General features: G+C 43.4%; 1 protein-coding gene across 6 annotated transcripts; it reads right to left on the reverse strand.

Annotated features, from left to right (window-relative positions):
- Nucleotides 1-8,901: 8,901 nt before the first annotated feature.
- Nucleotides 8,902-47,565, reverse strand: LOC147635441 (uncharacterized). 6 transcript variants are annotated; one of them, XR_015266651.1, is made up of 8 exons: nucleotides 45,034-47,565; nucleotides 44,641-44,730; nucleotides 44,484-44,549; nucleotides 44,291-44,356; nucleotides 43,770-44,132; nucleotides 43,380-43,586; nucleotides 9,671-9,838; nucleotides 8,902-9,198 (listed from the first exon to the last, which is right to left on the reverse strand). XR_015266651.1 is itself a non-coding variant. In XM_086802702.1 (7 exons), the coding sequence occupies exons 1-6, from the start codon at nucleotides 46,768-46,770 to the stop codon at nucleotides 43,401-43,403; spliced, it is 2,508 nt and encodes an 835-aa protein (XP_086658828.1). In that variant the 5' UTR covers nucleotides 46,771-47,565; the 3' UTR covers nucleotides 8,902-9,198; nucleotides 43,380-43,400. The 6 variants fall into 6 exon arrangements, 2 of the variants coding, with proteins under 2 accessions (XP_086658828.1, XP_086658826.1); XR_015266650.1 differs by having other exon boundaries at nucleotides 9,688-9,838; nucleotides 43,366-43,586; XR_015266648.1 differs by having other exon boundaries at nucleotides 43,366-43,586.
- Nucleotides 47,566-72,089: the final 24,524 nt, after the last annotated feature.

Raw genomic sequence — 72,089 nt, forward strand, 5'->3', positions numbered from 1 at the left:
GGGAGAAAGCTATGGATGAGAAGATGGATGCATTGTATGGAAAAATGAGACTTGGGATTTGGAGCCATTACTTGAAGGCAAGAAAGCTATTAGCTATAAGTGGGTGTATAAGGTGAAACATAACAATAATGGTAGCATAAGCAAGTACAAGGCTAGATTGGTAGCCAAAGGATATGCACAAACCCATGGGATTAATTATGAGGAGACATTTATCCCAGTTTTGCAAAGATGGCAACTGTGAGTTGTGATTGTGGCGGCTACAGCTAAAGACTGGTTTTTACATCAAATGGATGTCAAAAATGTGCTCTTGCATGGTGACCTGCAAGAAGAGGTGTATATGGATCAGCCACCAGGTTTTGAGAATACAAGTCACCCAGAGTATGTGTAAGCTTCGTAAGGCCTTGTATGAACTAAAACAAGCTCCACGAGCATGACATGACAAGATTGCTGAGTATCTTGTCACTATTGGTCTTCATATGGCAAATGCAAATCACTCTTTGTATATGCGCAAGAGTGATAAGGGTATTGTGATCATCACCATATATGTAGATGATCTTATTGTTGGGGAGTGACAACTTGGATGAGATTGAGAATGTGAAAAGTCGTAATCTGAGAGTATTTGCTTGTCACAGAAACAGTATGCATTGGACATGTGATCCAAGTATGGAATGACTGATTGTAAGCCAATCTCAGTGCCATTAGATCAAAATGGCAAGCTTAGTGATGGATGCAGGTTATGTATTGGAGGATCCCACTATGTACAAGAAGATTGTGGGAAGTTTGATCTATGTCACAATCAACAGGCCAAATTTGAGCTACACTATTGGCTTAGAGTCAGTTTATGCAAGTTCCGCACAAACCACATCTTGACACTATGCGACACACTTCGGTATTTGAGGACCACTGTTCATTATGCATTGTTTTATGCAACATGTGTACTATTGGAGCTATATGGGTACACAGAAGCAGATTGAGCAAGTAGCATCTCGGACAAGAGATCTAACAATGGACTTATGTTTTCATTAGAGAGTGTTGCTGTGACATGGAGCAGTAAGAAGCAACCCACAATTTCCTTGTCAAGCACAGAGACAGAGTACAGAGAGGAGCTGCGGTAGCAACGTGTAAGGTAGCTTGGTTACGCAAGCTACTTGCTGATTTGGGGTTGCATGTGGAGAGAAAGGTTGTAATATATTGTGACAATAGTATACAGTTGGCCAAGAACCCAGTTCTCCATGCGCGGACGAAACACATTGAGATACATTACCGCTTCATCAGAGAGTCTTGGCAAGCGACATCGACTTGGCCTACGTCAGCACATAGATTCAGGTTACTGACATCTTCACACGAAGCCCTTGGGAGCTAAGAAGCTCCGCAGATTTAGAGATAAGCTTGGAGTTCATGAGCTGGAGTTGAGCTTGAGAAGGAGTGTTGCGATGTCAAGCTCATTATGAGAAGGAGCTTGAGAAGGAGTGTTGCGATGTCAAGCTCATTATGAACTGACACTCACGAGGCGTCTACATGACCGTTCGATATTTATATTACTGACGAGTTTGATAGTAGCTGACACCGATATATCTTCGCCAGAGATTCAACACCTAAACTACACCGACTAGTCCACATTTGCTCACTCCTCTTAGTGTGTTCACATTATGGACCGCTTGTATATACTCTATTATGTGTGTTAGTCACTTTATCTTCTTTATAGACCTCTTTTGTTGTGTGAAAAAAAAGAAAAATTTTCAACCTCACCTTGTGTGCTCTCTTCTAGGATTTGTATAAGTGTGTGTATGCTTGCAAGAGCTCAAGCTTTCTCCCCTACATCTTCTAGGATTTGTATGAGTGTGTGTATGCTTGCAAGAGCTCAAGCTTTCTCCCCTACATCTTTTCAATTTATATATAGATGCCTCGTACTTGCAAAGAGAAAACAATATATACTCTTAGCATACCATATAATCGCCTCTAAAATAACGTGCTATACATACATACATATGTAGTAAGATATACACATGGAGACAGATATGATGTCCATTTGTGCAACAATGTATATACAAACACGTGATTTCAAAAAAAATATAAAAAATAAAACTTTTTCGATTGAGATTATGTACATAAACAAAAATTAAATTACTTGTATGCTTATGTTTGACACAGTAAGGACATAAAGATTTTCAAAACTATGTTTATATAAATTTTCTTTTCTGAAAACAAAAACTATCTTTATAGTCTGTATATGCATGTATGTATGTATGTATAGGTATATGTATGTCCGACCAAGAAAGTAAACTCAATCTGCAGATCCCACGTCAGCATTTGACTTGCCAAAGTGTTGATGCCACTTCAGCTTCGAGAGTGCTGATACCACCTCAGCTTTCAAAGCACTGATGCTACGTCGGCTTTCGAAATAGTAGTGCCACATTAGCTTTCGAAATACTGGTGCCACTTTAACTTCCAAAGAGATGATGCCACATCAGCTTTTGAAATGCTTGTGCTACGTCAGCTTCTAAAAACTATTGAAATCAAAGGAAAAATTAGATCTAAGAATTTAAGAATTTCATGTATAGTCAAGCTCCTCTATTGACTCATTAAAACTTAATTACAATAATTAACACTGCCAAAATTTGAAAGATTTGAGCACGTGTGAGAATAGTTTGATGGGACTTTTTACAGAAGGTTGTTTCCCTTGATGAGATGGAGTGACCTAAGCAAAAAACTCAACTCAAAACACTGAAAGACATTGATTTTTGCCAAAAAAAAAAGTCAGCTATCGAAATCAAAGGGAGGCTAGTTCTGGGAGCCAAGGGCTTTCATGTGTGGTCAATCTCCTCTATTAACTAATATAAAGACTTAATTGCACTGATTAGCATAGCCAAAATTTGAAAGATCTAATTGAGCATGTGTGAACAATTTGATGGAACTTTCTACACAATGTTGTTGCCCTTGTTGTGATGAGATGGAGTGGCCCAAGCCGAAAAACTTAGCTCAAAACACTGAAAGACACTGATTTTTATAGAAAATCAATCAACTAGAAATGTGCTTAGTGCAACTGCATCAGTGGATGGAATAGCTTGAGATTTCAGCTCTGTAGACTTCTCATGGCGTTGCTAAACTAATAGCTCCTCAAGGCTCAAAGTCATCGCAACTAAACGTTCAGACAAAGAGAGAGAGAGAGAGAGAGAGAGAGGACAAAGCACAAAGCTTACTTGGAGGAGAGTATACTATGAACTCCGCTTGCAAGAGTACAGAAAGCGCCTTTTCGCAACCAGCCTACACAAACACAAAGGAGGGAACACAAAGAGAGAGAGAGAGAGAGAGAGAGAGAGAGAGAGAGAGCTATATTAACGTCTACTAGAGGCCGAACTCGACCTATGAGATAAATCAATGTACAACTGTCAATGTCCTCTGGATGTCCAAAAAAAAAAAAGAACAAAATGAACACGAAATAAACTATGAAAGTGCTGAGCTAGTGGGGGGGTGTGATGGATGGAGCACTACTGCTAGAGGCTCAGTATGCAACCTATATACGTAGGGTATACAAGAATGCAATGCAAATCTGTCTAGCTCCAACTAGTACCATAACGGGGGTGTAATATGTGATATATAGGTGATGGCGAGGCAACAATACCTCGGAGCATGATCTCCAGGTGTAAGTGAGCTCGCTGCTCCTGGACATGGTGCTAATGTCGAGTCCGTATCTCTGTGATCTCTATTGATGTCGAGTCCGTATCTCTGTGATCTCACTATGATGTAGTCTGGTAGCCTGGTAGCCTGGTGCTCTCGGTCTCTGTCTGGGCTCAGAAGTTCGCAGTGCGCTGAAGTGTAACCCTCTCTTGTGTCATGGTAGGCACTAGGATAGATCTCTAGAAAAAATCAATGAGCTGGAGCTGGAGCTGGAGCTGGAGCTGGAGCTGTCGCCCACCTCTCCCTGTGGTATGAGTCTGTATAGCAATCTCTCTGTGGCGCTGTCTCTAGCAAGAACTGGCCAAATCTGCACTGATCTGCGAACTCCATGATCTAGCGGAGTGAGCGATGTCCACTGAAGATGGTGGTGTATCTCTCCCTAATGACACTATATGCTCTGCATCTGAATACATAATGCTCCTCACTCTCAACCTCCTCCTGGCATAGTCTGCATATCCTCTCTGCTCTAGGGATCCGTGCTGCCCTACCTGCCTCAATCTCAAGCTGGTGTGATGACACTCTGAGCTAGCCAATTGCCACTCGAGCACTGAGGCATGTACACATCCATATATCCGGGTCGTTGAATGAATCCATCCCCTGGGATACGCATAAACTGATCTCTGTAGTATAGCATCTTCGGCGGTAGAGGTTGACTCGGTGTAATCCAAGTCTCATGGGTGTATCGTTGCCATAAATCTTGCTGAAGAACTCTGTTCCTCACTATGTTGTGAGCTGGATGTGTGGTGCATGTATATCATATTGGAAAGGTGGGAGGTGATCTATGTGGAGACCATGCTGAGTGCACCACGTATCATCTGTGAATACCATGATCTCCTATCTCCACTCTCTGTGACCTGCTTGGATGCCTCAAAAGCTCTATGTGAGACTCGATCTGATGGCATATCTCTTATCCTCTCTATGAAGCAGATCGTCTGGAAGAGGGTCTCTACTAGCATAGGAGGTGTAGCGAACTCCGCTCGGACAATGTCATGTGGGACGGAGGGTTTGCTATGGATCATCCGTGAGAGCATGAGAGTCTGAGGCCTCTCTATCTGAGACCATGTGGAGGTGAAGGTGGTACATATCCCAGTACTGTGCCTCCTTATATGCATGCCTCTTACGGCGTGAGGGTCCGTATATGTCGGCTCGCATGTCTCTATGTAATGGTCCCCAGTGCTCTCTGGGCACGGAGGTGTCTGTATAGCTCTCTACACTCATCATCATACCACCGCATTAGGAAAAGAGGGAACTCATTTTGGGGCCCTGTAAGAAATTCACGATTTTTTTATTTTTCTTCACCTGAAATCAACAAAAATATTAAAGCAAGTACATGCAAATACAGAGATTCGCCGAAAAACGCGATTTGGTGTCAGTCTAGCAACAGGTGATTCGAACATTGCCGGCGCGTCCGAAGCGGTCCAAAACCTCCAGAACGACACCGGAAGCGCTGAAAATGAGCATCTGGAGGCCCGAAAAAGGTCGAAAAGGGTCGGCCAGGAAGATTCGCCGAGAAAAACGATTTGGTGTCAGTCTGCCCGGAAAAGGCCGGAAAGGGCCGGCCAGGAAGATTTGAAGGGAAAAGCGATTTGGTGTCCGTCTGCTGCCAGACTGACACCAAATCGCTTTTTGCGGCAAATCTTCCTGGCCGGCCCTTTCCGACCTTTTTCAAGCCTCCGGATGCCCGTTCTCAGTGCTTTCGGTGTCGTTTTGAGAGTTTTGGACCGCTCCGGACGCGCCGGCGATGTCCGAATCACCAAATTTTGCATTGCAAATCCTGCACCGAAGATGACAATATCAATTATAATAAATGAAAAAGATATCTTCATTCAATGCAAACTCGTCGTTCTCTATCTGAATATGACTTTTATTCTTTTTTCCTCCTATTTATTATTTCCTCCAACGTTACGTTGGCCCTCCATTGATTGGTCGAGGACTATTTTTCCTAAACCCTAAAAGGCCCCAAAATGAGTTTCAATTTTTCCTAATGATTATGGGACATGCTCCCAGATCTATCTGTGTACAATGTGTGTATGGTGGGGGAAGCAATGTGTGTATGGTGGGGGAAGCAACAGGTGGCGGCCGTATGTAGTAGAGATGACATCTGAGTGGTGAGTGTGTCTAGGGGTGACAGGGTATCCATTTGGAGTAGCCCGTCATATACATGATGCTCATATATGTCTGCCAGGTCATGGGTGAAGTAGAAAGTGGTATGCGATGCCTGTGTGGGTGCTCGTGTGGAGCTCGCCAGTGACAGCAAGAGGTACATGTGATCCACACCGATAGGACAAGAGGGGGATGGTGAAAGATATCACTGCCTGTGTGGTCTCCATGGACCCCATGATGTAGTCCACTGTGCTACCTCCCCCTGACCGCTGAAAGCATGTCAGTGCTCCAAGATCCTGCCACTGTCTCATCCCGTTATAAATAACGAGATGGTGTCGGGCTCCCAACTCAAGTAGGTGACGACCATATTTGGTGTTATCCGGCCCCATGTCCTTTGACACCCTGCAAGCTCCCGTGTCGTCCACCTCTAGTGTGTGCATCACCTCGCGGTGCTCGAAATCTTAAATGTCGCACTGTCGGCTCTATGTCCATGCGTTGAAGTCCCCCATAAGGAGGACTTCCCCCAGGTCGTAGTGTATGATCTCATCTGAAAGGGCTACATATGGTGACTCCCCTAATGGCCCTGTGTCCTCCTCCTCCTCTCTACTGTCCTCCTCTGCTACTATCATAGCATATCTCAATCCTCTAGGAGAGAAGTAGCACTGAGCAATGTATAACACCCTATCTGCCGAGAGCTGCAGTCTGATCCATATGTATCTAGCCTCATGGTCACCTACCACCCATAGGCGCCCATGTAGCTCTCGCCTGATGAGTACCGCTATACCTCCAAATCCTCTCGATGTGCTCTATCGTGTGGTCCCCCTATGTGTAGACTCCCACTGATAACCCTCTACTTTGGGTAGCCCCCTCTATGGGCTCTGGTGTGTCTCTGTAAGTAGTATGATGTCCCGTCCCTCCATGACCTCCTCCATCCTCCCAGGATGTGTTCAAAGTGCTCCATTGCAGTTCCAAACTGCTGTGTATCTCTGAATCTGGATCCTCCATAGCCGATGTCCCATAGCCCGCCTTGCACTAACCAGTGGCCTTGCCATTGATGATGACACGACCATCGCGATAGAATGCTCTCTTGCTCTCTTTCCGGACCTGTAGGACTCCCGGCATATATGTTTTCCTGTGTTCTATCTGCATCCTCATAAGCTCGTCATCTAAATAGATGGGATCTCCCTGTAATCCTCGTAGAATCACCATCGTAGAGAGAGAGAGAGAGAGGGGGGGGGGGCTCACCAACGAGACGTCGCAATACTATGCGCACATAACAACAAACAAGCTTGCACAAAATGAGAAAGCCTAGAGAGGGAGCACGTTGCGTGCAACTGGAGAAGGACACTACATGCCAAGAAATTCGAATTCTGCTTGCATCCATTCAAGGAGGGCTTTGCAACTGCGAAACTATAAGTCTGCATAGACAAGGCGGCTTTCGTTAGTTCATTAATTTCATTATTTTTGATGCAACTCTCCATCGCATTCTTTTTGGACACGTGGCAAGGAACAAAACAGACTCCTTTATATATATAGTTAAAGAAAATGTAAATGCAAGTTCACACTCCCATTAACGAGTGGTTGGACATCTCACTCCTCCTCATTAATGTGTGTGTGTGTGAAGGTTCAAGGGAGGGGGCAGCTACATAAAAGACAAATGGGCCATCCAACCAAGAGTGAGGTGCGACCCGACACAAGCTGGAGGGCGAGTGCATGGCCACCCTCATCTACAATAGGGCCCTTGCCATGGTTGGGTACCAAGAGAAGAAGCGTTCCTCTCTAGCTGATCTTACCCCTGTATTATAGCCCCCATCAGCTCCGCCCAGCTCCATTTGGCGCTGCCCTCCATCTCCAGGCTATTCCGCCCTAATCCACCGACCTGCGCCACCTACAGCTGTACCTGAATACCACCCCAACATCTGCGCCACCTGTGCGCCGGCTGCTCTACTAGCTACGTGTAGCTGGTGCTCTGTCATCTGAATGCAGCCTCCAACAGTACCATCACCTATGCACCACCCTTTTGGCTACTCCATCGCCTGTGTATAGATGCTGCCCTGCCTTTCAGCAACAACACAAGGAACGATCCCGGGTTGGCTCTTGAGAGGTATTCATCATTTGTATCATTGTCGCACATGTTTTTATTTGGAAATCTAGTAACCCTACTGGGTGTGCTCAAAGCTTGTACAAAACACTCCTTTGAATAATATCATTTGTCTCGAAAAGGAAAGGGTACCTCCCTCTTGAGTCCCCTTCCTAATCTTTGTTTTGGAACACACAGGTAACCAGCTTGAATGGCATATTATAAATGTATCCAAGCAGCTTATTAGGCCAAGAGCTGGGCATTGAACACAGATGAAAACTAAGTCACAGGATCCACATAACAATTGACAGCCTGAGAGACATTCTGAGCTACATGAACACATTTCAAGCTGATGCATTTGCATCACAACAAGCCAGGCAACACAGGTAGAGCTTAAGCTTGGTCGTACAGCAACCAAGACGAGCCGCAGAGCATGCAAGCAGGTCGGGTGTCGGTCGAGCAACCCCAAGGGGCAACCCCGAGGGGGAACTATGTCCAGGTAGAGCAAGCCAACCTAGAGAAAGGGGCCTATAATGTCTTATTTGAAGGCCATCCTCTCTCCCTCATATCTCATTTCACATATATTCAAGTACAAACGTATTCATCTATCTACATAAGAATCCCTACCTACAAGCATCCAGAGTTTCTAGTATCTTCCCTAGCTCAGTAGGCTGACCATCGGTGCACAGAACTAACCTACGGTAGGAATACTTACGCCACCTATCCAACCTAGAGCACAGCCCATGCTCAATTCAGAAAGGTTAGTTCACACTTCAAGGATTATCATTGATCACAACCTTGTACTTCATTTCAATACAAGAAAATGCATTGCAAAGTGGAGAACCTTAAGTGGGTTAGTGACCCAATCGGGTGTACAGCTCTTCTCTTCAAAGTTAATTGGACCAAGAGAACACCTTGATGACATGTCTTCCGCAACACACATTGCATTGGTATCAGAGCCAAGGCTGCCTTAAAGTTGTGCAAAGACATGTGCCAAATGTGTGTGTATGTGTGTGTTTCACGCCGCAAGAAGGGAGAGAGAGAGAGAGAGAGAATTCTACCAAGATAACCTAATTAGCACACTTGATTTGATGTCTTTTGCGACACATGTAGCATCAGTATCAAAGCTAAGGCTGCCTTAAAAGCTGTGCAAAGACGTGCGCCAAATGTGTGTTGTGTAGACTTGAAAAACCCCATAAAGATTTGATCCAATAATAATAGACTATAGCAGAAGAACAATAAGAGTGCATTTTATCAAGAGATTAAATCCCTGTTTGACATGTCAATGCTCCTCTTTGAAAGAATTTTTTGCATATAGTCCAACCATCACCACTCACCTGCCACCATCCAAGAAATTGAGTTAGTGAAACTTGCTAAATACAAATGAGAAGACAGGCATCGACATCGTGATGGACTCGTCATCGTTGTTTAGAGTATAAGACTACACACAACAAAAGGAAAACACAACTCATAGTCTCTATGAGGAGCAATGCAATGAGAACACATCCACATGTTGCATATTAAGGTCTACGATAACCCTTCATATATCCAAGATTAGGTAAACAGAAAGAGCCTTATGCCGAAAAAGTTGTGGCATATGATCATTAGCATACCTTAGCTTTTGGATTTAAAGTATCTTAAATTTTAGGCAAAAATTAACCATGCACTAAAGGTTTTCAATGTCTATAATATACCTTGTAAATAAGTATGACTCACCTTATGCAACATGAACTGTGGTATGCATTAAGGCTAACCATGGAAAGAAGAAAGCATATGAAGCAATTACGGTAAGACTTTATAGGCTTGCACCTGATAAGTCATAAAACCTTAGATGTGAAGGACTTTAATGGAGCTTAAAAGATTGAATCTTCTAGCTTTCCGCATGGGATAGAGTCGACTGCTTTGCATTCCATTGTCAGAAGTGTACGGATTTACTTCTTTCAAAGCAAACCATATCATTGCAAATATCCATAAATCCTGAAGGTGATAATGCACAAAATAAAACTTTTGCAAATGCTTGTAAAGTCTGCACTAATTCTTGAAGATATTAACCTTGCACCTAACATGAAGAAGGAAATGCTTAATAAGCAACGGAACCTTGTAATCATGTCTAACCACCATAGTCAAAAAAAACCAAAAAAAAACCCCCAAAAAAATGCGTTTCGTCCATTCAAAACCTTAGAAACATTCATAAAAAAAACCTGCCATGGAAATTTCGAAAAAAAAAACCCTTTTTTCACATTTTTTCAACTATTTTTTGGGGGGTGTTTCCTTGAGTCACTCCTTTTGTAGTAGCAACTTGAGTTCCCACATATATATGTATGTACGCATGCGTGCGTATGTGTGTGTTAACTTTTAGAAACCTGTGGTTTTTCTTGTGACTATGCTAACCACAGCCAGGGGTTCAAAGCAAGTGAGAGCGTTGCTCAGGACTATGGGTACCTAACTGCTACTATTTATAGCTAGTGAAAACGTCCAATGCAAAACAGGTTGCAATAGCGCATGAGAGCCATGTGACTCAAGCGTATCAACACTCCCTAAAGCCGCAGCTGTTGGCGTTTTGAAAGATGGAGTCTACAAATGCCATGCTAGTCAAAAGAAGAAGCCCAACTGGCATGGATGCCGGAAGGTGAATGCTGCATTAGGCTTACGATAACCCGAGGTTAAAAGGATGCGTGAGGGGGGATTGAATATTATTGATCCGGATGTTCAGTGCAATTTTTGTACTTAGCCATTTTGGCTGGTTTTCTCGGTAACCAATGGAAGGATCTTTTTCCCGGGAGAAGGGGAAAAATATATATATATATATATATGGAAGTCACCAAATCCAATGAAGCAATAGAAAAGAACTCCACGGACCAAAATATCAAATTTCCTTCCTACATCTAAGCTTGAGGCGTAGAAGAGGACTCTCAATTCAAACAGCTTGTTCCTAGAGAAGGAACATTCTCCCAAAGATCAAGCCTAAAAGGCTTGACTTGGGTCCTCAACCAAATACCAAAGGATTATAATTACTAAAGTCACCCTCAAGTACACACATGTTATCATTCACCCAATCCTACACCACTATGGAGGTCTGCAAGATCAACTCGCTACCGAGCACTGGCCAATAGATCTAGCATCCCAAAGATGTGATCATTCAATAACAAGATTCTTGATTGGTTCTTCTTTGTATGGAAAACTTCCACACCAATCCATAACTATGGAGATCACCAAATCCAATGAAGGATCACCATCCAAAGTCAAATTACTTTGGAACTCTTACCACAAAGAGAGATCTCCAGAATTGTTGGGCTTTGGTTTGGTAACTCAAACCGACCCTTTAACAAGTGGACTAACCGGAAACCCCAATTGTTGCACCGTGCAGCTCTCCGGTTGAACCTAATTGTCATGGTTAAAACAAGTTTAAGTTATTTTTACCCACCAAATTGAGCGAATTTATGAGGCAAGCTTCTAATCTACTCTCTGGTTGAACCCAATTGTCATGGCCAAACAGGTTTAAGTTATTTTTACCCACCAAATTGAGCGAATTTATGAGGCAAGCTTCTAATCTAAGCTTCCTCGTCTCAGTGGGTCACTAGAATCTCAATGCGAGGAGGATCTACAAGAAAAAATGGGTTCCAAAACTACAAGCCTGCTTGTCGGAGAAATCATATCGACCAATTCTTATTGTTACTTCCTTGAAGGTGCAACAACCAATAGAAATTCTCCCGATCAAAGCTTGGTTCCAAATAAGAATTAAATCCCCAACTCTCCATCAAGGATCTTGTGAGATGGATGTAAAAGTTCAAACAGCTTCTTCATTGGAGCTCCAGAAGATTAGATTTAGTCTCTAGAGCTTTGGTGGCTAATCAGATATTGCTTGCCTCGGCTTGGTTTATTGCCTCTTGTTGGTGCTTCTCTCGTGCGTGCATTCGTCAATTGCGGAGATTGATCAACAATTTTCTTTGGTTGGGTTTGGACAGCACCAGAGACACTCATGCCAGGGTAGCTTGCCTCACAGTCATTCAGCCCAAACGAGAGGGGAGACTGAATATTATTGATCTCCAATTTTAGGAAGTTGTTTGAACTTATACATCCATCTCACAAGATCCTTCATGGAGAGGAGGGTGGACTTAATTCTTATTTGAAAACAAGCTTTGATTGAGAGAATTTCTATTGGTTGTTGTAGCTTCAAGGAAGCAACAATAAGAACTGGTTGATATGATTTCCCTGACAAGCGATCTTGTAGTTTTGGAACCCATGTTTTCTAGCAGATCCTCCTTGCATTGAGATTCTGGTTGTTGCAGCTTCAAGGAAGCAACAATAAGGACTGGTTGATATGATTTCCCCGACAAGCGGGCTTGTAGTTTTGGAACCCATTTTTTCTTGCAGATCCTCCTTGCATTGAGATTCCAGTGACCCAATGAGACAAGGAGCTTACCTCATAAATTTGGTCAATTTACTAGGTAAAAATAACTTAAACCTGTTTGACCATGACAACTGGATTCAACCAGAGAGTAGATTAGAAGCTTGCCTCATAAATTCGTTCAATTTGGTGGGTAAAAATAACTTAAACTTGTTTTAACCATGACAATTAGGTTCAACCGGAGAGCTGCACGGTGCAACAATTGGGGTTTTCGGTTAGTCCACTTGTTAAAGGATCGGTTTGAGTTACCAAACCAAAGCCCAACAATTCTGGAGATCTCTCTTTGTGGTAAGAGTTCCAAAGTAATTTGACTTTAGATGGTGATCCTTCATTGGATTTGGTGATGTCCATAGTTATGGATCGGTGTGGAAGTTTTCCATACAAAGAAGAACCAATCAAGAACCTTGTTCTTGAATGATCACATCTTTGGAATGCTGTATCTATTGGCCAGTGCTCGGTAGCAAGTTGATCTTGCAGGCATCCATAGTGGTGTAGGATTGGGTGAATGATGACATGTGTGTACTTGAGGGTGACTTTAGTAATTATAATCCTTTGGTATTTGGTTGAGGACCCAAGTCAAGCCTTTTACGTTTCATTTTTAGGAGAATGTTCCTTCTCTGGGAACAAGCTGTTTCAACTAAGAGTCCTCTTCTACGAGCCTCAAGCTCAGATGTAAAAGGAAGGAAATTTGATATTTTGGTCCGTGGAGTCCTTTTCTATTGCTTCATTGGATTTGGTGACCTCCATAGTTTTTTTTTTCCCTTCTTCTAGGAACAAGATCCTTCCATTAGTTACCGAGAAAAACAGCCAAAATGGCCAAGTACAAATCCGTCCCCAAAGGGGAAACGCAAGTCAAGATGAACAAAGAGGAGGATGCACTTCTCCGACGACTGGCTACTCTAGGAGGAGAAGGCTATCTCATACAATAGGAGAAGAGGTGGTCTGTAATACCAAGTGGGCTCACCACCACTATCTGTAAGAAAGGGACCATACCATCAGATCCTGAGAAAGCCCCCCTGACGCTCCCTCATGCGGTTTGAGCCGCCCTGAAGCTGCCCCCACTAAACTAACCTCCAAGGGTATGAATGATAGCGAGCCAGATGCTCTAGATAGACTCCACTGGCAGGGTGAGGGTGCCTTCGATGGCTTCGCTGCATCGAGCTCTCCATATATGCCACGCGGCTATACTACTGCAAATCTCCCATCTCTAGCAAGAACCTGGGGTCCAACAACCAGTAGGCAACCAAACCACTACAAATCTCCCATCTCTAGCTAGAAACCAAGCAGTAGAAAGCAAGGTATGGCAGCAAGAAGAAGCTTGTGCACACAAGCTAGAGAGGAGAAATGGCATAGAAAAAGAGCAGCATAACAACTATGGCAATATAAGAGAGAGAGAGCCTTTCATAAGAACAGTGTTCAAGTAGGAGCATATAAGCAGCAAGAGAGATGGAAAAGCTTATTTGAAAGTGAGCAAGATAGTAAAGCAGTGAAGCTTGACGACCTCAACGTTGAGGGCAAGCCATAAAGTAAAAGGAGAGATGCACCCGTCAGCATGCCTCTAGCCAGGAAAGAAAATGGAGGTGTATTGAGATGGCCCCAGATGGGAAGCTTTGACAGAGAAAGTGGAGGCTTTTTCCTTGTCTTACACAAGCAGCAGCATAGTCGGAGTGGATGTGCAACAAGAAGATAAAGGACACCACTTTGTTTACCAGGATAAACGGGAGCTCGTGCAAAGCAGCGAACAGCGAATCGGAGCTCGTGCAACGCCATGAAACCTCGCTGAGCTCCAAGGAAGACAACCCAGCGATGTCAGGAATCCGAGAATTGAGCTGAAAAAGGGCTGGATCTGACGTGTATAGATTAGATGCCAGCAACGGAAACGACAAAGCATCTCTTTGAATTTTTGGGGAGCAAAAATAATTTAACCTTTTAATAATAAAGGTTAATTCACACATCACACCATCAAAAATGGCATGATTCACACACTTTTCTATTGTAAGCCTCATTCACATGCTTTTAAAAGCAAAAAGTAGCACCCTGAAATAGAGGGAAAATATCGGCTTCACAAATACAAAGCCGTGTATGATTTTTTACATTGGCTCAACTGCCCAGCTTCGGCCAAAATGATTGTATTTTTTCTCACCCATGTTATAAGGCCTTGTCCGAGCCCGTGCATGCTCGAAATGGATGTAATTGTGGCGTGCATTGAATTGTGTACTCATAGCGTTGAATTTTTGGAGAGTAATAGAGTTGTGTTGAGTGTGCTACTCTCTCTCTCTCTCTCTCTCTCTCTCTCACACCCTATAAGGGTTTCTATTTACCTTCCAATTCGAGTTTCATTTTCTAGGTGCCAGTAGTATCATCTTTATTTTTCATTTTCTGGTTTTTTATCCAGACATTGTATCAGATCCACCATGATGTAACTTTTTGGTCTCATAGGACATTATAACCTTTTGAAGACGTTAATATAACATTTCATTTCTAGTCATGGAGTTCTTGGTGTAGTATAACCCACCTTAGTTACGCTTAATCTATGTTTCTAATACCATGATCAATCCCATAGTAGGATTCTTAACACAGTTTGCCATGAAGCCCAATAGAGAAGGCAAGTAAAGCGGAGTACTCATCCACACCATGAACAACCAAGAGTATACCGTGCCTGGTGAACACTCCTACCCACTGCAGAGGAGAAGGATCCGGTATCGAGACCAGCCACACGAAGGGATGGAACAGTCGATGTCAAGGCTAAGTCCGTCTCTGCCCCGGATCCCAATAAGGCCTCTCTCTTGAGCCTATGGGGGTAGCTGTCTGAATGCAAGACAATCTCCAAGTGACATAGCAAGGCCCGTACTCAAGACTCCCCATGATATGTGTGGGCAAGCCCCGAGCATGTAACCACCAGGTAGACAGACCATAGGATTCCAGATCAGAGGCTACTGGAGCCGCTCCTCAGAGGCTATTGGAGCTGACTACTGTAGGGCAGGGGTGGATGTGTTAGCAATCATCTCCTCTCTGTACCATATTACTCAATGAGGGCCCCTGTTCTGGGTGTGCCCGCCCAAGAGTTCTCTTCATTTTTCCACGTCTTTTTTCCCTGTTTTTAGCCGTGGGGGCTGTCTACTGCTGGCCGACTCATTCTATGCTAGCCGACTATGATTTTTGTCTTGGCCGACTGTAATGAGGGCCCCTGTTCTGGGTGTGCCCGCCCAAGAGTTCTCTTCATTTTTCCACGTCTTTTTTCCCTGTTTTTAGCCGTGGGGGCTGTCTACTGCTGGCCGACTCATTCTATGCTAGCCGACTATAATTTTTGTCTTGGCCGACTGTACTTGTGCTGGCCGACTGGCTCTAACCCAGTCGTGGATATTCAGTCAGCCTGTCGGCTGGTTTTGGGCTGGCCGACCAGCACTGTAGGGTGGTATTAAATACCACCCTTGCCCCCACACTCTCACCCAGTCGTGGACATTCAGTCAGCCTGTCGGCTGTTTTTAGGCTCGCCGACCAGCACTGTAGGTGGTATAAATGCCACCCTTGCCCCCACACTCTTTTTGTATCGGATCTTTGTGTATATAGGAGAGTTTATACAGCTTCTCTCTCTCTCTCTCTACACTTCTGCGTTTTGTTTCTCACAGCAGTTGTCTCATTTTCCGCTGTGCATTCCGACATGGTATCAAAGCCCCAGGTGGCTTGAAGCTTGGAGACAGTGGGAGCTTGAAGGTTTTCTGATTTTTGGTGCTGATTGGAGAATTCTTGGGCTGTTCGGGACTTGGAGATTGGGTAGAAGGCAGCCATCACTATTGGACAGCCACCTTGCATAGTGTTTGCAGCCTCTTCATTTTTTTTCCCACCCACCCTCCCTTAACAAGACCTTGTGAACCCTTGAGATGGCAGATTTTCTTGAGATGGCTAAGAACACGTGAAGATCCCCACTCTCCCCACATTCCCGGTGGATTGACACTTGGACGGGACCAACTATGGCATCTGGAAGGTAATGATGGAGTCTGTCTTGGAGTCTTATGACTTGGCTAATTTCATTGTGGTGGTATTCCACGGCCAAAGTTAGAGGACGGGAGCTTTTACCCTCTACTAGGAAAGAACGGGAGGCTCAAGCACAGTTATGAGATCGTGTCAATGCCCGTGTGCGTTCTTTCATCTTCCTTAATTGCACACCCCAAGTGATTAATCATATCAAACACATGAGTTTGGCAACACTTGGTTTCTCTATATGACAGGGTATCACCCATGAAGCGGATTTCCTTGGAAGTGCAGATGAGAGTGATGAATCTTACAAAGTCTTCGACGATGTGGGAGCACATCAACAAACTCCAAGCCCTTCAGCAGGAGGTTCTTCAGGCTGGGAAGAAGATATGTTCAGAGAACATGGCCACACTTTGCTGTCTCATCTGACCTCTTAGTATTCAGCTTTCTATTCCTCTTTGATCACCAGTGGGAGACTCAGCACCATCACATGGAAGGAGCTTGTGCCTATGGTCTTGGACCAAGAAGAGCGTTTTACGAACCCTCCACAGGGCGGAGGTTCTGAGGCCTTGACTGGCCAGCGGTCGAAATGCCGCAACAACAACAATAGTAAGGGCAAAGGGAAGTCTTCATCGGAGAAGTCTTCTGAGAAGAAACCCGACTTAGAGCGTGATGCTTTGAAGGCCGAGCAGACTTGTAACCATTGTGGCCAGAAGCGTCACTATTGGAGGAAGTGTCCTCAGCAAAGTTCCGAGAAGAGTGCTGATTCTTCAGCTGCAACTGCAAAGACTCTACCTTTTGTGCACTTGAGGATTATGGACACAGATGCTTCATCTTCTTCGGGCAGGGAGGCAGTTGGTCTCACCGCTACTCGGGAATGGATTCTCGATAGTGGTGCTTCCAAGCACATGACTCCATTCCGAGAGTTATTACAGGATCTTCGATGGCAATCAGGTCGCATCTTCATTGGTGACAATTCCACTATCCCAATTCACAATGAGACCAAGATGGAGATTATTCTCAATAGCAAAGGAGGGAAGCATTCCTCCCGTGTTCTTTATGCCCCAGCACTTGGTTTTCATCTTTTGTCAGTGCATGAGGTTTGCAAGACTAGCATATGGGTGGAGTTTGATGAGCATTTTGTTGCTCTATGGGACAAAGCAGCAAGCCAGGTTGTTTGGGAAGGTGGAGTGGCGAATGGGATCTACAAACTCTCAACACTCTCCTCTCTAAGAGGCACTCAGCTCAGTGATTTGTGGCATTTCCGTTTTGGCCACTTGAATGTGGGTGCGTTGTAGCAGGCTTTCCGAGACCAAATGGTGGATGGCTTGCCAGATGTTGGCAACAGGCAGGGAAACTCTCGTTCTTGCATTCGTGGTAAGCAACACAGGGAATCTTTTCCGAAGCAGGTTACTAGGTGGGATTCGAAACCTTTGGAGTTGGTACAAAACTTGTGTGGACCTATGCAGACTCCATCCTTGGGAGGTTCTTTGTACTTTAGGCTACTTGTGGATGATTGTAGCATATTTACATGGCTTTATTTTCTTTCCCAAAAGAACCAAGCCTTTGCTCGGTTCAAGGAGTGGCATGTTATGGTGGAGAAGGAGTCTGGATTGCAAGTGAAGACTCTTAAGGCTGACAAAGGAGGGAGTTCTCTTCTAATGATTTTGTGCGGTTTTGTGCGGAACATGTCATCAAGCGGAAGTTGGCCAATACAGATTCGCCTTCAAAGAATGGAGTAGTTGAGCGTAAGAACCGGACTGTGGTGGAGATGGCGAGGACGATGCTGGAGCATCGTGATCTTCCTCATCCACTTTGGTGAGAGGCTGTGGCTACGGCTGTCCGTACCCTCAATCGATCTCCGACAACTTTAGTACCAAAGATGACTCCGTATGAGGCTTATTTTGGCAAGAAACCAGATGTCTCCCATTTCCGTGTGTTTGGGAGTGATGCCTATGTTCACATTCCAAAGAAGCAGAGGGGGAAGCTTGACTCAAAGTCCCAAAAGCTTGTATTTGTGGGATATATCTCTCTTTCCAAAGGCTACAGTTTATATGACCCAGAGCAAAACAAGGTTGTTGTCAACAGGGATGTCTTTGATGAGCATGTTCCAACTTCCACTGTTGATGAGCCACCACGTCTTGGAGAACCAGATGAGTATGAGGATGATTCCCAATCTATTGTTCCAACTAGATAGCCTCAGTCAATTGTAGAGGTTGAGCCGAAGGATGGAGACGAGCCCCAACAGGAGGAGGCTCCGCATTCTGTTCGAGTACCAAAGTGGATGTTAGACACCATTCGGGAGTTAGGTGTTACGGAGTATCCCTCCGAGTGGGACCACAAAAGATGGACCTCAAAGATCGCATAGAGTTCGTGATAAAAGTCAATCAGAGGAGCTGTTACACGTGAACTATGCTTTGATGTCTTGTCTCATTCGGGACAAAGAGCCAACCTCCATTAAGGAAGCTCTTTTCCAGGAGACTTGGAGGAAAGCCATGTAGGTGGAACTAGATGCCATAGAGAAGAATAAAACTTGGGAGTTGGTTCCGAGGCCGTCAAAACGGTCAATCGTTGATGTCAAGTGGGTCTTTAAAACCAAGTATACGTCTGATGGGTCGATGGACAAGCACAAGGCCAAACTTGTGGTTCTATGCTCAGCGACCTGGCATCAACCACAGCAAGGATGACCACGATTCGGACAGTTCTTGCCCTTGCCTCTTCTCAGCGGTGACCCGTCTATCAAATGGATGTAAAATTTGTGTTCTTTAATGGTGACTTGGAGGAGGAGGTGTATGTTGAGCAAGCTCCAAGCTTTGAGGTTCCAAGATCAAAGGGGATGGTTTACAAGTTATGAAAGGCCTTGTATGGTCTTACGCATGCTCCCAAGGCTTGGAATCAGAAGATTGATTCCTTCTTTCTACAGACAGGTTTTCAAAGATCAATTGGAGATCCTAACTTGTATCTCTTTCGGGAACGCGGTATGGTCACGTTGATTATCCTTTATGTGGATGATCTCATTCTCACTGGCGATCATGTGGAGCACATAGGTATGACAAAGGTTGCCTTGTCAAAGGAGTTTGAGATAACCGACTTAGGCTTACTCCATTTCTTTTTGGGATTGGAGATTTAGCAAACCCAGAGAAAGAAGAAAGAAAGAAAGTTGTATTAACGTCTTCAAAAGGCCAAAATGACCTATGAGACCAAAAGGTTATGAGGTACATCATCTTGGGTACAAAATAGTAATAAAGAAAGATAACAAAAATCTAGAACTTTAAAATCTGATCTAGGTATATGAGCAGAGAGCTCTCATATCACACTAGTACATCCCTCATGGGCCGCTGTGACATGGTGCTCAAGGTGGTAAAACTAAGCTGGCACGAGAAGGTCCTGCGATGATGGCCCAGATCCTCCTGTGGTGGCATGGCCGGGGGGGGAGGGCCATGGGGTCTGGGGCATCGAGCTCTACATAACTCAGTGGATCTGTCAAGTGTCACACCTCTCGGCCGAGCTCCTGCACTAGCCTGTGGTCTGGGTATGATGGGTGGATCGGTCCTTCGAGTGCCGGTATGGAAGAAGTCGGTGAGAGTTCTCTGTGCTGATCCTCGAGTAAGTACAGTTCATCTGGATCTCACTAAGGACTCCCCGTGTCTACGGAGCTCTAGAAGAAAAAGTCCCAGGCATCTCTGATCTGGGAAGTCCATGATCCTAGAAAGTGGTCCGAACCTAGCTCGAAAGAGACAGTGGAACCTCCCCCGAATCTCATAGTATACAGGGCATCGGCATATGTAATGATCCTCTGTCTCGGGCTCTGTGTGACAGAGCTGGAATATCCTGTCTTTTGGTTCGGCCACCCTAGGCCCATATCTGGCAGTCTCCACTCTCAGCTCGTGGGACGAGGTGCGGATCTGGCCGATCGCACATCTCACCCCAAAGGATAGGTATGTCCATGTAGTGCTATGTTCATGAGTTGCTTATCAACTTCGCACCTTATCACTTTGTTCGTGTGAAGATTTTGGCTAGTGCCATCTTGCTTGTTTATTGTTCGGACCTCTTCACGAAATCTCTACCTCAGGCGATGCTCTAGCAACACTCGAGCTCACTGGGGTTGGTTCCACAACCAAGAGCTGAGAGGGGGTGTAAGTAGTCATCTCCTGTTTGTACCATATTACTCAGTGAGGGCCTAAGTTGTGGGTGTGCCCGCCCAAGAGTTCTCTCCATTTTCCCCATTTTTTCCATGTCTTTTTTTCCTGTTTTTAGTCGTGGGGGCCGACTATGATTTTTGTCTTGGCCAACTGTACTTGTGATGGCCAACTCTCACCCAGTCGTGGACATTCAGTTAGCCTATCGACTGTTTTTGGGCTGGATGACCAGCACTGTAGGGTGGTATAGATACCACCCTTGCCCCCACTCTTTTTGTATCAGATCTTCGTGTATATAGCAAAGTTTATTCAGCTTCTCTCTCTCTACACTTCTGCGTTTTGTTTCTCACAGCAGTTCTCTCATTTTCCGCTAAGCATTCCGACACTATGATGCCCAAGCTCCCTCTGCGTCGAAGAGCTGAATGATCATTCTCAAGGCCACCTTGGCCTTGGCCGGTCTCCCACCACTACCAGCCCACAAAAAGTTCTACATCAAACGTTGAACCTGACCAATACATTTCCGGGAGAAAGACCAGCAAGAGGTAATGTACCACATGGTAGCAAGAAGAACCTGGTTCGCCACCACTACCCGGCTAGCTAGGGAAAGCCTAGCCGAACTCCAATACAACAGCTTCTTCCGAATGCTCAGAAGAAGAGGGATGAGCTACTGCTACGGAGAGATGTCAATGCCAACCTGGCATCCAAGATATCGAACTGGAGTTTCCCTCGAGACCCACTGAAAAGCCTCAACTGGACACCAAGTCAGGGCAAGCGGCGATGACCCAACCCAAAATCCACACGACTTGTGCCACTTGATGTGTGCTCCAGATGCACAACAAAAAATCTCGGCGCTTCCTACCACGGGTGGGAAGCCCTCCAAGGCCCTGAACATTCCATGAGACGATTCCCATGGAAGAGAAGAGGGTTTGACCTCCGATCTAAGAAGAAGATGGGAAGCTTGAGGACGCCTCTCATAATGCTGGAGGACGGGAAAATCCACAGGGCAAAGTCCACTGACATGCCCTTGTCCGAGGCCCTGCATATGTACGAGAAACCTGTTTGCCCTGCGGGGCATCAAGGGCAATGGCATCATGCTGAAAATCCTGCAATACATGATCCCCACTACGCTGAACATCCTACGTATCGTCCCCTCCAAGTAGAGAGGACTCAACAAAATCATCCTGATCTGAGATATCATCTCTCTGCAAAGATGCATCAACTGACGCTTCCCTCTGACCAGAAACATCATCTATCTGTACATGATCCGAGGAGGCCTTCCCATCTATCTCGCACCAAGGTGGGCGGGCGTGAGAGACAGCTCACCACACCTGGCAGACTAAAGAACAAGAAGGAACCAAGGGAGGTGGCGACTGAGAAAGCACGCTTACGAGGCCTCCTGCGACCTCGAGCCCGAGGGCAATCTCGAGCAAAGTGACCCTGTTGGTGACAAACCCGGCACCGATCGGGTTTACTTGCAATCTCCATACATTGCTTCCAAGGGCCACAAGGGCCCGGAAGCAAAACATAGTCCTCAAAGAGCTCAATGTCACGGGCAAGAACCATGACCCCGGTGACAGCATCCGCCGAGGCAGTGACCACCTGGGCAGAAGATGTCGGCAAGGCGTGGAGGGGGGGCACTTGAAGAACCAGCCCAAAGGCAGACCCGATGGCCTCTAACATAGGCCAATATGCTCGAGGAAGACCTGGGAATCTAAAAGTAATCAGGAAACGGTTCCGGTCTTCCTCATCAGGGTCAAAATAGCTGGAGCACGGAAGAAAGAATATCTTCCTCGGGCCCAATGGCAAAGGACAGCCCTTCAAAACCTCTGAGGCTGCGTCCTCAAAATCAAAATCCACTTGGAAGAAACCTCTTCCAAGAAACCTGACATCTCGAGGTGTGGAGCGAGGTCGAAGGGCAGAGCCGCCAAGACCCAATCTCGAGCCTAGAGACGGGACAAGTGAGATCCAAAGATTCTGGCAATGAGGGTCGTTTTGGAGTCTTTCTCTATTTCAGCGTAGAGGACCGCGAGCTCGGCTTCGGAAAAAACAATGGTTCTCCCGGTCGAGGGAGATTGATTAGCCATGATGCTAATCGAAGAAAAAGGCCGACTTAAACCCGGATGAGAAGCAATCCGAACCAAGGGAATGAGGCAGGCAAGGAAGGGAGGATGGAAAAGGAGAAAAAAGAAAAAAGAAAAAGAGGTAGGAAAGGAAGAAAGAAAGAAAGAAAGAAAGAAAGAAGAAGAAGAAAAGGAAAGGAAAAAGAAGAAAAGAAAGAAGGGGGAAAAAAAAGAGAAAAGAAAAAGACGAGAGAAAAAAAAAACCAGGCAAAGAAGGGTGGGGGAAGGGCAGTGCAGCAAAGGCTGCGCAGAATGGAGGAGGCGGAGGGAGGGGAGGCGAACAAGGAGAGCAAGAGGGGATGGGACGCAGACAGGAGACAGCAGCGGGAGAAAGAGGGGCGGACAAAAGCAGGGGCGAACAACGGGAGAGGAAGGAGGGGGGGGCGGAGGAAGGAAGGGAGATGACACAGACGACAGAGGCAAAGGTTCGGGGAGCTTCAGCACGCCGTTCACCTCTTAGGCAAAAGGTTTTGAATGAGTACCATGCTTCGCCATATGTTGGCCATAGAGGCATAATGCCTACTACGCACATGATTGAGCAGTATTTCTTTTGGCCAGGTATGCGGAAGGACATAGAGGCACATGTACGTGCATGTATCACCTATCAAAAGGTAAAATTTTATATGCAGAAGGTACCAGGTTTGCTTCAACCATTGCGTATTCCCACTCAGCCATGGAAAAGTATTACAATGGATTTCATTATGGACTTGCCACGGACCCAACAGGATAATGATGCTATTTGGACAATCGTGGATAGGTTTAAAAAGCAAGCTAACTTCTTGCCGGTCAAGAAGACCATCAAAGCTGAGCATATGCTTAAAATATATCTTGCACATGTGTTCAAGCATCATGAAATGCCGAAGTCCTTTGTGAGGGATAGAGATCCCAAGACTACAAGTCTCTTTTGGTGGGCCTTGTTTGACAATATGAGCACTAAATTGGACTTCTCGTCAACTTATCACCCTCAAACGGATAGGCAAAGTGAGGCTGCAAATTCAAAACTCTCTTGCTCATAAGAAGGCAGAGCAGAGATCCAATCAAGGCCGCTAGGGAGACTCTCCCTAGGTGCAAAAAGGTACAAAGATCAGTACAAATAACTGAGAGCTATATCATACAATAGGAGGGGGGAAAAGCCAAACAGGTGGCCTGTAATGCCAGCGGGGGGTTCCCGCATGTAGTGTATAGAAGGGGCCGCTGCGCCAAGTGGTGTGGAAGGCCTGGCGCCACAAGATCACCGCATCCGGATGCGGTCATACTGTCCGCGCAGGGTGTGGATCAGCTCCTGCCAAATCCCCCGAACAATCTCTGCTGGTGGCTCCAGTCTCCCCTCAAAGGCCCTGAAACACCGGGCTCTCCAAGTGAACCAGATGGTGAGGCTGCTGAGGAGCTCCCATCGTAAATCCCTCTCCTGTGTCCAGATGGCGGACGAGAAATCCGGTGAAGGAACAAGGCGAGGCTGGCTCCTAATGAATCTGATGGCCTGGCTATCCTGCTCCGTCTCGTATCCCAGAGCAGGCCCTGACGATGTCGACCAAGCAGCGGCACCCCACGTATACATGCCCTCTGGAGAGAGGGGGGCCAAAATGCGCAGCATCCTCAGCCAAATCTGCTGTGCCTGTGGACAGTCCCATAGGCAGTGTCTCTGTGTCTCCAAAGGGTGGCCGCATCGGACACAGGCCGCCGGAAGACCACTGTAGACAAGCCAGGTGCCAACTGCAGAGCCCTTGTGGTTGCCGCACGCGGCCACTTGATGGCTCATGACGGCTCCACCGGCCCGTCGAGCGCGTTGCGCGCGTTTGCCTTGCGGGTCTCACCGATCACTTGCCCTTCATGCCCGGCTTGGCTCCAGGGGCCTCACTCGGGACTTGCCTTCCATCCATGCCCTGCCGGCCTAGGGGTCCATCGCGGCCCGTCGGCACGGCCCGGCTCGCCGGCGACGGCCGGCGGCCGTTTTTCCACCGTTCTCGGTCCCGTCGGCTCATTCGGTCCCGACTCCGTCAAGGTTGGGAGGGCATCCCCCAGGCACACGGCTCCCTAGCAACCCCACTCGCAACGCGGGAGGCCTACGTGCCTACCCGGTGCGTGAGTGCGTCTAGGTGCCTACCATGGGTCCATGCTTTGCCCCTCCAAGCACTTCCTCCCCATATAGATGCATTATATTCGGGGCGGTCTAGCATACCCCTCGGGCACCATGTCCCTCCGAATAGAAACCCCGTGACGCGTCACGGTAAACGGCCGTTTCGGCCGTTTTTAGCCAAAACGGCCGAAAACTGACGGAACGCGTCACATACACCCCCCCTTTATAGAATTGACGCCCTCGTCAATTACTTTGAAACGAAAGGTGGGATGCATGACCTGATTATAACGCATCTGTGCGAAGTGTTAATATATAATGAAGGACGGGAGGTCCTTACCCTGCTTTATAGCCATGAGCAGAGTAGGTGCAACCAGCCACTGAAAAGTCCAGATCCTGCGTGCCTGTCGACTAGCCCAGAGCCTGGCCCAAAAATCCTCCAAAAATATGCCTCCCCAACCAAACAGTGTACTGGAAAAAGGTAATCTCTATGGCCTCGGGGACGCATAAGGATCATGCCACTCATACTTGCCAGGGTCCCACTGGAGCCGGGCCAAGCCAATCAGAGTCCACATATGCAGGGTCTGGATCAATATGCCACTTTCGGGAAGCGACGGCCACTACCCATATCCTCTGAAAGATGCACTCTGCAACCAAAGGCGACTCCGCCTCCACTCTCTGAAGTCTGCCCTCATCCTGGATCTCATAGTAGAGGCATCTACCATTCTCAGTGCAAGCTCTGACAGCAATCAGGATCTCCATATGTGTAAAGGCTCCCATCCACCGTGGGGCCGCTGGCTCGAAAGGTGTGAACCACTCCTCAGTGAGTGCCTCCTGAATGTCATCCCTCATAATCAGCCCCCCTCTGAAGTGACTCAACCTCTCCACCTGGACCTCCTCTGGGAGACTGCAGAAGGCCTGCCAGTCTCCAAAACTGCGTGATGGGCCTGCCGCCAATGGTCCTCAGGCTAGACGAGGCCGAGAACCCAGCATATGACCCTGCTCAGTGCGTACCGCGGGGCTCCATATGAGCGGCTGTCTGGCCCGCTCCTCATCACAAGTAGGAGGTCTCTGAGAAAGCCCCGATCTCAGCAGCTCCCAAGCTCGCAGGATGCTCAAGGCAAATCTGTCCTCCCATCCTCTACTAAGGCCTGTCCTCCTCATCTCTATGAAGATCCATCGTATCTCTGGTGTCCAAGTGCCCCCTACTGGAGGAGTCCTAGCCTGCAGTCGCTGAAAAAGAAGCTCCTTCCAAGGCTCAACGCCTAGAAGCAGCCCCCGAACAATAAGCTTCTCCAATAAGGCTCTACTCTGATCAACTGGATCTATAATGCCCAAGCCCCCCTGGGCCAACGGAAGAGTAATAACTGCCCAAGCAACCTTAGCCCGGGCTGGCTGACCGTCCCGCCCAGACCAAAGAAAGTTCCTGATCAGCCTCTGTACCTGGCTGATGCAAGAGCTCGAGAAGATCCAGCAAGACGTGATGTACCACATGGTTGCTAAAAGCACCTGATTTGTCACCACCACCCTCCCAGCCAAGGATAGCCGAGCTATACTCCAATACAAAAGCTTCTTCCGAATGCTCAGAAGAAGCAGGGCGATCTGCTGCTCAGGTGACAAATCAAGTCCAATCTGGCATCCCAAATACCGCACTGCTGTGCCAGGAGGAATCCATCTAAAACCCGGGTCTGGGCTCCATGCCGCACTGCTGTGCCAGGAGGAATCCATCCAAAACCCGGGTCTGGGAGCGCTACTGATCCAAAAGGCCACTGTCTTGCGCCAATTGATCAATGCTCCCGAAGCTGCACCAAAAACCTGTAGCGACTGCTCTGCCCTCTGAAGATTAGCCTCCTGGCCATGCAAAAATAATCCCGTGTCATCAGCAAACTCAAAATCGAGCAGGTCCTCTCCCCGGACTGGGAGCTGGAGTCCTCTCAAACCAACCTCCTCTCTGCTGTCAGATACATGCTCATAGCCTCAGCAAAGAAGAGAAAAAGAAACGGGGCGAGAGGGCACCCCTGACGGACTGATCTGGTCAACTCAAAACTCGGCCCCCGTCCTCCTGCCATCAGCACCTGGCTACGAGCTGTGGAATATAGAGCCGCCACCCCTCGAATCCAGACTGGCTCAAAACCCAAGCGAAGCATAGTGCCCTCTAGGAAACCCCAATCGACTCTATCGTATGCCTTCTCAAAATCGAGAAGCATAACGACCAGGTCCTCGCCGAGAAATCTAGCTCGGGCCGTCGCCTCCCAGAAGGTGAAAATGTTGTCAAGGATACTGCGCTCCTTGACGAATCCTGTCTGGGTAGCATGAATCAACTCCCCAAGGAAGGGCTGGATCCTCAAACTCAAGGCCTTGGCGAGGACCTTGTAGACAGTATTGAGGATCGTAATAGGTCTCCACTGCGAATATCATCAGACACTCCCTCCCCCTTGGGGATAAGAAAGATCAAGCCCTCTGAAAAGCTCAGTGGCATCACCCCAGTGAAAGCCCCTACGGAGGCCTGGCCCCAAAATGTCCCAATAGCGCATAAAAAAGGAAGGCGTCAATCCGTCCTCCCCAGGGCAACTATGGCGCGGAAGGACCCTCAAAGCCTCAACAAGCTCATCCTCTGAAAGAGACTCACCCAGAACTGTGCGCATACGATCTGTGACCCTCCTCTGTACATGGGCCCACACAGTCTGTCTACAAGCATCACGTGCCTCCATGGCTAGCTCCGCTGAGAGCAAGTCTCTATAGAACTCAGTGGCAATGGCTCTAATCTCCCCGGGCTCAGTGGCTAACGAGCCGTCCTGTCTCCTGAGCTGGCGTACACCTGCTCGAGCATGGCGGGGTCCGGTAATCTCAAAGAACTCCCCAGTCACTCTATCACCAAGCTGCGTCCACTGTGAAGCCTGGCGATGATAGTAGAACTCATGTCTCTGCTCCTCTGTCTCTCTAACCTCCTGGCGTGCCTGGCTCACCTGGGACGCCACCCACTCACATGTAGGCTGCTGCTCCTGAAGGCGCTGGAGCGAAGCAAGGCTACGTCTCAAGCGGCGCTCCCACTCTCGTGTCTCTCCCGGCCGTGTCAAGGCTACAGCGTGCAAAAAAGAGCTGAGCTCGATGAGTCCCTGGGCACACTGGCCTGCTGCATCCAGGTCAGAGCTCTGGCTATCATGCCATATCCTCTCAATGTCCTCAGAAAGACTGGAATCTGTAAGTATCCTCTCTAGGATCCTCAACTGCAAGCTGGTCTCCCGTGTCCCCTCCTCAAGTGTCAAAATAACTGGCGCATGGTCTGAGAAAGAAGTGCCAGCGAGAATGCCAACGGAGCCCCCACGCTCCCCGAACCTGTCGCCCACATAGAAGCGATCAATCCGTGATAGATTAGTCCCTCCCTACCGGCGATCCGACCGAGAAAAACTAAGACTGTCCTGAGAGCGGGAGAAAGACTCATGCTGCCATGTATCAGTGATCCGCAGTGTCATGCAAAATCGCTCCCAAGCTGCAAGCTCCGTGCCGTGCACTGTAACATGACTGCCTCCCACCCTATCGGCCGGGTCCTCAAGCATGTTGAAGTCTCCTCCGACACACCAATGTGCGGCCTCGGGCAATGCATCTGTAACAAGGGTCCAGAACTCTACTCTGGCACTAGCATGGTTAGGCGCATAGACATTGAGCACGCCAAAGAGCTCATCATGCATCCTCAGAATAACATACTGTGCTCTACCAGGCACAATGACCCCGCGATCCACAATGGCCTGCCGCCATGCATCCGCAATGACCATACATACTCCTCCCTGCCCACCCAAGGGGCCAAACCCTGCAGACCAAAATGTGTCCCATATGCCAGGCATCACGGAACCATATCTCCTAATCCTGCTCTCACTCAAATGGTGCTCCTGCATCATCAGAATATCAATACTGCCCCCAACCAGGCACCTCTGAAGCTCCTGCCTCAAGCATCCACGATAGCGTACATAGTGTGCGCCGCCAAGGCCTTGTACATTCCATGAGATGATCCTCATGGATGACATGCTCAGGTGGAGGCTGTCTCAGCCATACGGCGGGCCTTCGCAAGCGGTTTGGATGGAGAATAGTCCCCATCTGAGCGGCTACGAATCTGCCCACCCGGTGTGCTGCAAGAATCTCGAATCAGGCGCCAGTGGCTGTGTCCCATGGCGACTGCCTCCCACTCAGAGAGAGCAACCTCGTGTATACATACATATCCAGGGTCGCGTGCTAGGTCTGCCACTATGCGGACCGGAATCAAAGAAGTGAGCCAGCTCCCAGAGTCGGCCTATCACGTCTGTCACCTCCAGATCGCTCACATGGTGAGAAAACTCAACTGCCTGAGTCTTCGGTATGCTAAGAGCGAGATCCAAAGTCCACTCCCGGTCGCTAGGGCCACAAAGAGGGAAGGAGAAGGCCACCGTTGAATCAAGTGCCTCCTCCCCTCGGGCCGGAGGTATCACCACATGAACTCTAATGGGTGCTGGCTCATGGGGGCCCTCCGCTCCAAAAAGCCGTGTGAAGGAGTAGTCAAAAGCCTCCGAGCGCTGTCTAGCGTCGAGACTACTCAGCGGACTACGGATAGAGGAACAATATAGGGAAGAGCTTGGCTGAACAAACCCTCCTCAAAAAGCTCATTTACCTGCTTCATGATCTCCTCTCTCTGGGATGCACTCACACAATAGGCTAGCCTATTAGGTGGTGAGCTACCCGACACAAGATCAATGCGATAATCTTATGGTCATACAAGTGGCAACTCATTTGGTAACTCATCAACAAAACAATCATTATACTCTTCCAAGAATTTCAGCCTATCATTACTAAAAGTGTTTACATGCACATTATTTTCTTCAACATAATCCCGTACAAAAATCAAGTACGCAAACACACCGTTTTTCATTACTTTCTTAATTTGGACATGAGTAAAGGAAAATGGTATCACCCTCTTCACCAGCATCAATCACATGCTCTTGGCCTTTAAGCATGAAGGTGATCCTATTGGTCTTGTAAGCCTTGCACGGATCAATGCGCATGTGCCAAGGCTTTCCAAGAATACATCACAACCATTCAAAGGCGATACAAGAAAGTTCTCATGATCCACATAGCCTCTAATGTGTATATGCAACTTGCCAATAATAGGCATAACCTGCACTTCTCTACCAACAAAGCAGCCCATGCTTCAATTTAAGGATCCATGTTCCCCACTTCAATACCCAAAGCAGTTGCCATCTATGTAGATATGAAGTTCTCAGTGGCACAATCATCAAACATAAACAAAGCAGGCTGATCCTTAAGCCATTCCCAAGCTTTACATACAACCTTGTCTTTGCTATCATGTGAAGTGTTGCCATGCACATCCGGAACCATATGCACATTGGGCTTTCATGCATTCGCATTATCACGCTTTTTCTTGTTTTGGCATGCATTTGCAATATGCTCGGTGCTACCACAAGTAAAGCATTTCCTCTCGCTCATATACTGCTTTTTCTGCTCTGGAGTGAGACCATAGTCTTTCACTTGAAAGCGACGCTTCTTGGTAGACTTATTTTCAGCATTTGGACCATTTTTATCTTGATTTTGGTCCTTTTTAGGTGCCTATCCACTATTTTGCAGGTTTTGGCCAACCCTCTCTTTGCCTTGGAATGAGGGTTTAGCCTTATTGGATCGACTCAACTTGAGTTCCAATTGCTCGGTGACAGTGATGGCTACGATTAGTTGCTATAAGGTGTGACCAACATACATTTGTAGTCCCACTTTGTACACGGGTTGCAATCCCAATTGAAACCTTCTCTTCCCTTCCGCCTCTGGAACAAACATGAACGGAGACACTCCAAAAGCACTTTCTAGAACTTTTGCACATATGCATTCACCGTTTCCCCTTCATTCTGCTTCACTCAATCCCACTTCATTGTTATCTCATTTAATGCATTGGGAGACAAGAATTGGGCATAGAACCTCTCCTTGAACTCTCTCCATGATGTAATAGGATTTGGTGAGAGCTTCTCAGTAAGCCACCAATGAAGAGCAATATCTTTTATGAACATATTCTTATATATTGGATCATGGATTTCTGAGTGAAATCCTCACCCCTAAAAGCAATATCAAACCGGGCAATAATTGGAAGTGCCTTTGATGCGTCATATTCTCCATGATATGTATCAATTTTCACAGATTTGCCTCCGGCTTTGAAGTCACAAGACACACATGTATTAGCCTACATCTCAACATGTTTCCCCGCATGTATGTCCATTGGGACAGCCCATGTGACTAGCATCATTGTAGGAACAAAAGGTGATGCATTAGCCATTGATACATGTGCCCTGTAAGCATGAGGCAAGACTACCTCCTAAGCACACATTGGTGCATTTTTATCCATAGCTTCTCCCTCACGAGCACACTCAAGGGCATAAGTAGCATAAGAGATACACACAAAACCTGCACCAACAAAAAATTACAGTCCATGTTGCATGTGTTGTGCATACACATTTTTAGCCAACAATGGCATTTGACATACATTTTGACCACTGCCATAATGTTATGTACACATTATATGTGCATATACTAGGAGGCTAACCCACATTAGGCTTGTGAGCATGGGAGCATGGGAACAAGCTCTAGTGGAGCAAGGGTTAGGACTAACCTTAAGGATTAAGGTTAGGGTCAGGCATCCAAGGATCACACATAGGAAATGGAGAGTCAAGAGTCCTCCTATATAATAGGGGCATGGGGCACACTCAAAGGATGTTCTCTTGTGTAGAGGATTATATCTACATTCTTGCCATTTCACTATAGAGCTGAGTGCTGTTGTATTGGAGTCATACCTCTTGGTGGTATGGGACACCAAGGTTAAGGTATGTGGTACTTCATTATATTTCATGTGTGCAAACCTTAGGCTCGGGGGTGGTTGGGTGGTAGAGTTTATGGCTAATTTATGCATGTTTATGCATGTTGATTATCTAGAGAGATCTTAGGATTTTCACAGTGATATCAGAGCTATCTCTAGATAATAGTTGTTGTTTCTACTTTCTTGTTTCAATTTTTGGCATTTTTTTTAAAGTAAATTTTTATATTTACTAAATAAAATGTTATTTTATTGGTTTGTTTGGTGATTTTGCACGTGGATCGTCGATATGGCGATTCGAACGCATGTTACTACTACTCAATGGACGAATCGACGTTGCACGAGAATTTCGTGAGTTTAATGCTTTTTTTTAATGGTTTAAAATAAACATTAATGAAAATTTTTACCAAATACCACATATTTTACTATGGATATTTTTGGTAGAATGGATTCCCTAAATTTTTAAAAAAAATTTACTAATTTTTTTAAAAAAAATAAGCATTTTTATAGTTAAAAATGTATTTTTAATGCATTTTGTAGGTTTTCCACGGATACGTTTTCGATTTTCTGCCAATTTTTTTTCCTAAAAAGCAATGTGGGACAGTCAATTGATGCATGGGTTCTCTCCGTTGTGCGTAAAGTTCTTCTCTTCCCCAAAATCTGAATTTTTATCTTCTATTTCTCTCGTGCGTGTGAATGCATTTTAATAGGATAATTTAATTAAATATTAATCATAATTAAATTTAATTATGATTAATACATGATTAATTAGACCTTAATCATCCATCTCTAACAATCTATAACAGAGAAGAGAAGGAGAGGATGGAGAGAGAAAGTATTAGAGAAGGTGGAGAGGAGAGAAGAGAGGAGAGATTCATTCTCTCTCCCTCTCTCATTAATTAGACCTTAATCATCCATCTCTAACAATCTATAACAGAGAAGAGAAGGAGAGGATGGAGAGAGAAAGTATTAGAGAAGGTGGAGAGGAGAGAAGAGAGGAGAGATTCATTCTCTCTCCCTCTCTCATTTCGACGCACAGGGGAGGAGAGGGAGAGAGGGGCTGCGCAACAGCCGTCGGCAAAAAAAAAAACGGCACCCCTTTCTCCCTCCCCCCATAAAAATTTTGTTTACAAGCTTTACAATAAAAGCTTAATTAAGCTTTTTTTAGCTTTAAAAAAATAATATATTTAAAATAGATTTTTTTTCCTTTTCGAGAAATTTTTAAATGGAAAGAAGCTTGAAAAAGGAAAAAAAATCTGAAAAAAATATATATTATTTCTCAAAAAAAATTATTCTTACTTCTAGAAACTTTTTTTTCCTTGAACCTTTTGGCTTGAACCTTGAACCTTTTTTTTTTCCTTGAACTTTTTGGCTTTCCGTATTCTCGAGAAATCTTTTGACTTTCCGAATTTCAGAAAATCTTTTGACCTTCCAAATTCCAGTCTTTTGACCTTTCGGATTCCGGAAAATCTTTTGACCTTTCATATTCGCTTTTTTTTTATCTTTTTATTTTCCCGAAACTGTTGGCTTTCCGTATTCCAAGAAAACCATTGGAATTCCGAAATTTGTTTTTGACCATTTGTATTCTAAATGCGTTCGGGATAAATTAAAAAATTTTAAAAATTTCTAAAAATTAGTAAAAAAATTAAACAAATGATATTTTAATTTTTTGGAATATTTGGGATTCGTGATTTGACATGTGGTATATCCATTCAAGCACCCGTGACCATTCAAATTCTTTTAAAATCTATTTCTGGCCCAAAAATTTAAGAAATCCATTAAAATTTTAAAATTTTTCATTGGATTTGAGAATTGTCGAGTGAAATTGAAAATTTCGTGGACGATGGGATTCTCATGAGAAATTAGGAATATTCTAAAAATTATTTTTAGAGATCCTAGAAATTGATATTTTTTAAATATCAATGGTATTTTAGCAAAATTATTTGCTAAAAGTTTTCTGAAAAATTATCAGTTTGGAGTGCCATAAGATGAGTTTTGGTGGTTTTTAAAATTAACATATTTTGAGGTCCTAAAAAATTTAAAAAAATTTAAAAAAATCATGATAATTCTTTTTCTCGAGAATTCTTATTTTCGAGGAATATTTGGTGTTATAGTACGTTTTTTATGTACTCACACTAAACAAATACGGATTATTCACATATTATTAATGCGAGCATGCCTTGTATTAATACTTTACTCGTTTGGATTAATTCTAGACGATGTTTTCATGATTTTTTAGCCAATATCTAGCCACCAAATGTTAATTGAAGCATTTTTCTTATGTGCAGTTGTTTCTAGTGAATTAATTTGCTAGAACTTTTGGTCAAGAGGGGTCAAGAAAAAGGTGAAGAAAAGTTTAATCCATATTCATAGAGAACTCATTTACCATGGCTCATATTGACTTCTCGGTCAATGACAATATCGATGACATGAGTGATCATCCCAACTCTAGAAGGAAAGATCTCAAGTTTCATTAAGAAGAAGAGGAGGCGATAACAAAGAGCGAATTTTTGGAGGTGACACGTCATCTCGAGGCTACGATAACAAAGTGCCATGATGAGATGAAATCACTTAAGGTGCAGATTTTAACTCTGCAGAAAGCTCTTCTAGCCACCTCATCTACAGCTACCAAAGCAGTTGCTTCGTCTTTTGCACCAAAGGTATACGGAGGAGAGAAGAAGGAGAAGACACAAGAATGTGTGGATGCCTGCCTTAACAGGTGGAATACACACTTCGCTTTTCACCCTTTCACTGATGTGCAGAAACTACAAATGACACAGGGTTTATTAAAGAGAAAAGCTTTGACTTAGTGGAAGGATCTAAAAGAAGATTCTATTCCCACTACTTGGCTAGGATTTGAAGTTGCATTCAAGAAGAAATTTGTCCAACCTGAGGATGAATTCGAAGTTATTACCAAGTTAGTTAAAAATAGCATAACTAATCAGTCTTTTGATAACTATGTGCAAAAGTTTAGACAGTTGGCTGCTAAAGCCAAGTCTGATGATCATACTTTGTGTGATATTTTCATCAATGGTTTATCTCGTGATTATCAATACGAGGTGAAGAAGTGCAAAGTTAAAACGGCTGAGGATGCTATTCAGGCTGCTCAAGTTTTTCATAAGATAATGGTTTGCACCAATTCATCAAAACCAACGTTAAGTGAAAAGAAACCCACGTTCACTTATTCAAACAGTGGACAAAAAAGGAAACTGGTTCACACGTAAGGTCTCTCTCACTACAAAATCTATCCAATGCATTTAAGTGTTTTTGTAAACCCTCGACTGAATCTGAGATCAACACAATGTCGTCAGCATATAGCAATATGGACACTACTATCTAAGCCGATGGTGAACCTCTACCTCCGAAACTTTCCACAAATACTGCTATCTCATTAATGTATAGCCCAAAGAGTGTAGGTGAGAGTGGGCAGCCGTGCTTAACCCCAATAGTGCTACATATATCTCCCGAGGTCTGCACGTACTCAGCTAAGTACTGCCTCATAGAGTGCCATCACACCCAATATCATCTCGTGAGAACTAGAGCTCCTGCAAGCATCCTATCATATGAGATCGAGGGACGAAGTCAAAGGCTTTGCGGAAATCCACAAAGCAACAATACACGTCTCTTTGATGACCTCGTCTCCTCTATGATAGCCCATAAAGTAAAGATATGGTCCAACATGGAGAAGTTTCTCCTGAAGCCTACCTGGCCTGATGCTCTGTTTTCCATCCTCTCTGCCATAGATCTCATCATGTCCTCTAGTACTGCCCCATAGATTTTGGCCATTATGTGGCCAATCATGACAGTCCTGTAGTTACCTGGGTCCATCGGGTCTCCTGTTTTGTGGAAGGGGACAATGGGGTTGGTAGTCTAGGAGGGTGGGAAGTCTTCAGAGAGTGCTCTATAAAAAGACGGGCAACAATGGGAGCCAATACGTGGTGCCCGTGGAAAAAATGTTCTGTGCGTAGATACTCATGATCTTTTCCTCTCCCATTATGTAGTTTTTTAAGAACCCTGGTGACATTGGGGGAATCAAAGAGATAAGATGATGTGGGCTGAGGGATGTGTGACATTTGTGGTATAGGCCAAGGGATGTGTGACATTTGTGGTATAGGCTGGTTTGGCACATCATTCAGCTGTCGTGCATAGGCTTCCCAAAGGCTAGGATCTGTGACAAATGTAGGTGCTCTTTTCTCTTCAAGAATGCGCCAAGCTTCTGAGTTGTCCTTGCTCAAAAAGAGCTAGTATTACTCTTGTTCTCATCTGGCGAGAAATGCCCATTTCTTTCGGCGAGTGAATGTACGGAAGATGTGTTGCATCTTAGGTGCTGAAATCAGCCCATGTTCCCTCTCGTGTAAGAGGGAAATCCTGGTGGTTTTGCACTCTTCATCATACCATCCATTCTGGGGTTGGGATCCCACTAGCAAACTTGCTGTGGAGCATGTAGTGCAAGGGAAGCTGGCGTGGGCAGAGTCATGGATGATGGAGGAAAGTTGGGATGTAATGGTTGAGATAGGGAGGGCTAAGTCGAGAGCTGAAATGTGGGGGGAGATGTTTCCTCATAGATGTGGTCAAGATCATGATGGAAATGCATCCGGGTGAAGGTGGTGACAGGGGGTATGGGTGTGGATGTGGGTGTGGGTGGTAAGATTGGGCATGAGATCGTGAAAGAAAGTAATGCGTGGTCAACTAGTATGGGGAGAGGAGGGATGGTGAAGTCTCGGATGTGTGGTATAAGAGCGGGAGATCCCATGAGGTAATCCACCGTACTAGTGCCTCCTGTTAGAATTTGTGTATCTCAGTGTTTTGGGGATCTACCATTTATTTGGTATTTTATCTATTTTCTCCTATTTATTTTGTCCAAGGCCAGTCGGCCAGGTCCCTACTGCACTATATAAGGAGTTCCCAATTATTCACTCATTTATCCATTGTCCCTTGCACATAGTTCAACACTCAGTTGCTGGCCATTGCCATTGTAAAGCTTTGCTGCTGTTATAAAAGGTGATCTTGTCCAACTCTCTCAATCTCCTTTGCACTCTCTCATATGTTTACTGTTTATGGTTCCGCCTGTGCTATCTCCTTCATGGTATCATTCGCTTAGGTCCAGGCTGCTCCAAGCTCTGCAAATCTGCCCGCCGTCACATCTTTGCCTTCATTTTCTGCCATATCTCCTCCTGGCTGAAGATCAGACCCAAACAATGGCTGCGTTTTCACACATTGCTGCGTTTTTTGGTCCAGCCAGCCCTTCTTGCTGCCGACCAGTTTGTTGGCTGCGTTTTCTCCTACATAGGCAAGCCGGCTTGGTTTTCTGGCTGCATTTTCTTCTACAAAGGCAAGCGTTGGGAGTTTTGGCTGCAGATTCTTCTCCGGCATAAAATTTGGTGGGTTCTCTTGTATGTGGAGTTGCCAGACAATTATACATTTCCTTCTACCTCCACGAGTCCCTACCCTTCTGGTAGGAGGTTCCCGGTGGTTTCTTAGACTGTTTTGCTGCTGTCCAGCCTCCTCTCTCTGGTTTGAGAGGGGGTTGATTGTTCCTGGTGCCTCGCTTCATTGGAGAGCACTTGAGAGAAGTGTTTGAGAGCTGAGATTTGTTCTTTGTTGATGTGGATATGGCTCCCCCTTACGAACAAGGATGACAAGTTGAAAGGACCCAACTACGCTCATAAAGTAAGGCTTGAAAATAGTTAAAGTTAGAAAAGTTTCAATTTCAAAAATTAACAATAAAAGAGAGCGAGCGTCTTCAAAACTCTAGGCGGTGGACTCAGGATCAGGAGGATGAATTTGCTGTGCAATTACAAGACTGGGAGAATCAAGACTCGAAGGCGCATTCTGTGCTTGTGCGGACCATCACCGAGGAGGTCTCACCGACAGTGCAAACTCACCAGTGCTCATCAGGTATGGTCTAAATTGAGGGATCTCTTTGCTCGAGATTCATCGATGAGGGCAGCTACCTTGCAAGGGTAGCTCAACGGCTTGTTATTTCCTGAAGGCAATTCCATGTAGTCTTTTCTCATGAAGACCAAGGTTATCCATGACCAGTTACTGGCTATGATTGCTGCTTTGTCTTCTTCTCAGCTAGCTGCTCTTATCCTCACCAACCTTCCTCCAAGCTATGATGTGATTTCTCAATCTTTGCAGTGCCAGGTCACATCCACTAAGTTGGATTTTGATGATCTTAGCTCCCTACTTTTGGAGGAGGAGTCCGTTCTCATCTCACAGGGTAAATTGAAGGCAACAGTTCTGACCGGGCACTTTCCTCAGTTCAAAAGAAAGGTCGGAGTCGCTGCTTTACTTGTGGAAAAAGAGGCCATCTGTCCAAAGCTTGTTTGTCCAAGAAGAAGGACAAGACCAAGGGCAAGGCTTCATCTCAAAGAAAAGACAAAGACACGACACAAGATAGTGATACAAATTCTAGTACCACTTCTAGGGCTCCCAGGGCGCTTCCGGCTCAAGAGACCCTAGATAGTGTGCTTCTTTAGTACACATGCAGTTTCCCCCCATCTGCTTCCAAACAGAAGAGGCTTGTGGACGGAAGAGAGGAATGATTACAGCTCCACCTATTGGTGCATGGGGATCATGATTCGGAGTTCCAAGCATTAGACATCTAGCAAGATGGGTACAGTAGAGATTATGAACTGGATTTGTTCCAAGTTCATTGTTCGAGGCTTTTGGGACACGATGTATTCCGTCCACTGTTGGAGATTATGCACGTGGTGTGTCCAACAACTCATCGTCTATTCTTGGAGTTTCTCTGCACACTATTGTAAGAATTCGTGGCTAAGCAAAGTTCTTTGTTGTTCGTCGTGGCATCTTGTTTCGGGGAAATAGGTTGGTGGGTGCTCTCTCCGAGGTGATTCCAGTATTCACGATGTTGGAGGGTCCATGGTTGCATCTTCATTGACTTGTCTTCTTCCGACTCTTACATACTATGAGCTGCAGAGGGGGTGTTAGAATTTGTGCATCTCAGTGTTTTGGGGATCCACCATTTATTTGGTATTTTATTTATTTTCTCCTATTTATTTTGTCCAAGGCCAGTCGGGAAAAGATGTAAGGTTGTCCGATTGCGGCCATCTGGACAGCCCATTATATATAACCAGCTCATGCACAGCCCCCATCTCCAAGAAGTGTCTACCATATGGCGCTGCATTCCCCATATCCTGGTTGGCCCTCTAGAGACCCATCTCAACCAAGTCGATTTCTAACATAATGGCATCTCCTTGGAAGTCATATGTCTGCACTTGTTCCCCTTTTGTCTGTGCATTAAAGTCTCCTAAACTCCTTGTTGGGAGAACTCTACAATGTCTACAAATAATGGCGCATATGGAGTCTCCCCTTTCTCTGTCAACCTGCATGAATATTCTAATTTCTTTGGTGGAAACTAGCATACTGCAATATGCATCACTCTCAAGCCAAGCCTAGCTAATCGCATCCACATAAAACAAGCCTCCTCATCTTGTCTAACCATTGTGAGCATGCCTCTCAAATGAGGCCGAAACAAGCATGCCACTCCTTCCGAGCCACGCACCCCCCAGTGGTGTGTGTTTGTCCTCTGAAAGCTGACTCCCATGTGTAACCCTCCACTTTGGGTAGTCCTCTCTCGAGGCTTTGATGCGTTTCTGTGTAGAAGATAATATCCCTATCTGTGTAAGTCTCTGTGAAGCCTCCAATGTCTGACCATAGAGTTCCATTGCAATTCCATACTCCCATCCTCAATGCATTTATGGTCTCATAGACCCCGCACCGTCATGTGGGGCGTCTATCCATGATGATGACTCGGTCATCACGATAAACGGCCCATTTTCCTGCCATAATCTGAACCATTCCGGTTTTCCTGTGTTCCACCAGTAGGGGGGTGAGGTCATCTCCAAGGTATATTTTGGTGGTTCGGAGGGTGGCCCTCTTATTCAAGAAAGCCAAACGAGACTCCATATCTTTGAACTTGAGGAGGAGAGGCCTCTCCCTCGTCAAGTCCTTCCCGGCTCACCAAGCATCGACAAAAGGGGTGTCAGTGAGGCTCATTTGTCTACATAAAGTCTCACCGTCCTCTTTTGGTGAGTTGCCCGCTTGCAAGCCTGTTACTCGCACATGTAGAGCCCTAGATTGGTGACGCTTCTCTTCCTCAAGCATGGCCTTCATGATGGATGTGGCATTCGAGGTGTGGACTGTTTTTTGCTTTTTCACAACCTCAACCCATTTGGAGGTTTCTTCCACCTCTTCTTTGGTTGCTTCCATGTCTTTTCAGAGGCTTGCATGCTCCTCCCGGAATCCTGATTCGAACTCTTGAATCTCCGTTGTGATTGCCTTCTTAGCCTTCTCTAGAGAGAGAAGGAAGAGAGGACACTAGGTGTCAGGCAAAGAGGTAAAGTGACTTGTGGTGCAAGCTGGGATGGACACATGGCCGGTTGCTCCCTTTGTACAAAGGGGATAAGGACTAGGCGATGGGCATTGAGTTTTGTCCACCTCGGGACATCACTGTGTGCGAACACAGGGCTGGTCATAATTTATAAGTGAGTTTTGACCACCCAAAACTTGATGAAGTGTGTACACTCACTTATAAATTGATGCTAATTCCTAAGACTAAGTTTTTGACCAATACTTACCACCTATCGCATGCCACACAACAGACACTTTCACACGCACAGTTCACAGGCAGGCGTCCCTTACCCAGAACTTTACATTGGTCAAGCGAGCATGAAAAAAACATGCAAATTCAATTGCAAGTAAGCACATAAAGATGCTATGCAATGCAACATTGGTATGGACGATCCTCGTTCATGAGACTATACCAAAATAGACGTGTTCTAGGCAAGTATACAAGATACGAGACTCAATGAAACAATCCTCTAGACATGTACACATAGGCACAAGTCCCAACAGAAAGCCAAGTCCACAGTATCAGATGAGTGGCATCAATCCCCAGCATATGGGGCTGCCGTGGATGCCAGTCCAATGTATATACATAATGATAAAGCACAGGTGGACCAATTGGGTGGCCAAATGGTGACATTGTGCGTCTCTTGTCAATTCAGCAAATTACATCTTATGTTGAGCTTGTTGTCCATTAAATCTTCGTGTATTTAAGTGTATTGATTAGCATCGTGTTCAACCAAGCATTCCACACCGACAAGTGGAATTACAAAATCTCAAATTTGTCTACGCGCAAGGTGGCTCCCTACGATCCAGCACACCAAAGAAAAGGTCGCGGGGAAGGATACTGTCGAAGCTAAGAGCTGGGGTCCACGTCTAAAAATAGGCAAGGGATGGCAGCCTCGATTGGGGATGAAGGAGAAGTTGCCATGGAGTCCTCCTAGAAGGTGAAGACAAAAGTGCCTACTCTTGCCGATGAAGAAGAACCAAAAGCAAAGCACCTATGCGGAGGATGACAGGCGACAAATGAGGAAGAGGAAGGGTTGGGGAGCTGGAAGACGGAAAGCACTAAGGAGGCGGCGGGGGGGCGAAGGTGCACACCAGGCCGAGGGAGAGGGGTTGACAAACAGGGATTCGGGTAGTGCATGGGGGGGCGGGGGCAACAGCGAAGAGGAAGGTAGAGAGGCTAGAGAGAGGAGGACGAAGAGGCACAAAGGAGGAGGGGACTGGGGGCAGCACACAAACTGGCGAGCTACGCGGAGGGGGCAAAGAAGGGCTAGCAGTGTTGAAGGAGTGGAGACGGAGAAAGGGCGGGGAAGGCTGAGGCGAAGAAGGGAGGAGCAATGGCAAAGTGGAAGGAACAAGTGGGCAACAAGCCAATGCCTTGCTTGCATCATACTCACCATGGTATGCCTTTTTCTTTTTGGCATTATGCTCTTCCCCTTCATGTTTTCGTTTTCCCCTTCCCAATGAAGCACATTGGCATGATATGCTGCATGGGCTCTCCGAGCAGGTGGCCTCCTACATACATCTTCTCGCATCTCCTTGCTCATGAGCATACTCGGTAAGACATGAATATCATGGACTGCATATTCATTATGTACATCACCTGCATAACGAGAAAATTCCAGCCCATGTGTATTCCCTCCGCAAGCCAATTCAATAGGCAATGTCCCATGTCCTACACGATGGCCATGTTCACCATGAAAGGCATAACGTGCATGTACCAAACCGTCCACCCTCTTTGGCATATGCATATCTTTCATCCTTTGATCCATGAGGTGAAGAGGCATGGCGAGAAGTCACCGAAGGCTCCTCTCTATAGATAAAAGACTTTATCCTACGTAAAATAGCACCACCTGACTCTATGAGAGACAATTTCTTAAATTTCAGCTCATCAAACACATCCATTGCAGATGAGATATATAAGAGCTAGCTCCCTTGGCTTCACACCCAACTCCTTTGCGATGGGGTCAAACGTGCAGTCCATCATAGATTCAGATTTTGTGGCTTCTATAAGCTGGCACAAGAGGGACAGAGCAGGAACCACACGGCTACCTTGCAACTCTTTTTTCACATTCACGTGATCACATCCATAGGAAGCTAGTTCATTGTACACATTTTTTGTATATGTTCAATATAACTCTAACTCGTAGATATATGTTCAGCACGATGAGCCCCCACAAATACCCAAGTCTTGCCCTAGAGTCCTCACGACAGCTCGCACTTGAGGGTGTCACGCAACATGGTATATTAGAGTTCCCACCTGGCTCTCTCTCAGGACACGGGCTCCAAATGGACCACCTCCCACCTCCTCACTACAGCCTGGACCCCCTTTTCTCCAGCTCTCCTGTGAGGACGTCATCGGGACTATCCAGTTTAACCTCCTCAGAATCCACATACACAGTATATGGATTGCACCTTCAGAGCTCCCACCGAAGATGCACTTCTACAGAGATCATTTCCTCAGGCTTACAGAGGATGGCTTCATCCAGCAGCCAGACTACCTGGGTATTCACATCACATGCCATGCAGATTGGCCAGCTACCGGTATCCTCCCACCACCTTCAGGTGGAGACAGGGCAGGCAAAGCCCATATTCAGAGATGAGAGCTCATATGGAGACCTTGGGAGGAGAGGATCTGCAGATTATGCCACACAGGGGTCGAGACAGAGGAGCGCTACACCTGTCACTGCCCAGTGTTATACGGTACATGGGAAGCTGGCGTGATGGCTGTGGAGCATGTCTTGGACCTGGAGCTAATGGGAGGATTGTGGTTGGTGTCCTGTGGGCCAGGGAAGCCGGGTATGTCGAAGCGTGCAAGCCCATTCCGAACTGACTCCTCATGGACAGGGAAGAGCTGAGGTATCCTCTGGTGGACCACCCGTGGGGTCTAGTATGTCGATATCCTCTCCTTGGGCCTGGAAGAAATTGGTGATGGTCGGCTGCTGGCGAGGAAGGAGTGGTGGTGGCTGTGGTCGAGACTCTCTTAGGAGTGTATCTCTGTGTCTGCAAAGTTCCAGTAGGAAGAGTCCCAGACAGCGGTCCAGGAAATCCCTGATCCTGGATAATGGGCAAAAACCCTCACGGAAGAGACAGTGGTACCTCCTTCGGATCTCAAAAGGGCATCTCTCGACCATACTCAGTAACCCCATGCTCGACATACTTGAGAGAGGTGTACCCTCTACTGGAGGATGATGTGCCCCACATGCTTCATATTGTCATGTACTCCATGATGAGACTCTCTTGTACTAGTGCTTATACACCATATAATTCCCCATGATGATCATTGTATCGGCCTCTACTTTTTAGAGAGCTATGTTATTTGTACTTGTTTTGTTTTTCTTTTCCATGATGAGGCATACCATGGATAGCATTGTATCACTTTGGTCTCATAGACGCATTGGGTCTTTAGGAGACGTTTAATACGAGTCTCTCTCTCTCTCTCTCTCTCTCTCTCACACACACACACACAAACAAACATCTGTTCATATCTACATTCACACCATGCATTGGCATACCCACTCCTCCAAAAAAATAAACTATATAGATGAGAATAATTAATAAGAACTGTACTGACCGCAGATCACATGCCTTATAGAAAGGATTTCGGTGTTAGTGATGTGGCTGTTGCTGTGGTGGTGGAGGTGGAGGTGGCAGCAGCGGGGCCTGCAACTGCTGCGGCCCCTGTTGCTGCTGATGATGATGAAGCTGTTGGAACTGCTGCTGTTGGAGCATTTGAAGCTGCTGCTGTTGTTGCAGATAACTTTTATACGTGTTCATATTTACTGAAGAAATGGACTGAAATTGAGAACAAATCCGAAGGAAGTGTCAATGTCATCACAATATAGACTCACGCCAACCACACAAAAGACAACCACCCTCCTTAAACTGGTAAAATAATGTGATATCTTATCCCCCTCCCCAAAGACAATAATCACTCAAAGTGCTAGCACGACTCTGCTTTTTTCACTACTAACCTACCTGAAGCGGGGCTTGCACATGGGATAGAGAAAAATGTATAGGTATAGATTCAGGGGTAGTCAATGCTTGAAACTGGCTGATGGAGTTGTTTGCTGATGATGATTGCAGCAGCCCCAAATCAGAGCTTATTGGTGCAGCAACAGAGGCTAAACTACTGAGTGGTCTGGCTGGAACACCATAAGTCATATCACGCATAGCTACACCCATAGTTGGACCTGCTCCTGCCACCACTGTCTCTGAAGACCCTCCAGTCATTCCCATCCCAACAGGATGAAGTGGGCCCATTTGCGGAATCTGCATATGTGGCAAGCCCGGAGGTAACACCATGGACGACAAGCTCACCCCAGTTCTCATGGACATAACCTGTATTTATATATCTCGTCAATATAAAACACCCACCAAAAACCCAAGAACCAATCAAGTGAACCTTTTTCACTTTATATCTTCCCAATGGCATTAGAATGCCCACTATTCCATTTTCATGTCATGCAGAAGCTCAGTGTTTGCTAGTAAGAATTCACCTGTAGTTGCAACTGTAGATTTTTGAGGTGATCAATAGCTTCATCTAGCAATGCAGCCTTGTTACTCTGCTCCAAGCAAGGGACAATTTAGTTCGTAGGTTGCAGATGATATGCCTTTGACAAACAGACAACATGTCTTAACATAAAAACTTGAAATGGGGACAATGCATGTTTTGGCAGGGGCTTCGTGCACCTTGCTTGCATTTGGGATAAGCTCCCGAAGGGCATTCATCTTGTCATTGATTCTATTGCGCCTTCGCTGCGTCCAAACAGAACCATCATATATTGAGAACAAAGCTATGGCCTTTGATAAGGATGCACAATAAAGGTCATCAAATAGTAGCACTGACCCGTTCAGAGAGGTTGTGAACCTCATTTGCCTTAGTCCTTTTCAAGGTGGAGTTCCGTGCCTGAGAATTTTCTGACTCACCTTCAGCATCCTTCACCCACAAAAACAATTAGAAAAAAAGCAATCAAAGGATGCATTATGCAAAACCTAGCCTGATGGTCTCATGCAAATGGAGGATTGTTAGGCAACTACACTCAACATTAGGCATCATGAACATCACTTCCATACAGCTAGTAAGCCCAATCAACATCAGCCAGAATATATGAGAATAAGATTACCTTAATAGTGTACTATAATCTAATGAACACAATTAGAAAAACAGTTAAAGAGGGTATGAGTAGTACCTTTATAGTGTATTATGATCTAATGAACACAGTTAGAAAAACAGTGGTACCTCACTTTGGCACTCAGAATCTTCAAACTTCCTTTTGCTGCTAGAAACTGTTTCTTTCAAGCTTTCACTCGTTTGGGACCCTCCGGAATACACACCCTTGTCTTTCCTTTCTTGACATGGAAATGAGAGGCCAGTGAGCTTCTGCATGTCAATGGTATCCATGCCAGAACTAACAGCAGCACTACTACCACCACTGCCGACGCTACCTTCCTTAGCCTGCTCTGCACTCGATTGCTGCTGTGCCCTGACACTCAGCTTTTCCATATTGTGAGAACTCAAGAAAGCCGTTGTTAAATTAGAATATTCCAAACAAGTATCCTTTGGACTATTGCTGTTGTTATTGTCGCTGTCTCCTCCTCTGGGATGAATGTTAGGCTGGTTCTCTTGAGAACCATTGCTGGGAAAGCCACCACAAAGGTTAAAAAGATGGGGTTGAACCAGATTAGGCAGCTTCACCTCACCTTTTTGCTTGGCTGGCTGAGAGGAAAACATGCTGCCATAGGACCCAAAATTTCTTATTGTCAGTGGTAACACGGAAGAGGAACAGCCCACTGGAGACGCAGAGTTTTTTTCTGAAAGAGTCCTGCCCAAAGGGAAGTTAGAAGACGGGCGAGAGCTCGATTCGTGGGGTTGCGTGGGTTGGATTGAGGTTCTCACCTTGCTAAAAGCTTCCACACCTGATGGCCTTGTAACTCCTGCTGCTCTGTCAGCACCCAGAGCAAGGGCTGCATCAGCAGCTGGATTTGTCAGGGCGCTTGTTGCTTGAGTGCCCCTACCCAATTCCTTTTTCATCCAGCTTTCTTCTTTGCTCTGAGGCAAGTGTGCAGCAGCTTCCCTATGTAGTTCATGGCTGAGCCAGCTTTCTTGAGCAAATTGAACCATGTTTCTGAAGTGGGCAGTGGCTTTTCTCTGTAACCCTTTCCCTTCTTCATCCTGGGGCAAGTGTTTGAAGAGGGCTGTATGAATCCTGTTGCTGTTTGGCTCCTTATTCATCCAAACTGTCTCCTCTGTAGGTGACTGCTTGGAGTGGGTAGCAACATTTGTAGCTACCTGAGCTTCTTTTGCTGCCCAGCCTTCCCCCTCTTGTTCAGCCGAGAGCTTCAATTGGGCAAGCTTCCGACAATCTTTGCCAAAACCTTGTCTACCGTCAGGTTGTCTACTAACCCCACCTCCACCTCTTCCTTCTCCTTCTTCGCGCACTGATGCAGCCACAACAGCGGCTTCTTTTCTGTGTTTCATCAAACGGTTCTCCTCTTGACCACTCTGCTCTGAGGACTCCTTAACAGCCCAACTCTCCTCCTCTTGAAGAAACTGCTTTATATGGCCATCAGTTTTTCTGTCCAAGTCTCTGCTTATCCAGCCTTCAGCAGCTCTACTGTCCAAGTCTTTGGTGACCATCCAAGCTTCATCCTCCTGCTGAGGCAAATATTTCACAGCCAAAGAAGAAGAAGAAGAACAAGAAGAAGAAGAAGAGAAGCCACCAGAGACAGGGGCAGCAGGGAAAGGAGGCGGCCAATGCTGGAAGATGTCTGGGCAGGCGTCATCCAAAGGGTACTGAAGCCATGTGACAAGCTCATCATCAGCAAAGGGATTGTCACTGTTATGATTGATGATGCCGCTGCTGATATAATTGCTGACGGCAACATTGTTGTTTATTTCATCATGGGCTTGACGAATCCCACCAGCCTCCCCGACTTGCTTGTCGGAAGCCTTAAGCCCATCTGCCTGCTCAGACATATTTGGGCAAAAGGCGGCACCGTCAAGCAGAACATGTCATTGCTTACCACTATTGTACCACCACCGCCCACTTACTAATCAACAACATTATGTCGGTGTTCCTCCTCTTTTAAGCTTTCTCCCCCCTTTTCCCAACTGACCCATCTCAGCTTTCAACCATCACAACTGATGGGCTGCAATGGTTTTTCCCCCCTTTTCTGAAACATCTTTCAGTCATCGCAACCTGATGGGCTGCAATATTTTTCACATTTTTCAGAACATTACATCTGATGAACTCTTAGCTTTCAACCATAAAAACTGCTGAAAGTTCAGTGAATTGGGTCTCGCAGTTCTGAGAGATGTCGAGACACCCCGCCCCCCCCCCCTCCTCCTCTTCTCTCTCCCTCTCTCCCTGCCTCCCTCCCGAATCGAAATTGGGCTCAGTAGTAATTGTGGTTATTGAAACGGCGTTGAGGGATTTGTATTAGAAAGAAAGGGGGAAACTGCCAATAATTTTTCTTTTTGGAAAAGCAAAACTCACCATCAGAAGTTGCTATTCCGTGATCACCGCCTACGCAGCGCTGGTAGGTTTCGATGAGCCCGCCCTGCACCGCAGCGCAAGGGGCGGTGACGCTAAGATCTTCCTATCTTTGGCCAAAAAAGAAACGACGCTGATCGAAATGCACCGGCAAACACCTACTGTGAGCGTCACTAGTGCTTAATTAGGCGACTAATGAGTCAAATGAAGTCTTCTTAGCTGCGCAAACAGAAAAGGATTAAGCAAATACGGCTCTCTCTCTCTTTGACTTCAAAAGAATCAACCTCGACGAAGCAGTTAATTCATCCTTAACCATGGATTAGTATGGTGTAGTACTGCGCCATTAAGTCGACGACAAGCAAGTGCTACGACGACACGCGTCGCGGTCCGGATGGGTGGCCAGATACGCACTGCCAAGTGAGCCGCCGAGCTGGTGGGTGACGTCGTATTAACGATGAGCTGGCAATACGGGACCACAAGATCTGCCACGTGCACACTGCCGATGACGTCACCGGACTACACTCACTACCTTTCTTGTTGCCACGTGTGACTCCTTTACATCAATTTGGACCCTTGGTCCTTGTAAATTAACAATTTTGAGCACGTGTATGCTTAACACATTTTTTGGGACCTGGGTGCATTAATTGATATATATATATAATTATTTGCTTCATTTTATTATCTAAATAATTATTTGCTTCATTTTATTATCTAAATAATTATTTGCTTCGTGCTCTCATTTTTATTACTGTGGCAAAACAGTTTTTTGTGCATTAATATTTGCTTCATTTTATTGCCTAATTATAAATATTTCTCAAAATTGTTAATTTGCTTCATCTTATTGTCCATTCATATTTGCTTCATTTTATTGCCTAATTATAAATATTTCTTAAAAAATCCTAAGTAGTCATCTCTCCTTCTCCCATAGGAAGAGAAAGAAAGAGGAAAGCAGGTAGATACAGCGCTATCCCCACCCCACTAGCACCCTAAGGCCTTCATGGGGTGAATCTCTCATTCACAAGCAAACATTAGCCACTAACCTAGTGCTAGCTATAGTAGTGATAACTAGGACTGGGTTAGTAGTAATCTCTCATTCACAAGCAAATAGTAGTCACTAACCTAGTGTTAGTTAGTAGTGATAACTAGTGACTAGGTTAGTAGTAATTACTAGTGTACACTCCTTTAAGACCTAGTAAGTTTACTTGTGTTAATTAGTAGTGATAACTAGTGACTAGATTAATAACTAGTGACTAGGTTAGTAGTAATTACTAGTGTACACTCCTTTAAGACCTAGTAAGTTTACTTGTGTTAATTAGTAGTGATAACTAGTGACTAGATTAATAACTAGGTTAGTAGTAATTACTAGTGTATGTTCCTGTAAGTCCTACTAAGTTTACTTGCTAAATACAATTAACCTGCTCATCACTAGTTAGTAGTAATCACTAGTGTACGCTCCTTTAAGACCTACTAAGTTTACTTGCTATATACAATTAACCTACTCACTAGTTATTACTATTATACCCTCCTTTGGGACCTTCCAATATGACTACATACTAATATTTACTCATGAACCTTTTATTAGCGATTACTAGTGATGACCATGTTAGCCACATATACTTGCTAGTGTACTCTCCTTTAAGATCCTCCTTTTGTTACTTATACCTACTAGTCGACATTTCTCATTGCCCTAGTGTTTACACTTTTACCCACTACTTAGCTACACTAGTGTTAGGAAAACGAGAGGTTACTCCCTAACCTAGTGTTAATCAGTAGTAGTGATGACACTTGTGATGATTAGTCACTAATAATTGTTGGTGACGAATCAAGTGACGACTCCCTAACCTACTATTAGTCGGTAGTTAGTGATGTGATTATTAGTAACTAGCCTAGTCACTAATAACTATTGATGTGACTAGCGACTGTATTGATGACCACTAGTACTCCTTGGCATCTTCTTTCTTTTGCTTGGTCTATAACATAGTTACTACACCAACAAAAAAGTGGTTATTTTCTCTTTATGAATGCTAAGAAAACTCTAGCGTCTATTAGGCAAGCCTTCCACTACAGATTTGATGAATGCTAAAGAGAAACTCTTGATGAATGATAAAAAAACTCTAGCATCTATTAGGCAAGCTTTTCACTACAAATTTGGCCACAACTCTTTGGGATAAATATGGGTACAAGTGTTTAACTCCACAATCATGACATGCATAGTGATGTTTCTACTTCTCATCTCGTGACTAAGATTTAATTTATGTGGCTGAGACTTATTACATGTACTCCTCAACTTCTCTAATTAAGCTACTTTAATACCATATGAAGGGATCAACCAACTTGTACTCATAACCCCTCTAGTCAACTTACATTAATACCATATGAGTGGATATTAATTTACAACCAACTTGTATTTCTTATTGATCACCTTGGTGATTACAACTAACTTGTAGTTCCTATTGGTGGTGAGTACAACCAACTTGTAGTTCCTAATCGGTCACCTTGGTGATTACAAGTGGATATTTTCTTGATCTTATGTCAATATCTATTAGGACTTAGTCTATGTGGCTAAGACTCAATACACGTACAACCCAGCCTTCCTTACTAAGTTACATTAATATAATAGTAAAGGTTATTTCTCGTGATTGCATCACTAACCTAGACATTTCATGTGATTATTGATCTTAGTTGCTAGTGGGAATTATTCCTTTGGCTTCCCTCGGTCAGATTGCAAGTCTCGACTCTAACCCCCAAGCATCCATTAGAACCATGATTGCTTCTCTATCCCTTCATATAATTCTATTATCGGCCCCTTTAGCCCAAATGCCTAAATCCCAATGAAAGAATACTTATGCTTCTTTACAACCTCAATTTATCCTTTCATTTTTTCATAGGCTTCTTACAAGCCACCATTATTGCAAGAACAACTTCCTAATTGATCTTTTTTATATTTTAAAAAGCCTTAAATACATCATAAATAAAGTATGATCCATGTTTTCTTTATAGCCATAGTTTTTTACCTATAAATTAGGATTTATCTAACTCTTATGAACCCCTTCAACTAAAGGATGTTAGTTAGCAAGGGCCTCCGAATGAGTTACGAGACCAAAACACACCCAAACAAATTTCATGCGCATAAACGTATGTATAAATAGAAATGGTAGGGACATGTTTTTTTTCTTTAGCGTGTGAAGAAAAAAGTATTCATGTCAATTGTGCATTGATATCAATTTTCAGTGAACTTAGTCACATGATGTGCACTAACCATGATGTGAAAAAGTAGGTCAAGTGTAGACTTACATATTTGACAATCCTACCTCTCATGTACTTATATCCCCCCCCCCCCCCCCCGCCCCGTCCCCCCTTTTTAAAAAAATGTTTATGGCCTTGCACCACATTAAAGTTAAAATCAAGTGTATAACTTCATGGGGGGTTTTTTTTGTGAGCTTTGGCCCATGTGTTGTTGATGTGGAAATGTAATGTCCAAGTTAGCTTGCCATATATGGACATTACACACCATGAACAAGACAAGCACATCATGGACATACAATACATATCTACATAGTGTATACATAGGCATACCATATACATCATGGACACACAATACATACATGCATACCGTATACACAGGCATACCCTACACATCATGGACTTACCATACACATCGTGGCATACCATACACAACATGGCCTTACCATACACAACGTGACGTACCATAAAAAGCATGGACATACATAGGCATACCAAACACATCATGGCTATACCAAGAAAATCATGGGCATATCACATGCAGTGTCCTACTCTTTCTCCACATCATCCCCCTAGTGTTATTGGTACTCCTTATCCTCATCTTCCTATGTTACATATTATCCTAGTCTCTCTCCTCATACCAAGCACATCATCCCCCTAGTGTTATGGATACTCCTCGTCCTTGTCTTTGTACGTTGCCTATTATCCTAATCTCTCTCCTCATACCAAAACACATCATGAACATACATCATGTGTATATGAATTAAAATCATACAAATCATGGGCATACTAATTACCTCATGCAAATCATGTGTATACTAATACATCATGCAAATCATATGCATAATAATTACATTATAAAAATCATAGGCATACCATTAAGTACTAAATATCATAACTATCATGGGCTTTACTACTCCACCTCTCCTCTATTGCAACTATTGCTCATAGTCTTACTCTTCCTTCTTCTTCTCCTACTGTTGCTATTGTTTATTGTCCTACTGCTCCTTCTCCTGCTTCTTCCCCCCATCCTCTACTTCTCTACCTATGCTGCCGCCCTTGAACACCCTCTTACTTCCCTTGCTTTACTTCTCTTCCTCTCTCTCACATGTATATATTTTCATGCTCCTCTTATTCTCCTTTGCCAACTCTCTCTCTCTCTCTCTCTACATCTCCTTCTTTGCTATTTAAATTTGTTTTTGAACCCTTTCGCTCCTTCCCTATTTTATGTGGGTCTCATTATTTTTATTTCTCATCCTCATCCTCCTCCTTATCATCTTCTTTTGCTTATATATTCATAATTAAGTCCCCGTTGTATGTGTGTGTGTCGGAACTAAAAGTCCCCGCTCTGTGTGTGTGTGTGTGTGTGTGTGTGTGTGTGTGTGTGTCGGAACTAAAAGTGTGTCTCGTAAGTTTTGACTCATGAAAAAATAAGTAGAATGAAAGAGTGCATCATCCTCAAAAGGGAATGGTTTGCAACACAACCACTGATTGCATAGTCACTTGGCAAAGAACCACAACACTCAATCTTCCCCACACAATGGTTAACCTTACCTTTCCTCCCTAGACATTTCAACAACCCAAGCCTCATCTTCCACTCATAGGGCATCACCTCAAGTAAAACCTTTGATAGTAAACACTCATAATGCCTTGACATGTCGGCCCACCCCCTTAAACCATTATGGAGATCCAAAATATCATTGACAGAGACAAAGACCACCCTATAAAAATCAACCTCACACAAGACATAACTTAGTAGTGGCATTCGCACTCTCTAGCATGTAGAAATCAAGGTGGATCAGGCACAAATCAAGGTGGAGTGGGCACGAACTTGGGTGGTGGATTCATGTAGCTAGGGGTGGCTTTGGATGATGCACTCATTGTTCAATGTGCCCACAGTAATGATCGGCACAAGCGGGTGGCTTTGGCATACATTTTGGTAATAACATGGAGCTACCATTACAAACGATGATTCTTCCCGTCTCGACGACGATCTCTGGCCTTAGGTGAGTGATGCGTCCAATGCTCTTATGGCCTTTCTCGATGGTAAGGATAGAGATAAGAGGATCACAAGGCACTCCAAGAATGTTTTCAAGCGGCCAAACGACTCCGAGAGAGAGAGAGAGAGAGAGAGAGAGAGAGAGAGAGAGAGAGAGAGAGCAGTGATGATGACGAGAAATAACAAAAGACAAAAGAGAAATAGAAAAAGAAATAAGAAGAGAAAATGAAGCGACAAGGGGAAGTAAAGGGGAAGCAAGAGAGAGAAGATGATAAAAATAGGAAGACCCAGAAGAAGAGGAGGGAGGAAGGGAAGAAAACAAAATAATAGAAGACGAAAAGGTACAAGAGTAGGGAAGAAAATGGGAGAAGAGAAGGTGAAAGAGAAAGGAAAGAAAACAACATTGACACGTGGCTCATTTGGAGAGCTTGATGCGGCGAAGCAATTAAAGGCATCCACACCCAGCCTGTGGAGAGCATCTGGCTCAACATCAATCATACCTCTGTGACCAGTGGGAAGCTGCAGGGTGACCCTAAGCGTATGTGGAAGCTTTAGGAAGCCTTCCTGAGGCTCTTGTGACCTCTACATCTGCATATCCATGTACCTGTGCATCATAGAAAATTCCTAGCCATATCCAAGTAGTGTGGATTTCTCAGGGCCTATATAAATTGACTCACCAACCCAACAACATAGCTCAACTCTAGCCTATGTAAATCAAACTCCCTACAATGCACCTATTATTATGAGGAGTAAATTCATTGAATTTAATATTCCCATGGTTCTCATTATTTATGAATTCTCCTAGATGGTTTAGATTGGGATGCCTTTCTAAATCCGAGCATGATCATAGCTTATTTTACATGTACACGGGTGATTATGTACATATGTAAGAGTATGGGTTGCATTGTCCATATTTAGTTTTATATGGTTATTGATATTTTTAATCAATTAATTTATTACTTGATTGGTATAGCTGATGTAACTGCAGATCCTTGGGTTAGATAACGGAGGCGAGCAGTGGTGGTGGTCATGAAGATTTTGAGACACTCAACTTTGGGTGTCGGCAGATTACTACTTGATTTTATGTAACGCATACCATTTATTCCATTTTGGGTGGCGTTCATATTTATTGTAGCAACATATATAATTATTTTGACATATAGAAGCTTTCTTAAACCTTTGATTTTGTTACAAAGATTGTACATATTTTTATAGTTAAGGGTTTACACCTGTTTTAAGTAGATAGACCTGCACATTCAATAAAGTAGCCAATTTTTTCTTGTATATTTGTAACAAGGAGGCTATTTTGAGCCCCACAAGCTATTTCAAGTTAATATGATTCAAATACATTAAGAGGAAGCGTGGGCTCAGGGGACAAATTGGACCAAATGTCATGTTTTTATCTCTACTCTATCATTTTTTTATATTTTAATATTGAAAGGTCTTTGACTCTAAACAGTGGTATCAGAGCTAAAGGATAATTGAAAATTTTGAAGCTAGTGAAGAACTCGTGGGGGCAAAGAAGTATTGGAAGCCAAGATAAGGCAAATATTCATTAAAAATTGAAGAAGAAAGACTAAGGTTAAAGAGAAGCTTGCTATTGACCATTAGACAACCAAATCCCATATTTTTTTCCATAAGGCAAGAACCAAGGTGGAAAACCACTCTCCAAACCACCTAAAAATCAAAAGTGGTTTTGCTAAATTCTTTATCTTCTTCACATCCGCCACACGGTATATGTGTTTCCCTTAGCCCACACGCCCTCAATCCACTCTTTTCATGGCTTGGTTTCAATGGTGAGAATGGTGCATTTGACAAGAACTAATACCCAAAGGAGTGGAGCTTGTAGACCTCTGAGTAAAAATTGAAAAATGCAGGGTATATGGAAACATGCAATGATATTGTACATCCTATTATGCATGTTATGGTAAGGTGCCATTATCTATGTAAGATGGAAAAATGAAGTACCTGGCTGATTTAAAAATGTACTTGGCTGATTTAAAAATGGTTAAGTAGCATCTGCAAGTTAGGTTTAATTGCCATGGTTGTTCAATAACTAATGCCGGTTGTAAAAGGAAAACATAATTGGCAGAATGTATGTTAACATACCTAAAGTGAAGGCTGCAATGTTTATACATGTTACATATGTGATTATAGACATTAACATTCGTTATAAGTGTATTAGTCATGCCAATATTTAGCGAGCTAAAAATATGTAGGCCCAAAGCACTGCTACAGGAATGTCAAAGGTCAAAGTAGATAGAATGCACAAAGTATGTGAAGCATGCTTTGGGAATATAGTCTAAGCATGCATTTCTACATGATAGGAATGTGAGTCAAAGATAATTAGATGTGGTGCATTTTTATTTTTGGGTCCAAATAAAGATAGCATCGATTTAAGGATAATGCTACTATTATGTATCTTTTATTTATGATCACATTGTGACAGTGCATGCATACTTCATGAAAGAGAAAAGTGAAGTGTTTATGCACTTTGTGACAGTGTAGGTATACTTTAAGAAAGAGAAAAGTGAAGTGTTTATTCACTTTTAGAGCTTCAAGGCTTTGGTCAAGAAAGATGAAGGCATGCATTTAATATGCCTAAGATCGATTAGTGGGGGGAAGAATGATTATCTAAGAGAGCACATGATAAAGAGGCAATTCACATGTAGGTATACATTGTAGTAAAATAGGGTTACAAAAAGAAAGAACATGCATATTGTAAAAATTGATTGTGTGTTAATGAATGTGAAAGAGATGCCTCCTTGTTTTTGGGCTAAAGTAGTAGAAAAATTGTAGTTTACATCATGAATAGAACCCACACTGTAGCAGTTCATGGCATGATGTATATACATAAGTTTACTAACAAAAAAATTAGATTTGGCATACTTGAAAATGTTTGGCTACATTGTCTATGAATTTACTCCTCATAACATGCCCTTAAGGGTAAGAAGCAACTGTCCTCAATTATCATAAAATCTAAAATAATCATGGGTGAGTATAAATATAAGATATAATCAAGGATGGAGAGGGAGCGAGTGCATGATCAAGGAGCTATTAAGCCTCTTCAATAGAGTGACCTTTATACATTTATCTGTGATAAATATTTTCTCTTCTGGTTATTGCTCCTCACAATTGAGGACAGTTACTTCTTAACCAGGGGTATGTTATGAGGAGTAAGTTCATTGAATTTAATATTCCCATGTTTCTCATTATTTATGAATTCTCCTAAACAGGTTTTGATTGGGACGTCTTTATAAATTCAAGCGATCATAGATTACTTTGCACATACACAAGGGATTTTGTACATGCATGAGAGTATGGGGGCTGCATCATCTTAATTCATTGAGTTTCATATGGTCAATTGTATTTTTTATCAATTAATTTATAAATTAATTGATTGGTATAGTTGATGTAAAGAGAAAATCCTTGGGTTGGATAACGGAGGCAAGCGGGTGGTTGTTGTCAGGAAGATTTTGAGACACTTGACTTTGGATGTCGGCAGATTACTACTTGATTTTGTGCAATGCATATCATTTATTCTATTTTAGGCAGCATTCATATTTATTGGCTTAACGAATATATATATTTGGACATATGAAAGCTTCCTTATGGATATTTGATTGTTGTTAGGAAGATTTAGAGATACTCGACTTTGGGTATCGACAGATTACTATTCGATTTTGTGCAACGCATACCATTTATTCCATTTTAGGCAGCATTCATATTTACTGGCTCAGCAGATATATTTATTTGGACATATGAAAGCTTCCTTATAGACATTTGATTTTATTTATTGGCTCAACGAATATATTTATTTGGACATATGAAAGCTTCCTTATGGACATTTGACTTTACTTACTGATATATTTATTTGGACATATGAAAGCTTCCTTATGGACATTTGATGTTATTACAAAGGTTATACATATTCATATGGTTAAGGTTTACATCTATTTTGAGAAGATAGACTTACATGTTTAATAAAGCAAAGGTTATTTTTATTTGAAGTCAACATATTTATAAAAGTGGAAGCTATTTTGAGCACCATAAGCTATTTTAGTGAAGATTATTAAAAATACACCAAGAGGAAGCGTAGGCTTACTCTTGTGTGGGGACAAATTTGTCCCAACACAAGAGAAAGTGTAGGCTCACCAAGAGGAAGCGTAGGCTCACTCGTGTGGGGACAAATTGGACCTAATCTTATGTATTGACTTTTCTTTATTTTGTGACTTAAATTATTGGGTAATTTAAAACTCGATGTTTACGTATGTATAAATAGAAACGGTAGGGACATGTTTTTTTTCTTTAGCGTGTGAAGAAAAAAGTATTCATGTCAATTGTGCATTGATATCAATTTTGAGTGAACCTAGTCACATGATGTGCACTAACCATGATGTGAAAAAGTAGGTCAAGTGTAGACTTACATATTTGACAATCCTACCTCTCATGTACTTATATCCCCCCGTCCCCCCTTTTTTTAAAATGTTTATGGCCTTGCACCACATTAAAGTTAAAATCAAGTGTATAACTTCATGGGGGTTTTTTTTTGTGAGCTTTGGCCCATGTGTTGTTGATGTGGAAATGTAATGTCCAAGTTAGCTTGCCATATATGGACATTACACACCATGAACAAGACAAGCACATCATGGACATAGTGTATACATAGGCATACCATATACATCATGGACACACAATACATACATGCATACCGTATACACAGGCATACCCTACACATCATGGACTTACCATACACATCGTGGCATACCATACACAACATGGCCTTACCATACACAACGTGACGTACCATAAAAATCATGGACATACATAGGCATACCAAACACATCATGGCTATACCAAGAAAATCATGGGCATATCACATGCAGTGTCCTACTCTTTCTCCACATCATCCCCCTAGTGTTATTGGTACTCCTTATCCTCATCTTCCTATGCTACATATTATCCTAGTCTCTCTCCTCATACCAAGCGCATCATCCCCCTAGTGTTATGGATACTCCTCGTCCTTATCTTTGTACGTTGCCTATAATCCTAGTCTCTCTCCTCATACCAAAACACATCATGAACATACATCATGTGTATATGAATTAAAATCATACAAATCATGGGCATACTAATTACCTCATGCAAATCATGGGCATACTAATTACCTCATGCAAATCATGTGTATACTAATACATCATGCAAATCATATGCATAATAATTACATTATAAAAATCATAGGCGTACCATTAAGTACAAAATATCATAACTATCATGGGCTTTACTACTACACCTCTCCTCTATTGCCACTATTTCTCATAGTCTTACTCTTCCTTCTTCTTCTCCTACTGTTGCTATTGTTTATTGTCCTACTCCTCCTTCTCCTGCTTCTTCCCCCCATCCTCTACTTCTCTACCTATGCTGCCACCCTTGAACACCCTCTTACTTCCCTTGCTTTACTTCTCTTCCTCTCTCTCACATGTATATATTTTCATGCTCCTCTTATTCTCCTTCTTTGCCAACTCTCTCTCTCTCTCTCACATGTATATATTTTCATGCTCCTCTTATTCTCCTTCTTTGCCAACAACTCTCTCTCTCTCTCTCTCTCTCTCTCTCTCTCTCTCTCTCTCTCTCTCTCTCTCACATGTATATATTTTCATGCTCCTCTTATTCTCCTTCTTTGCCAACTCTCTCTCTCTCTCTCTCTCTCTCTCTCTCTCTCTCTCTCTCTCTCTCTCTCTCTCTCTCTCTCTCTCTTCATCTCCTTCTTTGCTATTTAAATTTGTTTTTGAACCCTTTCGCTCCTTCCCTATTTTATGTGGGTCTCATTATTGTTCTTTCTCATCCTCATCCTCCTTCTCATCATCTTCTTCTGCTTGCATATTCATAATTAAGTCCTCGCTCTGTGTGTGTGTGTGTGTGTGTGTGTGTGTGTGTGGAACTAAAAATGTGTCTCGTAAGTTTTGACTCATGAAAAAATAAGTAGAATGAAAGAGTGCATCATCCTCACAGAAGAGAATGGTTTGTAACACAACCACTGATTGCATAGTCACTTGGCAAAGAACCACAACACTCAATCTTCCCCACACAATGGTTAACCTTACCTTTCCTCCCTAGACATTTCAACAACCCAAGCCTCATCTTCCACTCATAGGGCATCGCCTCAAGTAAAACCTTTAATAGTGAACACTCATCTTGCCTTGGCACGTCGGCCCACCCCCTTAAACCATTATGGAGATCCAAAATATCATTGATAGAGACAAAGACCACCCTCTAAAAATCAACCTCACATAGGACATAACTTAGTGGCATTCGCACTCTCTAGCATGTAGAAATCAAGGTGGATTAGGCACAAATCAAGGTGGAGTGAGCACGAACTTGGGCGGTGGATTCATGTAGCTACGGGTGGCTTTGGATGATGCACTCATTGTTAAGTGTGCCCATCAGTAATAATGATCGGCACAAGCGGGTGGCTCTGGCATGCATTTTGATAATAACATGGAGCTCCCATTACAAAAACGATGATTCTTCCCGTCTCGACGATCTCCGACCTTAGGTGAGCGATGCGTCCAATGCTCTTATGGCCTTTCTCAATGGAAAGGATAGAGATAAGAGGATCACAAGGCACTCCAAGAATGTTTTCAAGCGGCCAAACGACTCCGCGAGAGAGAGAGAGAGAGAGAGAGAGAGAGAGAGAGAGAGAGAGAGAGAGAGAGAGAGAGAGAGAGAGAGAGAGAGAGAGAGAGAGAGAGAGAGAGAGAGAGAGAGAGAGAGAGAGAGAGAGAGGGAGGGAGGGAGGGAGCAGTGATGATGACGAGAAATAACAAAAGACAAAGGAGAAATAGAAAGAGAAATAAGAAGAGAAAATAAAGCGACAAGGAGAAGTAAAGGGGAAGCAAGAGAGAGAAGATGATAAAAAGTAGGAAGACCCAGAAGAAGAGCAGGGAGGAAGGGAAGAAAACAAAATAATAGAAGACGGTAAGGTACAAGAGTAGGGAAGAAAATGAGAGAAGAGAAAGGAAAGAAAACAACATTGGCACATGGCTCATTTGGAGAGCTTGATTCAGCGAAGCAATTAAAGGCATCCACACCCAGCCTGTGGAGAGCATCTGGCTCGACATCATTCATACCTCTGCAACCAGTGGGAAGCTGCAAGGTGACTCTAAGCATGTGTGGAAGCTTTAGAAAGCCTTCTTGAGGCTCTTGTGACCTCTACATCTGCATATCCATGTACCTGTGCATCATAGAAAATTCCTAGCCATATCCAAGTGTGGATTTCTCAGGGCCTATATAAATTGACTCACCAACCCAACAACATAGCTCAACTCTAGCCTATGTAAATCAAACTCCCTACAATGCACCTATTATTATGAGGAAATTCATTGAATTTAATATTCCCATGTTTCTCATTATTTATGAATTCTCCTAGATGGTTTAGATTGGGATGCCTTTCTAAATCTGAGCATGATCATAGCTTATTTTACATGTACACGGGTTTTTATGTACATATGCAAGAGTATGGGTTGCATTGTCCATATTTAGTTTTATATGGTTATTGATATTTTTAATCAATTAATTTATTACTTGATTGGTATAGCTGATGTAACTGCAGATCCTTGGGTTAGATAACGGAGGCGAGCAGTGGTGGTCATGAAGATTTTGAGACACTCAACTTTGGGTGTCGGCAGATTACTACTTGATTTTATGTAACGCATACCATTTATTACATTTTGGGTGGCGTTCATATTTATTGTAGCAACATATATATTTATTTGGACATATAGAATCTTTCTTATAAACCTTTGATTTTGTTACAAAGATTGTACATATTTTTATAGTTAAGGGTTTGCACATGTTTTAAGTAGATAGACTTGCACATTCAATAAAGTAACCAATTTTTTCTTGTATATTTGTAGCAAGGAGGCTATTTTGAGCCCCACAAGCTATTTCAAGTTAATATGATTAAAATACATTAAGAGAAAGCGTGGGCTCACTCTTGTGTGGGGACAAATTGGACCCAATGTCACGTTTTTATCTCTACTCTATCATTTTTTATGTATTTTAATATTGAAAGGTCTTTGACTCTAAACAGTGGTATCAGAGCTAAAGGATAATTGAAATTTTTGAAGCTAGTGAAGAACTCGTGGGGGCAAAGAAGTATTGGAATCCAAGCTAGTGAAGAACTCGTGGGGGCAAAGAAGTATTGGAAGCCAAGCTAGTGAAGAACTCGTGGGGGCAAAGAAGTATTGGAAGCCAAGGTAAGGCAAATATTCATTAAAAATTGAAGAAGAAAGCCTAAGGTTAAAGAGAAGCTTGCTATTGACCATTAGACAACCAAATCCCATATATTGTTTTCCATAAGGCAAGAACCAAGGTGGAAAACCACTCTCCAAACCACCTAAAAATCAAAAGTGGTTTTGCTAAATTCTTTATCTTCTTCACATCCGCCACACGGTATATGTGTTTCCCTTAGCCCACACGCCCTCAATCCACTCTTTTCATGGCTTGGTTTCAATGGTGAGAATGGTGCATGTTCAACAATGAGTTACTTTCTTCATTTTGACCTGCATTGGAAGTCGGTAATACTTTTCTTTCCTTTTTTCAGCTTTAAAGCTTATAAGCTTTACTAAGTGTAATAAGCTTAATTTTCCCATAGTCAAAAGAAAACTCTAGAAATTCCAATTCTCTGTAAATCTCTCCTTTGCACATAATTAGCAATTTTTAGATGTTTTTATCTAACCTTTTTCAGTCCATAATACCTTTAAAAAACTATATATTTAAACCTAAAAATAGCCATTTTCAAGAATAAAAAGGTTTGAAAATTACTAGAAAAATCCATAAAATTCCCTAAAAATTCCTTTAAAAACTTTCTTGAGGTTTTGAAAGCACTTTGCCACAATTCTTTGCCACTTGCAAGTGTCGAATAATTTCTTTAACTCAACCCAATGGATTCAGACCCTACTTTTAATCAAGATTCAAGCTACCAAAACGAGACACCAAGAATGAAGCTGCTAATGTTTGGGATGGTGGATTCTCTAATTTTCCACTTTCATAATGAACCTTTAAAGACTTCATTCAACTTATCAAATAATTACTTCAAGATGTACTCCAAGAGCATATGCTAGAATGGATTCCCTGTGAATGTACATACATATCTTATGAGATTAAGCATTGTATAAGCACATTATATAAGCAATTGGCTAATCATAAGCCTTATGCACCCTGTTGACCATAATTTAAATATGTGTGAACACTTATAACCTGGTATATAAGTCATTTTCTCTCATAATAACCTTGTATATAAGTTATTTTCTCTCATAATAATGTAATATACTCTCCCACTATGCAAATGAGTCTTGCTCTTGCTATTTCTCTGCTAATTATCTTCTTTAATACATGCTAGTGAGAGTGTGTCAGAGTGGTTTAAGGTAAAAGGAGGGATGATGACCTGTAGTCTCTAACACAATGGTGGGACAACGCTCATGGGAGACCATGACGAGAACTACTACCCAAGGAGGAGTGGAGCTTGTAGACCTATGAGTAAAAATTGAAAAACGCAGGGTATATGGAAACATGCGATGATATTGCACATTCTATTATGCATGTCAAAGTATGTGAAGCATGCTTTGGGAATATAGTCTAAGCATGCATTTCTACATGATAGGAATGTGAGTCAAAGATAATTAGATGTGGTGCATTTTTATGTTTGGGTCCAAATAAAGATAGCATCGATTTAAGGATGATGCTACTATTATGTATCTTTTATTTATGATCACATTGTGACAATGCATGCATACTTCATGAAAGAGAAAAGTGAAGTGTTTATGCACTTTGTGACAGTGTAGGTATACTTTAAGAAAGAGAAAAGTGAAGTGTTTATTCACTTTTAGAGCTTCAAGGCTTTGGTCAAGAAAGATGAAGGCATGCATTTGATCACATTGTGACTGTGCATGCATACTTCATGAAAGAGATACCTCATTGTTTTTGGGCGAAAGTAGTAGAGGAATTGTAGTTTACATCATGAATAGAACCCCCACTGCAGCAGTTCATGGCATGATGTATAAACATAAGTTTACTGACAAAAAAACTAGATTGGGCACACTTGAAAATGTTTGGCTACATTGCCTATGAATTTACTCCTCATAACATGCCCTGAAGGGTAAGAAGCAATTGCCCTCAGTTATCATAAATCTAAAATAATAAGATATAATCAAGGATGGAGAGGCAGCGAGTGCATGATCAAGGAGCCATTAAGCCTCTTCAATAGAGTGACCTTTATACATTTATCTGTGATAAATATTTTCTCTTCTTGTTATTGCTCCTCACAATTGAGGATAGTTACTTCTTAACCAGGGGTATGTTATGAGGAGTAAGTTCATTGAATTTATATTCCCATGTTTCTCATTATTTATGAATTCTCCTAAACAGGTTTAGATTGGGACGCCTTTATAAATTCAAGCGGTCATAGATTACTTTGCACATACACAGGGGATTTTGTACATGCATGAGAGTATGGGGGCTGCATCATCTTAATTCATTGAGTTTCATATGGTCAATTGTATTTTTTATCAATTAATTTATAAATTAATTTATTGGTATAGTTGATGTAACGAGAAAATCCTTGGGTTGGATAACGGAGGCAAGCGGGTGGTTGTTGTCAGGAAGATTTTGAGACACTTGACTTTGGATGTCGGTAGATTACTACTTGATTTTGTGCAATGCATATCATTTATTCTATTTTAGGCAGCATTCATATTTATTGGCTCAACGGATATATATATTTGGACATATGAAAGCTTCCTTATGGATATTTGATTGTTTGTTAAGAAGATTTAGAGATACTCGACTTTGGGTGTCAACGGATTACTATTCGATTTTGTGCAATGCATACCATTTATTCCATTTCAGGCAGCATTCATATTTACTGGCTCAACAGATATATTTATTTGGACATATGAAAGCTTCCTTATGGACATTTGATTTTATTTATTGGCTCAACGAATATATTTATTTCGGTATATGAAAGCTTCCTTATCGACATTTGACTTTACTTAACTGATATATTTATTTGGACATATGAAAGCTTCCTTATGGACATTTGATGTTATTACAAAGGTTATACATATTCATATGGTTAAGATTTACATCTATTTTGAGAAGATAGACTTACATGTTTAATAAAGCAAGTTATTTTTATTTGAAGTCAACATATTTATAAAAGTGGAAGCTATTTTGAGCACCATAAGCTATTTTAGTGAAGATTATTAAAAATACACCAAGAGGAAGCGTAGGCTTACTCTTGTGTGGGGACAAATTTGTCCCCACACAAGAGGAAGTGTAGGCTCACCAAGAGGAAGCGTAGGCTCACTCGGGTGGGGACAAATTGGACCCAATCTTATGTATTGACTTTTCTTTATTTTGTGACTTAAATTATTGTGCATCTTCAACAAGGAGTTATGCTCGAGGACGAGGCATTTTTATTTCTCAGGTAATTTTTGGCAACATGTTTTTAGTAAACTTGGCACGCAACTCTACATGTAGTGCGGTGATCATCCACAGATTGATGTTCAAACTGAGAGAATCAACCAAATCTTCGAGGATATGTTGAGAGATTATGTTGGAGCATGATAGAGTGATTCGGAAAAGTATTTATCTTTATTCGGGTTTGCGTATAATTCACACAAACTTTTCTACATTTGAATTGAATTATGGGTATGATCCATTAATGCCAGGTACAATTGGATTACCTCAAAAGACACCCAATGCTAGCTGAATTTCTATCTCAGATGTAGTTAAATCTAGCTAGAGCTAGAGATTATATCCGTCGAGCTATAAATCAAGTGGTTAAGAGGATACCTCGTTCTTTTAAATATGGGGATAAATTATTTCTACTTGTTCCTCAAAGAATTGAGACGCCTCATGCAGGTAAATCTACTCAGTTGCCTAGATATTGTGGGCCATGGATGATTTTGAAACAAGTCAGAGATGTGGCTTATAAGTTAGACTTACCACAAGACTGTCGTATTCACCCAGTATTTCATGTGAGTCAAGTGAAGCGTTATCTTCATGATTTAATTGATGATATGATTGCTTTGCAAGAACTTGATCAAGAAAATCATGGAACTAGAATAGATCCATGATTAGATCCTAGAATTAAGCAAAAGACGATTGTAAAAACGTATTCTCGTGGAGTTCCTTGTAAAATGAAAAGGAAATCCGTTCATAGATGCAACTTGAGAAATAGAGTTTCAATTTCATAAGCATTATCCTCAGTTTCATCGAGGATGATAATTCCTAAAAGGGGAAAAGAATGTTATGACCATTACAGTGGCAACATGTGGGACTTACACGTGGCAAAAGGTGAGACGTGAGAGGAATCCCAAGCCAAATCCAAACTTAATCAAATCAATTAGACATGTGTCAGTAGAGGGTCAGTCAATCAAGTGTTCAGTTAGATCTTGGGGTAAGAGGTTCAATCAAGTGTTCAGTTAGATCCTAGGGATTAAAGGTTTAAGGTTAGCTGATGCTGGAGGATAATAAAAGAGCCACGAGGATTCAGCAGACAGCGGGGGAGGATTCAGGTCGGCAGACTATCACAAAGGAGGTCCGTTGTGGCATATAGGTTTAAGATGAGAGGTGTTGGAGGTTAGGTCTAACTTGGGAGGACAGCTGGAGGAATCAGTTGAGTCAAATTGGGGTATGTATAGGTGTCTGAATGTGTCAGTTGAAAGACTGAGGATAGGTGAAGAGTTGATTGGTGCCCTTTGGAGCTGGTATTTTAGAGTCTCGAAATTTAGATCCCTTTACATTTTCTTTTTGTGTGTTTGTTGGTGGTGTTATAGAGGCCATCACCCGGCATAAAGCTTAATGCATAGATTTAGAGATTAATGCATAGAGCTCTTAAGCTTATGCAAAGAGAGCTTAGGCATAAGATTAAGCATTATTTATGCATGGAGTTTAAATGTGTTAAGTTTCTATGCTATGCATGGATGGAGAATATAAGTTTTTTGAATGTTTATACTCTCTTATGCATATAGCATATATTTTTATGCTCTCTTTTCTATGCATAAGGTATTCTCTATATTCATAAAGAAGCTTATACATAAGCCTTATAAATAAAGCTCTATGAGTAGGGCTTATGAATAAAGATGATAGACATTATTGTAGGCTATCTAAAATATTGGTTAAGTCAAGTTAGGAGTGGTTATCTGCGAGTAGGTGGTTATAGTGGAGGGGGAGCCCTCGATCTTTTCAAACTATCCTTCTCTTGTAAAAGAGAAGTTGTCTTTGGCTTTAATAGTAGGGAGCGTGTGGAAAGTTCTCAAAAGCTATCATCCAAAAGGGACACTGTCCACCCTGCTTGTCTAAGCAGTATTGTAGTAGAAAGTCTCAACAATGTTTTAATATCACAACATGCCTCTTTTGTTAAGCTTTAAGCATTCTTTTGTTAGAGCATTCTTGTGTTGTTGCCTCTTTTGTTTTGTAGCGCTTGAGTAATCCTATCTTTCGGCTTCACATAAGAGCGGTAAGTTCTCTTCTTCTTTTGATTGCTTACAGCATGTTTTTCCTTTATTGCACCCTTAGGTGCTGGGTTTAGGTTTACCTCTATGCATAGGCTCTATGCATAGAGCTGAATCTATGCATAGAGGTAAGCTCTCTTATTCATGTAATCATTTAGGGTTAACCATATTACATTCATCTTAAACCTTAAGGAAGCTTATACATAAGACTTATGCATAAGTCTCTATGCGTAGGGCTTATGCATAAAGATATGAAACATTATTATAGGCCATCTAGAATGCTGGTTAAGTCAAGTTAGGAGTGGTTATCTGCCGAGTAGGTGGTTATAGTGGAGGGGGAGCCCTCGATCTTTTCACTATCCTTCTCTTATAAAAGAGAAGTTGTTTTTGGCTTTAATAGTAGGGAGCATGTGGAAAGTACTTAGAAGCTACCATCCAAAAGGGACATTGTCCACCCTGCTTGTCTAAACAGCATTGTAGAAGGTCTCAACAATGTTCTAATATCACAATTATGCTTAATGCATGCATAGATTAAGCTATCTGCATAGAGCTTAATGATTTTGATTGATAGAGCTTCAAAAGTAGCTAATATGCTTTTTTTTGTTTGTGTTTCTTGTGATGGTATGTGTGTAGACCATGGATCGTACACCCGACAACACACCCGCATATAGCCCCAATTTCTCCACCTTGCCTCCTACACCACAGGCAATGTCCCCAAGCCAATTATTTTCATGTCACAGATGAGCCCTGAGCAAAGGGCTATGGTTGAAGCCTACTTTTAGGGAGGCTCTGGCACTTCTGCATAGCCATCACAACCCACCACTACATAGGCCACACCCTCAGACACTCCACGACACATCACACAAACCCTGCCCATGGCTTGCTCAACTACTTCCAGTTGGAAGATGAGACCGTTCGATGGGTTATTGCTGTGGGGGTGACTCCATAGATGCTTCTTCCACTCAACGTTGCGAGTGCCCACTCATTTCCTGTTGTGAGGGGACATCACACTCGTGCCCATCTCGCCGCTTCGACCCACATCTCTCCACCCCCAATCCTTGTTCCCACTATCATGCAAATCCCCAAAGGTATAAGCAGTAGGAGGAGGCCGCAACGAAGCAAATGGAGAGCATAGGGAGCTCCCATCTTGTAAGCGGTGGCTGGGATGCTTTCTAGACCTACTTTGTAAGTGTTAATAGTACCGTCACTTAATTGTTTTACAATAATGGGCATTTCATTTTTTTTAAATAAGTACTCATGCTTCATGCTTCCAGCAAAGAGTTCTCGGTCGTGCTGCGAGTGATGCGGAGGAAAGGTACGCCCTAGTGGTATGGCCTCCTTGAGCAACTTGAGGAGAGGGCCACAACATGAACTGGACAGATGTGGTGAATATGGTAAACCTTTACATTTTGCACGCGCCATGCATCAACTAGTTTTTTCTTCACTTGTCATTTCTAAGTGACTAGGTTCTATGTATAGGAGTCGGGCCTCTTTTATGTACTTTTTGTCGGCTCTATGCCTCTTTTGTGTACTTTTTGTCGGCTCCTTTATGAGCTATGTAACTTTTGTTACTTAATAAAAATTTAAGTTTCGTGACCTTTCAGTAGAGAACAGGGATGTACTTTGTAAAACTGGTATACTGGTACACCCAACTGTAGGACTGCACTTGGGTGTACTATTGTTAAAAAATAAATAAAACTTGCATCCGTCAATTTAACCATTGAAATAGTAGTCTCAAAAAATATCGTTTTTGTCAGTGTTAAAATACCAGTCACAACAATAAGTGTCGTCCGTCAGCGTCAAAACCAGCGTCCCAATAAACGTCGAAAAGACGGTAAAAAATAACTTTTATTTTTGACGGTTATAACGTCGCGTATTTCGACGTCGTGTATTTCAACGGGCATATCGCCGGTTCGGGGATTTTTTACAAGTTTAAATCCATCGGAAAAAACTTCAAAAATCAACCCATCTATAATAGTGATTTGGGATATTTGGTTTTGACATCTTTCCAAGTGTATCCCTGCCAGCAAACCAATCAACATTAGGGTACCCTAGTATGTAAAAACATCTCATCATTACATCCCTAAATCACCTAATCCTTGCTTACAATGCCTGAACTGCCTGAGGAAACAGATTATTATTTAGCTTATTAACATAGTATACAGACCAACAAAAGTACACACATTTGAACATCATCTCTATCACATCTACCCCTTGAGTAGATTCTTTATTAAATATCAATAAATTCCTAGAAGCCCAAATCTCCCACAAGCAGTAATATCTTATAATATGTAAAATATTAGCTCTATCTCATCTGCCTCCTTGATTATTCTCCCTAGAAGCCAGTCCCCATAATATCCCTTCAACCCCAAGTTTTCTTCTACCCATTTACCTATTCTCCCCCAGAGCCCCCTTATTGCAGGACTATCCCAAAAAGCATGTTTTCTCTCTTCAATTGTTGATTTGCATCTAGGGCATGTCCTAGTATTGAAGTTCCTTTGAAGCAATTTAAAGCCAAGAGGTAGAGCCAACAAACATACTCTCCAAAGGAATGTCTGAGATTTCACTTGGACCAGTGATTCCCAAATCAGGTTCCACCTCTTCTTCTAGATGCTTAAGCACCAACTGCCTTTCTAGATTTTGTTACAATATTTCACATTAGCTTCACTTTTACTCATCTTTTCTTCCACCCATTTACCTATTCTTCCCAGAGCCCCCTTATTGTAGGACAATCCCAAAAAGCATGTTTTCTCTCTTCAATTTGTTGATTTGCATCTAGGGCATGTCCTAGTATTGAAGTTCCTTTGAAGCAGTTAAAGCCAAGTGGTAGAGCCAACAAACATACTCTCCAAAGGAATGTCTGGGATTTCACTTGGACCAGTGATTCCCAAATCAGGTTCCATCTCTTCTTGTAGATGCTTAAGCACCAATTGACTTTCTAGATTTTGTTACAATATTTCACATTAGCTTCACTTTTACTTATATTTTCCTATAGTGCCTTGGTAGTGATTCTATCCAGTCTGACCCCATTAAACCAGGTCCAATCCTGTAACCAAGAAACTTCATTGAAAGTTATGGAAGTCCAACTTTTCTCAACCTCTTCTAACACGGAGCTCAGCATATGTACCTCACTTTGCTATATTCTAAACTCTCTCTCAACCTGTTGTAGCTCTTTTTAGCCAACCTAAGTGTAGTCCCAAAGGTCACCTAATCTCCTTAAACATGTGTTATTCAATCTTCTAGAAGCCCTTGTATTAAGGTGAGCCAAAGGGGAGTTGAACTTATGGGTCAGGCTGAAAGAGGAGTTCCCAAAAACTCTAGTACACCCATTCCATCTAATTAGGCCCATCACCTCTTTCCAATTTGAACATAGAAATTTACGAAAGGGGGAATTCACTATTTTAAAGGGGAAAATGATAACAACTTCTCCTTCCAATCTGGCCCAATCTACTTGCCTTTAAGTTGCACTTTTGATTCTTCCACCACCTCTCTGAGAATCCTGGTCCAGATTCCTTCTTGCTGAAGAAATTTGGGGAGGCTAACTACCACTCTAGCCTTGGCATGAGTGGGCAAATGCAATATCCTAGTCCTCCTAAATTTTTGGGTAGGGCAATTTTGTCCCACACCAGCCAAGCAGAATACTTTTTGCCATTATTGCCATTCCTCCACAAAAGGTCTCTAATTGGAGCTATAATCCTTTTCCAATGACATTTCTTAAATTCTATCATAGGTCAGAGTAACATGATATAAGCATTAAGAACTGTATTCACAATAGTTATCCTATCACAAAATGACACTCTGATCCCTTCCCATTTTCTAAGTTTGACATAGAATCTTTGAATAGCCCAATTGGTAAGGTCCTTGTTACTCACTCCCACCCCAAACCCCAGATGTCTAATAATTCTTGATATGGAAAGATTGGGGTATCTTACATATATTTTCAAACTATCTTTGAGACCTTCCATTCAAACCTATGTCATTTCCTATGTCATAAATTAGGTCTCCACCCCTAAAGAGTAAACGCTACAATAGACTTTCTAGTATAGAGAGAATATAAACCCTACAATACACTTTCTATAAAGAGAATATAATACTTTTATTGCCTGCTCACACGATGCCACATAATTACCCTGCTAACCTTGTTTATCATTAAGCCACATGTAAGAATAGCACTCATACAAAAGCCACACAATCCCATGCAACTTCCGTAACTTCTCTTCGTTTTCTCTGTCGTAATGTGTGTGTATATATATAGAGAAAGAGAGAAACAAAGCTCGCTTTTGTACACATGGCCCCCCAAAAAGAAGAAAAAAAAAGAAGCACTACAATCGATGACAACTTGTACACAAACTATATAGTCACGAGAGCAGTTGTGAAAATGTGGAGTTTATCGAAAGAAAAAGGAATGGGCTTTTATGAGAGGGGAAGTTGATGGTGGTCAAGATGGTCGTTGTCTCGCAAATGGGACCTTGCTCCACCATGACGCGTTGAAAATTGGATCTCCCATCCACAACCATAGTTCTTTCTTTGCCCACACCTATGAGCTTATGAGCAAGGAAAGAGGTATTTCTCCCAATGAATTCTAGAGCTTGGTGTTATGGTTATAGGCTAGAATATCGTGGGCTTCCCCTCTCAACGACCACAACGGCCGCGGAGCTCATTTTGGAACAACTCACGAGGCCACATTTCGGGGACGCAGGACCAACTTTTAGTGGCGGGGTTCCACACCTCTGCACCAAATCGATCGCTGTGATCGCCAATTGTACTCCGAAAATGCAAAAACAGCCGTCCAGCGCCACACACACACACACACACACACACACACACACACGGGGTTTTTGCGAATCTCTCGCAGCTGCCCTATCTCGTGCCACTCACCAGTCACCACGTTGAACCGATCCACCCTCTTCGTTGAGTTCAGCTTGCTGCCCCTAGCAACACACGTGTTGATCCGTCTTCCAGGGTGGCACTTCCAGAGCCATGTCGGGAGGTTGTGCTGCAAGTATACCACTTTCTAGTGCAATATGGTCTTGATACCAGGGTTGCCCAACGAGCTTACTCTTTTATGTTTGGCAAGGTTGCCGTGCGTTTTGCATGCCAGTGCAGGCGGCGTGTGCCGGGCGTGGAGGCACGCCTTCCGCTCAACGATTGCAGTGCTGGACGTTAGGCCCGCACAGGGCGGGGGGCAGCATCCCCAGAGAGACGATGGTCGTCTTATGTACGGTAGGAGGCTTTGCCGTGAGAAAGTCATTGTGGGCGGAGGAGCTCGTGCACAGCAGGCATCTCATCGACCAGCCGGCGCTGCTACGACATCCCCCCACCCCCTTTGTTGCGGCGAACGTGCATATGGTTCAGGTGGCTCCAGAACTGGGTAGGAGTTAGTAGCCAGGCCCGCCGGCAAGGATGTGCTGGTGCATGTGTCGTTTTTCTCTCCACCAGAGTCCGGCGGCCGCAGCACCACGCATGAAGCTCTTTCTGGCTGGATCTAGTATCATTATCGAGGTCGTAAGGCTAGTTTTTATAGGCAAAGAAGAAAAAAAAGCGTAGAAAGTTGGAGGGCAGTAAAGCTAAGGCTATTTAACGCCAAAAAGCACCTCAAAGCGGAATCACAATTCTTCACAACATTGCCCGACTGCCCAATCAAGTAAAACTTACTAAGAGAGACTTATAGAGAGACTAAAACTTACTAAGAGAGACTTATAGAGAGACTAAGAGAGACTTATAGAGAGACTAAAACTTACTAAGAGCAACCCTCTTAAATAGGGTCGTTAACATGAGATAGCTAAAATTATTGTCCTACGCTTTAGTAGCTCCCACAAAAATAGCTGCATAATATTGAAAACTTCAATTTCAATACTTCTTCCTTCTTCGGAAACAATTTGACTATTAATGGTGAAAGTACCCGAAATCATCATATTTGAGCATTGTTTTGCTTTTTTTAAGAGTTATTTTTTAAAATTTACATCATACTACTCATTTATGTGATTAAGAGAGCTTCAATCCCCTTGCTAATGCTACGTGAGATGGGGCTTTAATATAG

The sequence above is a fragment of the Cibotium barometz genome, chromosome 9, assembly GCF_041138505.1.
Source record: "Cibotium barometz isolate CiBa-2024 chromosome 9, ASM4113850v1, whole genome shotgun sequence".
Taxonomy (NCBI): domain Eukaryota; kingdom Viridiplantae; phylum Streptophyta; class Polypodiopsida; order Cyatheales; family Cibotiaceae; genus Cibotium; species Cibotium barometz.

What these genes read in the sequence shown, in the direction of transcription:
- LOC147635441 (XM_086802702.1), bottom strand. Translation starts at nt 46,770, where the DNA reads ATGTCTGAGCAGGCAGATGGGCTTAAGGCTTCCGACAAGCAAGTCGGG. An exon ending in ATTCTGAGTGCCAAAGTGAG is followed by an intron (nt 44,731 to 45,033) that starts GTACCACTGTTT and finishes TTGTGGGTGAAG; the next exon opens with GATGCTGAAGGTGAGTCAGA. An exon ending in TTCACAACCTCTCTGAACGG is followed by an intron (nt 44,550 to 44,640) that starts GTCAGTGCTACT and finishes GTTTGGACGCAG; the next exon opens with CGAAGGCGCAATAGAATCAA.